General features: G+C 42.5%; 1 protein-coding gene and 1 long non-coding RNA gene across 2 annotated transcripts; one reads left to right on the top strand and one right to left on the bottom strand.

The window, feature by feature from the left end:
• Positions 1-27174: 27174 nt before the first annotated feature.
• Positions 27175-37414, top strand: SCP2D1 (SCP2 sterol binding domain containing 1). The gene is made up of 3 exons (XM_077872015.1): positions 27175-27190; positions 33406-33504; positions 36689-37414. Exons 2-3 carry the CDS (start codon positions 33452-33454, stop codon positions 37203-37205), a joined length of 570 nt encoding a protein of 189 aa, XP_077728141.1. The 5' UTR covers positions 27175-27190; positions 33406-33451; the 3' UTR covers positions 37206-37414.
• On the bottom strand, positions 34435-45926 carry LOC144297869 (uncharacterized). The gene is made up of 3 exons (XR_013364765.1): positions 45794-45926; positions 44419-44577; positions 34435-35956 (listed from the first exon to the last, which is right to left on the bottom strand). It is a non-coding gene; the product is annotated as an uncharacterized LOC144297869 (long non-coding RNA).
• Positions 45927-72089: the final 26163 nt, after the last annotated feature.

The raw sequence follows: 72089 nt of genomic DNA, 5'->3' as shown, positions 1-72089 counted from the left end.
CGACAAAGCAGGAAAGAATATCCAATGAAAAAAGTCTCTTCAACAAATAGTGTTGGGAAAGTTGGACAGCCACATACAGGAGAATGAAACTGGACCATTCTGTTACACCATACACAAAAGTAAATTTAAAATGGACCTAAATGTGGGACAGGAATTCATCAAAATCCTAGAGGAGAACACAGGCAGCAACCTTTTTGACCGTGGTCACAGCAACTTCTTGCTAGACATGTCTCTAGAGGCAAGGGAAACAAAAGCAATAATGAACTATAAGAAGCTTTTGCACAGCAACAATCAACAAAACTAAAAGGCAACATATGGAATGGAAAAAGATATTTGCAAATGACATATCAGATAAAGGGCTGGTATCCAAAAACTATGAAGAACTTATCAAACTCAACACCCAAAATAAAAAATCCAGTCAAGAAATGGGCAGAAGACATGAACAGACATTTCTCCAAAGAAGACATACGTATGGCTAACAGACACATGAAAAAATAGTCAAGATCACTCAGCATCAGGGAAATAAAATAAAAACCACAATGAGATACTACCTCACACTGGTCAGAGTGGCTAAAATTAATGACTCAGGAAACAGATGTTGTTGAGGATGTGGAGAAAAGGGAGCCCTCTTATAGCACTGATGGGAATGCAACCTCGTGTAGCCACTCTGGAAAACAGTATGGAGCATCCTCAAAAAGTTAAAAATAGAGCTACCCCATGACCCAGCAACTGAACTACTAGGTATTTAGCTGAAGAATACAAAAATAGTGATTTGAAGGGGCACATGTACCCCGATGTTTATTGTATTAACAATGCCCACAATAGCCAAACCCTGGAAAGAGCCCAGATGTGCATCAACAAATGAATGGATAAAGAAGATGTGAGATATATGGATATAGATATAGATATGTATTACTCAACCATGGAAAAGAATGAAATCTTGCCATTTACAACAATGTGAATGGAACTAAAGGGTGTTATGCTAAACGAAATAAATCAGAGAAAGACAAATACCATATGATCTCACTCATATGGAATTTAAGAACAAAACAGATGAACATGTGGGAAGGGAAGGAAAAATAAAAGAAAAAGAAAAAGAAAAAAGAGAGGGAGGCAAACTATAAGCGACTCTTGATTCTAGGGAACAGACTGAGGGTTACTGGAGGGGAGTTGGGTCGGGGGATGAGGTAACTGGGTGATGGGTATTAAGGAGGGCACTTGATGGACTGAACACAAGGTGTTATATGCAACTGATGAATCACTAAATTCTACCCCTGAAACTTATATACACTATATGTTAACTAACTTGAATTTAAATAATTTTTTTTTTTTAAAAGAACTGTGGCTTGGCCATTTCTGTGCCTTCTTTCTCTTCTGCCTAACATTTGAGATCCATTGCAACCCTGACAGGAGAAACTTAGGTGATCATATAACTGTATCCTGTTGGGGTAGGGTAGATGGAAGAGCTGAGGAAGAAGGACAAGATTCTGAATAAGGTGTCACCAATTGCTGGTTCCTAAAGGAGATGGGGCTGCCGTCAAGCTGAGCAAACCATGAAGCAAGGAGAAGGAAAAGACAATGTCCAAAGGAGGCTGAAGGAATTTAGAACAGATTGAAAGAGAAAACCAGGTCAATGAACAGGTCATAAAGGGAAACTATGGTTTTGGTTATAGGAAGGAGGAGGAATGCATTTAATGGAGGCCATGGCTCACAGTTAAATGAGGAAGAGATTTAGAGACCCTCAATACAATCCCATGAACAATAGTGCTAGGGTATTGCTCTTGGTGTTTCGGGAGCAAAATAGAAATTTCACAGCTGACCATGTGACCAGCATGGACATTAGACATTTTCCAGGTATTCTAAGGGAGGAAACTGGTTATAAATATATATCAACAAGGTCATACTTTTGCCATACAGCATCTCTGCATCCCCAAGAGATAGAATTGGCCTTCCGGATACTGGCAGAAGCCCTTCTAATGATGTGGTTTGTAATTGTTTTCATGTCTGCTAATATTCTGAGTATAAATTAAGATCCAGTGATTTCTAGATGTTACATGACTAGATGGTCATAGCAAATTGGCTGTTAAGTTTACTTAGGGCTTTTACATTCATTGTCTCATTCTCTCTTATAAGCTTGTGAAGTAGGCAGGGAAAGTGATATCATGCCCATTTGGGGGATGAAGAAACTAGAAGGCTAAGTGACTTCTCCAAAGCAAGCAGCAGCAGGGCCAGAACTAGACTCCAAGTCTCACGCGTCCTGATATTGCCAGGGCCTCTGGCCTCTATCCTGCCACCTCCAATGCTGGGCCTGGTGTTTAGTTGTGCTGTCAGCTGGCCTCTTCCAGGGGCAGATGCAAGCAGTAATGTTTGACTGCTTCTTGTGGGTGGAGTCCATTTCAACTTCAGTCTTCTTTCCTTATGTGCATATACAGTCACTTTGAGCCCCACACATGACATTGCTTTTGCAGGTGGCAGAGTGTTTCAAAGGCTGCAAGGTCTGTGCTCCTTTTCTTTCCCAATTGATCTGGTGTCTACTGCTTTGTAATAAACCATTCCAAACCCTAGTGGCTTGAAACAATATCATTTGTTATTTTTCATATTTCTATGGGTTATCAGTATGGGCAGTTCTTCTGTTAGTCTCACTTGGACTCACGTATGTGGCAGAGATCATTTGATGACTAGATCAAGCCTGAAGAGCCCAAGATGCCCTCCCTCTCCGGATGTTGGCAGGATGCCTTGGTTTTCCTCTAAATGGCTTGTAATCCTTCAGTAGGCTAGTCCATGCTTCCTCACAGCATGGTGGTCTTAGGGTTCCAAGAAGGTGCAGGTGGAAGCTGCAAGTCCCTGTAAAGGCCTAGATTCATGAAACTACACAATTTCACATCCACCATATTCTCTTGGTCAAAATAAGTCATAAAGCCAGCTTTGATTCAAGAGGGATAGAGAAAGAGATTCCAAGGATGGAGTCTTGATGGGAGGGGTAGCAATGTCCTACTGCAAAGGGGAATGGATTAATTGAGGGCCATTATTATAGTGATCTACCACACTCCATGATCTGCTGAATGAGGATGAACCAAAACATGCCCCAATAGGAAAAAAAGCAAACCTCTCTCTACTATAGCATTTGCATATCAGCAACTTGTGTCCTTTGGTGACAAACAGAAACAGACTCTAGTTAACTTCAACAGAACAGTCCTATAGTAGGAGGGCATCAGGAAGCTTACCAACTCAGTGGAAGAGTCTTACAATGAGACCTCAAAAAGTGATAGGAGGAGAGCAGCTCTGGGTGGGGAGTGGGAGTCTCTGAAGCAGGGATTGATGGACTGCCTCTGTCAGGAACCACCACTAGAATAACTTAGTTCCAGCTGATTTTTTTTTCCTGGTCTTTGTGTTATTTGGCTTAAGATTCAGATTCCTTGAGGAGCTGACTCGTGACACGTTCGCATTGCTTGGGTGGGTAGTGGTGGCAGGGCAAGCTGATGGGTTGGACCACATGGAGTAGGGGACATGGGTGTCCCAGAGGAAGAGAGGAATGCATGAAAGGTGGGAGAGAATTTAGGCAGGCAGAAGTGCCAGTGGTCTGCTGATTCCTGACCACTCCCGTGGGTGCTTATTTGGATCTGTTGGGCCCAACAGTGACTTCTGTATGAATGACATCATTCTACCACAGGGCCTCTGCTTCCCCCTCCCCATCCTGCCCCCAAGAAGGAAAGCAATAGGTAATAAACTTTTTTCCTCCTTCATGCAAAATGTAATGTCAGGTTAACTTTTGCCCTACTGGGCCTAACTTCTTAAATGCAAGTGTTCCCCAAGTTTCTATCATTCACTCTCCTTTGTTCTCAGCATCCTCTCTGAACTATTTTAGTCCCCATCTCCCTGAAGGTGACTCCTTGATCTAAGTCTTCACTATTGCTCATTTTCAGTTTTCTGTGGGAATCCTTCATCCAAATTCACTGGCCTCAGCCTGCTTTTCCTCCCAAAATATGCTATGGCAGATACCATATTGTGGCTCACTCAGCATCCATTCCAATCCCCTTATGCATATCTCCCCTGCACTGCAGAGTGGAAAGATAAAAGTGATGTTTCTTAAACTCTTGTGCATCTGGTGAGCTATGCTTGATTGACTTTCACCAAGCAGGCCCTTCCTCATGAGACATGTGAGGTAAGTGGGTGATGTGAGTGATGAGGCTCTATAGAAGCCACATGGATGGTCATGTGGGTGCCACATCTTGTGTCAGAGGCATCTGGTTCTTCTAGAGAAGCACAGGAGCTTCTTCTGTCCAGTCCTCTAGAGTCACAGGTCATGGACAGTGGCAGCAGTGGGGTTTCTGCTGGAACATTTCCTCTGGGGAAGTTTGTACATATCTCCTGGCTACATTACTCCAGCCATGTAGAACCCAAGCATGGTTCTTAGATTTGGAAATTTTGTGTAATACCTAATGGAATAAACCTTTTTCTGTTTCTTAGAGTGAATTCTCTTGTCTGCAACTAAGAACTCTGCTTGATATAAACATTCCCTATCTCTGCCAGTGCTGTAGTATAGATACTGAACAATAGGCTCTGTGGGGGGAAAAAGCCTGGAACAAGGGCACTCTTGGTTTTGGCTCAGGTCATGATCTCAGAGTTGTGAGATCAAGCCCCAGTGCATGGGACTCTGCTCAGTGTAGAGTCTGCTTGAAATTCTCTGCTCTCCCCCTGCTTGCCTTCTCTTTTTCTCTCTCATAAATAAATAAATAAATAAACAAATAAATAAATAAAAGCTAAAACAAACAAACAAACAAACAAAAAAACAGGGCACCTGGATGGCACAGGCAGTTAAGCATCTGCCTTTGGCCCAGGTCATGATCTCAGGATTCTGGAATAATCAAGCCCCATGTTAGGCTCCCTGCTCAGCGGGGAGCCTTCTTCTCCTTCTCCTTTTGCTCCTCCCTGATCCCCCATTTGTGGTCTCTCTCAAATAAATAAATAAATAAATAAATAAATAAATAAATAAAATCTTAATAAGAGAAATCCCTGAACCATTTTTTATTTTCACCAGCAGTGTGTGAGTCTCAACTGCTCTTTCTTCCTGCCAGCACTTGATATTGGTAAAAGAAACAGTATAATTTTAAAAAATGTTCCAATATCATAATGTAACATTAGGTAGGAGGTAAGATAACACACACATACACATCTTACATTGCAGTGAAAAAAAGCATTTTTTTTTTTTTTATTAACACTGGCTAGGTCTTTAGAGTAACTGGGTGGATAGGCATTAAGAAGGGCACATGATGTGATGAGCACTGGGTGTTATACTATATGTTGGCAAATTGAATCTAAGTAAAAATAAAAACCACTGTCTAGGTCTTTAGAGTACAGCTTTCTTATTTTATTGACTTACATTGTCACAGATCAAGAATCTAGGCAGGGATCCCTGGGTGACTCAGCAGTTTGGCGCCTGCCTTTGGCCCAGGGTGTGATCCTGGAGTCCCGGGATTCCTGCATGGAGCCTGCTTCTCCCTCTGCCTGTCTCTGCCTCTCTCTCTCTCTCTCTCTCTCTTTGCCTCTCATGAATAAATAAATAAAATATTTAAAAAAAGAATCTAGGCAAGTCTTTAAGGTATTGTTTTATTTTTTAAAAGATTTTATTTATTTATTCATGAGGGACACACAGAGAAAGGCAGAGACATAGGCAGAGGGAGGAGCAGGCTCCCTGTAGGGAGTCTGATGTGGGACTCCATCCCAGGACCCCAGGATCATGACCTGAGCCAAAGGCAGATGCTCAACCACTGAGCCACCCAGGTGCCCCATATTGTTTGATTTTTTTTTTTTTTTTTTTTTTTTATGATAGTCACACACACAGAGAGAGAGGCAGAGACACAGGCAGAGGGAGAAGCAGGCTCCATGCACCGGGAGCCCGACGTGGGACTCGATCCCAGGTCTCCAGGATCGCACCCTGGGCCAAAGGCAGGCGCTAAACCGCTGCGCCACCCAGGGATCCCATATTGTTTGATTTAAACTAGAACCACCTCTCCAAATTTATAAACATAGCTTCCTTTAATGTTCCTGTCTTCTCCCTGGTGGGTGGATGGATTGGGCACAGAGCTGTTTCCACATTAGCCCAGGACAAGTTTCTTCACACCCTGAATTGTCCTTGGAATGGGAGAGGAGATTATGCATAAAATGGCTCAGGTACCAAAGTTCAGTCTCTGGACCAGTCTGTAATTTAGTTGTTATCTTCATGTTGAATTAGGAGGCACATTCAAAGACAAGAGGCATACTGTTAGCAGCGAATTAACAGCCTTGATGGAATTCTTATCAGTTCAGGGTTGTGCTAATTTGAAACCATTGCTGGCTTCCTCTGTTTATAAGCTGTGCTCTGTACCCGCCCTCCCAGGTGTCTTCCCTGATTCCTAAAGTGTGTCGCAGAGCTGGGTGAGGATTTCCACCTGCACACCAGCCATGATCTAAGTCTTGCTGAGGTTGGAATCTGACCTCAGGACCCCAATTTTAGTTTTGTATCTGCAGGGAATTTTCTCATTTCACCTTCCAAGGCAATGTTCAGGACACATGATCCCTGACATCCACAGAAACCTTTGGTTATCAGTGTTGGGGTCTTTTATAGAGAGACTAGGGCCCAATGTTGCATTGTGTTCATGGGTGTGTGTGTTGCAGGGAAGATAGAGAATAAGATGGGTGGGGAGGGAGGTGGCAGAGGGAGGGGTGGTGAGTTTGCAGAGTACCAAATAAATTATTTCTGCATAGTCTATCATTTCAAAATTTCCTGTGGCATGAACTGAACTGCTCAGGTCAAAGCATCTCATACTCTTTGCCCCTTTGAAAGTAGATACAGGAATTGAATTCATTAACTTGTGCTCCACGGTTGAGCCTTCCAGAAATAGGAACTTTGCTGTCAGGTCTTAGTGCAGGGAATCCTTTCCTTCAATAAGGAAGAAACTAAAGCAGCACACAGTGGGGACTAAACTGTGTTGTTCTCATAAAATACCAGACCCAACCTGTTGTCTGGTTCAACTAAGTGCCAAAGTATAGGTGTAACTATAGGTATAACTCTGTAACTCACTCCTGAATTCCATGACTGCTGTATTATTGTCTGTTTTTTCATTTATGTATGTGATTCTGAGGTGACAGATATGTAATGAGCCTCCCCCAAAACTTAGTGGCATCGAATAACACATATTTTTAATAGACTTTAGTTTTTAGAGAAGTTTTAGTTTCACAGAAAAATTACATGGAAAGTACGAAGATTTCCCATATACTCCCACCCACCCTCTCATGCACAGCCTACTGTGCAAACATTCCCCCAAAGTGGTACATCTCTTGCATCTGATAAACCTACACTGACACATCATTACCATCCAAAGTCCATAGTTTACCTGAAGGGTCACTCTCCGTGTTGTACATTCTGAGAGTCTGGAAAAATGACATGTGTCTACCATGATAGTATCATACAGACTAGTTTTGCTGCCCTAAAATTCCACGTTCCACCTGTTTATCCCTCTTACCCACCTCCTCACCCCTGACAACCAGTCTTCACTGTGTCCATAGTTTTACCTTTTCCAGAATGTCTTATAGTTGGGATCATACAGTATTTCACCTTTTCAAGTTGGCTTCTTTCACTTAGTAATATGTACTTAAATTTCCTCAGTATCTTTTCATGGCTTGATAGCTCACATCTTTTTATCCCTGAGTAGTATTTTACTGCCTAATGTACCACAGGTTTTTGTCCACTGCCTTTGGCCCAGGTCATGATCTCAGGATTCTGGAATCGAGCCCCATGTTGGGCTCCCTGAAGGACATCTTAGTTGCTTCCAAATTATGACACTGAAGGACATCTTAGTTGCTTCCAAGTTATGACAAGTATGAATAAAGCTGCATTATAATATCCATATGTAGGTTTTTATATGGACATAAATTTTCAAATCATTTGGGTAAATACCAAGGAGCAAATTGCTGGATTATATGGTAAGAATATGTTTAGTTTTGAAATGGCCATTTCTACTATTAATGAATGAGAGTTTATGTTGCTCCACATTGTTGCCAGCATTTGGTGTTGTCAGTGTTTGGGATTTTGGTCATTTTATTAGGCATGTGGTGGTGACACATTTCTAAGCTCTTGATATTCTGTGGGTTGCTAGGTGGCTCTTTGCACATGGGCAGCTCAGCTGGGGCTGGATAGCCTAGGGTGTTCTCATTTTTACTTCTGGGGCCTTGGTCAGGATGGTGGGAGACCTCACTCCATATGATCCCTTATTCTCCAGCAGGCTAGCCCAGCCTTCCTCACATGGTGGTGGAAGGGTTCTAATAGCAAGAGACAGCATGTCCAATTGTGCAGCACTTTTGAAGTCTCTACTTTCTTATGTTTGGTACATCCTCTTGTCTAAAGCAGTTCACATGGCCAGGCCCAGATTGTAGGGATAGAGAGATGAACCCCACTTCTTGCTGGGGGGAGTTGGGAGGAGCTGGGAGGAAGAAATTACCACAACCACATTTTCACATCCACAGTAGTCAGTGACTGTGATGTCTATCTAACTCAGCAAAGGAATCGTCTCTGACATTCATTTAAATCACTCTAAATAAATCCCCACCCCAGAAAAACAGTTTGTTCAGTTATGCAGGGAAGCATTATGGAAAGGAGATGAGATAATCTCATTCTTCTTTTCTAATTACCCAGTTGGTATTGTTCCAAAGGGGCAGTTATTGTTTCCTCAGACCCCAGAATTAGGAATTCACAGCCTCTGGTCCTAGTGTCCCATATAATAAAAGCAACACACTTATTCTTAACTGCTGGGAAAGAGGTTGTTGAGGTTTAAGGGCTAATAATTAATCATGCCTCTTCCTCTTCCATCTTTGGAATCAGTGGAGAAATAGATGCAATCATGGGAATTGGAGGTCAGAATAGCATCCCTTCACTGGCAGTGCTGGACCAGAGAATGTAGTTTGGGCTATGGCCAGACAGAGCTTCCTGCTTCTTCCCTTCAGGACAGACCTGGGTTGCCCATTGAGGGGAGTGTGGCTCTGCAGAGTGGTCGACTGGCCTGGACAGACAAAAGGAGAATTGTTGCCTCCTACTTTCAAGTCATGGCAGTCAAGACCGAGGGATCAGAGCAGGGCTCAGGAGCAGGGGGATGAAGGGCCATCCAGGCTGTGGGTGGCTTCCGCTCCTTCTCCCTCCTCAACAGCAGTCAGTGAAGAGGAAGTGGACAGAAGGTTAGGTGGAAGTTGTCTCCAATACTTTCCATTAGGACTTTTTTTTTTGCAATTTTCCTTTATGTATGTATTTCTTAAACTTCTTTTTTGAAGCATAATGTACATATAGAGAAGAGCACAAATCATAAGTGTATGGCTCAATACATTTTCACAAATTGAAAACTTGTAATCAGCATCTGGATCAAGGATTAGAAAATTACCAGCTCTGGGAGGCGGGGCAAGATGGTGGAAGAGTAGGGTCCCCAAATCACCTGTCCCCACCAAATTACCTATATAACTTTCAAATCATTCTGAAAACCTACAAATTCGGCTTGAGACTTAAAGGGAGACCAGCTGGAATGCTATAGTGAGAAGACTTCACGCTTCTATCAAGAGTTACAAAATTTGGATTACAATTCAATGTCAGAAAGCCAATTCAGAAGCACAATTATAAAGCTACTGGTGGCTCTAGAAAAAAAGCATAAAGGACTCAAGAGACTTCATGACTGCAGAATTTAGATCTAATCAGGCCGAAATTAAAAATCAATTAAATGAGATGCAAACCAAACTGGAGGTCCTAACGACGAGGATTAATGAGGTAGAAGAATGAATGAGTGACATAGAAGACAAGATGATGGCAAAGAGGGAAACTGAAGAAAAAATAGAAAATCAATTAAAAGATCAAGAGGATAGATTAAGGGAAATAAGTGACAGCCTCAGGAAGAAAAATCTACGTTTAATTGGGGTTCCCGAGGGCGCCGAAAGGGACAGAGCTTCAGAATATGTATTTGAACAAATCATAGCTGAAAACTTTCCTAATCTGGGAAGGGAAACAGGCATTCAGGAAATAGAGAGCACCCCCTAAAATCAATAAAAACCGCTCAACACCTCAACATTTAATAGTGAAGCTTGCAAATTCCAAAGATAAAGAGAAGATCTTTAAAGCAGCAAGAGACAAGAAATCTCTAACTTTTATGAGGAGAAATATTAGATTAACAGCAGACTTCTCCACAGAGACCTGGCAGGCCAGAAAGGGCTGGCAGGATATATTCAGGGTCCTAAATGAGAAGAACATGCAGCCAAGAATACTTTATCCAGCAAGGCTCTCATTCAGAATAGAAGGAGAGATAAAGAGCTTCCAAGATAGGCAGAAACTGAAAGAATATGTGACTACCAAACCACTTCTCCAAAAAATATTAAGGGGGACTCTGTAAAAGAAAGAGGAATTCCAATGGAACAATCCACAAAAACAGGGACTGAATAGGTATCATGATGACACTAAACTCATATCTTTCAATAGTAACTCTGAACGTGAATGGGCTTAATGACCACATCAAAAGGCACAGGGTGTCAGACTGGATAACAAAGCAGGACCCATCCATTTGCTGTCTATAAGAGACTCATTTTAGGCATAAGGACACATACAGCCTGAAAATAAAAGGTTGGAGAACCATGTACCATTCAAATGGTCCTCAAAAGAAAGCAGAGGTAGCCATCCTTATATTAGATAAACTAAAATTTACCCCGAAGACTGTAGTGAGAGATGAAGAGGGACACTATATCATACTTAAAGGATATATCCAACAAGAGGACTTAACAATCATCAATATATATGCCCCGAATGTGGGAGCTGCCAAGTATATCAATTAATAACCAAAGTTAAGACATACTTATTAGATAATAATACACTTATACTCGGTGACTTGAATGTAGTGCTTTCTACAATCGACAGGTCTTCTAAGCACAACATCTCCAAAGAAACGAGGGCTTTAAAAGATATACTGGACCAGATGGATTTCACAGATATTTCCAGAACTTTACATCCAAATGCAACTGAATACACTTTCTTCTCAAGTGCACATGGAATCTTCTCCAGAATAGACTACATACTGGGTCACAAATCAGGTCTTAACCAATACTAAAAGATTGGGATTGTCCCCTGTGTATTTTCAGACCATAATGCTTTGAAAATAGAACTAAATCATAAGAAGAAGTTTGGAAGGATTTCAAACACATGGAGGTTAAGGACCATTCGGCTAAAAGATGAAAGGGTCAACCAGGAAATTAGAAAAGAATTAAAAAGATTCATGGAAACTAATGAGAATGAAGATACAGCCATTCAAAATCGTTGGGATAAAGCAAAAGCAGTCCTGAGTGGGAAATACATCGCAAAACAAGCATCCATCCAAAAACTGGAAAGAACTCAAATACAAAAGGTAACCTTGCACCTAAAGGAGTTGGAGAAAAAACAGCAAATAGATCCTACACCCAGCAGAAGAGAGTTCATAAAGATTCGAGCAGAATTTAATGAAATAGAGACCAGAAAAACTGTGGAACAGATCAACAAAACCAGGAGTTGGTTCTTTGAAAGAATTAATGAAAAAAAAAAGAATTAATGAGATAGATAAACCATTAGCCAGCCTTATTAAAAAGAAGAGAGAAAAAGACTCAAATTAATAAAATCATGAATGAGAAAGGAGAGATCACTACCAACACCAAAAATACAAATGATTTTAAAAAGATAGTATGAGCAGCTATACATCAATAAATTAGTCAAACTACCAAAATGGAACAGGAAGAAATAGGAAACCTGAACAGGCCAATAACCAGGGAGGAAATTGAAGCAGTCATCAAAAACCTCCCAAGACACAAAAGTCCAGGGCCAGAAGGCTTCCCTGGGGAATTCTATCAAACGTTTAAAGAAGAAACTGTACCTATTCTACTAAAGCTGTTCGGAAAGAAAGAAAGCGATGGAGTACTTCAAAACTCGTTCTATGAGGCCAGCATCACCTTAATTACAAAACCAGACAAAGACCCCACCAAAAAGGAGAATTACAGACCAATATCCCTGATGAACATGGATGCAAAAATTCTCAACAAGATACTAGCCAATAGGATCCAACGATACATTAAGAAGATTATTCACCATGACCAAGTGGGATTTATCCCCGGGATGCAAGGCTGTTTCAACACTCGTAAAACAATCAATGTGATAGATCATACCAGCAAGGGAAAAAACAAGAACCATATGAACTTCTCAATAGATGCAGAGAAAGCATTTGACAAAATACAGCATCCATTCCTGATCAAAACTCTTCAGAGTGTAGGGATAGAGGGAACTTTCCTCAACATCTTAAAAGCCATCTACGAAAAGCCCACAGCAAATATCATTCTCAATGGGGAAGCACTGGGAGCCTTTCCCCTAAGATCAGGAACAAGACAGGGATGTCCACTCTCACCACTGCTATTCAACATAGTACTGGAAGTCCTAGCCTCAGCAATCAGACAACAAAAAGACATTAAAGGCATTCAAATTGGCAAAGAAAAAGTCAAACTCTCCCTCTTCGCAGATGACATGATACTCTACGTAGAAAACCCAAGAGACTCCACCCCAAGATTGCTAGAACTCATGCAGCAATTTGGTAGCGTGGCAGGATACAAAATCAATGCCCAGAAATCAGTGGCATTTCTATACACTAACAATGAGACTGAAGAAAGAGAAATTAAGGAGTCAATCCATTTACAGTTGTACCCATAAGCATAAGATGCCTAGGAATAAACCTAACCAAAGAGGTAAAGGATCTATACCCTAAAAACTACAGAACGCTTCTGAAAGAAATTGAGGAAGACACAAAGAGATGGAAAAACAGTCCATGCTCATGGATTGGAAGAATTAATATTGTGAAAATGTCAATATTACCCAGGGCAATATACACGTTTAATGCAATCCCTATCAAAATACCATGGACTTTCTTCAGAGAGTTAGAACAAATTATTTTAAGATTTGTGTGGAATCAGAAAAGACCCCGAATAGCCAGGGGAATATTAAAAAAGAAAACCATAGCTGGGAGCATCACAATGCCAGATTTCAGGTTGTACTACAAAGCTGTGGTCCTCAAGACAGTGTGGTCCTGGCACAAAAACAGACACATAGATCAATGGAACAGAATAGAGAACCCAGAAGTGGACCCTCAACTCTATGGCCAACTAATATTCGACAAAAGAGGAAAGATTATCCACTGGAAAAAAGACAGTCTCTTCAACAAATAGTGCTGGGAAAATTGGACATCCACATGCAGAAGAATGAAACTAGACCACTCTGTTGCACCATACACAAAGATACACTCAAAATGGATGAAAGATCTAAATGAGAGACAAGATTCCTTCGAAATCCTACACTCAAAATGGATGAAAGATCTAAATGAGAGACAAGATTCCTTCGAAATCTTAGAGGAGAACACAGGCAACACCCTTTTTGAACTCGGCCACAGTAACTTCTTGCAAGATACATCCACGAAGGCAAAAGAAACAAAAGCAAAAATGAACTATTGGGACTTCATCAAGATAAGAAGCTTTTGCACAGCAAAGGATACAGTCAACAAAACTAAAAGACAACCTGCAGAATGGGAGAAGATATTTGCAAATGACGTATTAGTTAAAGGGCTAGTTTCCAAGATCTATAAAGAACTTATTAAACTCCACAGCAAAGAAACAAACAATCCAATCATGAAATGGGCAAAAGATATGAAGAGAAATCTCACAGAGGAAGACCTAGACATGGCCAACACGCACATGAGAAAATGCTCCGCATCACCGGCCATCAGGGAAATACAAATCAAAACCATAATGAGATCCCACCTCACACCAGTGAGAATGGGGAAAATTAACAAGGCAGGAAACCACAAATGTTGGAGAGGATGTGGAGAAAAGGGAACCCTCTTGCACTGTTGGTGGGAATGTGAACTGGTGCAGCCACTCTGGAAAACTGTGTGGAGGTTCCTCAAAGAGTTAAAAATAGATCTGCCCTATGACCCAGAAATTGCACTGCTGGGGATTTATCCCAAAGATACAGATGCAATGAAATGCCGGGACACCTGCACCCCGATGTTTCTAGCAGCAATGGCCACAATAGCCAAACTGTGGAAGGAGCCTTGGTGTCCATCCAAAGATGAATGGATAAAGAAGATGTGGTCTATGTATACAACGGAATATTCCTCAGCCATTAGAAATGACAAATACCCACCATTTGCTTCAATGTGGATGGAACTGGAGGGTATTATGCTGAGTGAAGTAAGTCAGTCGGAGAAGGACAAACATTATATGGTCTCATGCATTTATGGAATATAAAATATAGTGACAGGAAATAAAGAGGAAAGGAGAAAAAATGAGTGGGAAATACCAGAAAGGGAGACAGAACATGAGAGACTCCTAACTCTGGGAAACGAAGTAGGGGTGGGGGAAGGGGAGGTGGGCGGGGGTGGCGGAGACTCGGTGACGGGCACTGAGGGGGGCACTGATGGGATGAGCACTGGGTGTTATTCTATATATTGGCAAATTGAACACCAATAAAATATAAATTAAATAAAAAAAAAGACAGATTAACAACAACAACAACAACAAAAAGAAAAAAAAAAAAAAGAAAAAAGAAAAAAGAAAATTACCAGCTCCCTAGAAGCTCTACGGAATCTTTTGTGGTCTGGCTTCCTTTGCTCACAATTATGATTGTAAGGTTCACCATGTTGTGTATAGATTTATGTTGTTAATTTTCATTGGTTTGTAGTATCCTATTCTGTGAATATCGTATAATTTATTTCCATTCTATGCCCATGATGGACATATGTGTAGTTGCCAGATTTGGCTGATTTGAAACATTCTAATATGTGCCTTTTGTGAAAATACACAGTTATTTCTGGTTGATGTATGCTTAGAAATGTCCCCTGGGGCCCAGTGATTCCAAGAAAAATGCCTAGTGATTTTAGATACTAAAACTGTTTTTCAAAGAGGAACTGTTTGGCACCCTTGCTGGCAGCATCATGAGAGTTCCAGTCGCCCACCTCCTTGCCTCTTAATACTTCAGAAGAGGCCCAAGTTCCTGTTGTACGGATGAGGGTGAAATACCAGGAAAGGGAGGAAATGAGTTCCCCCATAGAAGAAGAATGAGAAGTGAAGACTTTTACAAATAATTTTTAAAAAAGAACTTCTAAAAACGTGTCAATTCATCTGATTTTTTAAAATGCATTTCAAACCAAGTTGCAGACAATTAACAAACGAGGTCTTTTTAGGTGCAAAAAACTACCCTATCAAGCAGGAGAGTGATTTATGATCTAACTTTAGAAACTCTAGATGCTCTCAAAGTCTCACGCAGCTCTGTGGAGGAAGGGTTTGCAGACAAAATGTTCCCTCCACAGAAATTGTGATAAAACACCAATTAGTGACTGCAGCAACGAAGTGGGAGTGTTTAACCTTTCAGGCGTGCCAACAATGTGCTCCTTAATTTGAAAATAGGGTACAAAGTGTTAGCAAGTGTAGAATAGTAATCGTTCATCACTCAACTTGACATATCTCTTTTGCAGCAGAGGCAGGAGAAGGAATCCTCTCTCCTCCACTTATTCTGGCTTTCGTCTAACTTCTCTAAGAAAGGACCAGATGCTCTAATGAGGGGTACCAGACACTGATAATATCCAGAGATCAGGAGAAAACAGCCTGACAGCTTTCCCCTTGAGAAGCCTACCTTCCGTCTGAGCTCCTCAGCGCACTTTATATGCATTACCCAGCAGCAAGTCTTATTATCCCTTTTTGCAAACGGTAGAAGAGTGGTGCAGGGAGGCTAAAAAGCTCACTCGAGGCTACAAGGGAAGCCAAATGTTCAGCTCAAAATAGAAACTGAGATCTCTGGGAAATTCAGACAGCCTGAGAGGGTCCTTTAATCTCTGGACCCTTCCATGTCTTTTTAGACAATAAGCCTTTCCTTGAAAGAGTTTTTATTCCCCTAACAACAGAGCTGCCAACTCTCCCTCCAGGATGTTGTAAAAAGGTGACATTTAACAGTGGAAATTGAAACTCTAATTGACTTCTCTTAAAACAGAAAAACAAGTGCCCTGTATTCCTTCTCTTGGCCAGATGTTTGTAATTGTCCCCTTGGGATTCTACCTTGAGGGAAGCTGAAGAGGCAAAATAGAACAGTTCACAGGAATTAGTATAGTTACACAGTCAACAATTGTTTTTACTGCATGGTGGAAGACATGGAGATCCCAACCAAGCAGAGAAAGGCTTCAGGAAGAGGGTTCTAGCCCACATCACTAGACCCTGGCAAAAAAAGAAGTCCCAGAATCTCTTGCAGTGATAAGTAAAGAGCTAGCTACAGGTGAACGCTTCATTTCCAGATCTGGGTGAATGATTATTTAGATTAACTGTGTTACTTGCCTTAGCCTAATGGAATTTTAACAGAGATCATGTGAGCAAAGTCTTAAAATGTACTCGTGCAGGAGGTCTTCCCTTCTTGCATTTCAGTCATCATCATGAGAAGAACATGCCTCAGGGAGTCTGCTGGTCAAGGAGGATGAGACACATGGATGAGAACTTGGAGCTTAGCCCAACTGAGCTCAGCCTAGACCAGCCAATCTAGCCTCTCTGCAAACATGTAAGCAAGAGACAATTGCTTACTGTTGTGAGTCACTGAGTTTTTTGGTGGTGCTATAACATAGCACACTGTATTATAGCTCACTGATACAGGCCCATTGAAAGGAGGATACACAGAGAGAGATTTTTAGAGACAAAATTTGCAAAAGCACTCAGCTTGGGGCAGTCATATAGCAAACACCTCATTACTGTGAGAGGAGCTGATTCAGTGGGGTGATTGTATTTCAGATATCTGGAAAAGAATAGAATGAACTATACTATGCATTCTGAATGTCTGGCCTGCTGGCTGATATTGTCCACGTAATTGTAATTTTTATTAATCCTTCTCTACTGCCTTCATTCTCATCTCTTCTCCAGTCAGTATGACTGAATCTTTATGATTCAGTCCTGGGCAGAACCATGAATACCCATATAACTGCTGCCTAGATGCTACAATTAACATTTTGTTGTATTTGTTTTGTTGCATGCCTGTCTATCCATCTTTCTTTCCATCCATCAGTCCATCTTATTTTTTGGTTCATTTTGAAGTAAGTTGCAGACATCAGTACACATCACCCTGATGGTGAATTTTGACCAAGGCATGTACTCATCACCCCTGAAAGTTTCTTCATGTCCCTTCCCAGTTAATCCCATCCTCACACCCGAGGCTAAAGACTATTTTGATTTTTTTCTAGTATAGATTAGTTTTGTCCGGGTTAGTGTATAAATGGAATTATACACTATGTAATCTGTGTCCAGCTTCTATTTGGCATAATATTTTTATATTCACACATGTTGTTGTATCTATCAGTAAGGATCCTCATTTTAAAACGAATAATTAGACAAAATATTTGCAGACTTTCTTACCTTAAGACTTTGGGCTTCTGTGATGTGTATAGTTATAGTAAACCACTGTTAAGTAATGCACTTGAACCAAACATCCTTCTGAAACAGGCATCTCTCCTGCTGTCTGTCAGAGATCTGGTCCTTTGGTATTCATTCCCTCCCTGCACTCCATATCCATATCTTTAGGGTTGGTAAATCTTTCAAAACTGCTGAGGGAATTTTTTGAGATTTGTCCCACGGGTACAGTGCGTTTGATTTACTGAGCTGAGTAAAATGTAGGGGCTGACTGAGCTCTTAGGATTAAGTAGCATCTGACTTTTTCCCCAAGGGATCGTCAGCAGTTTATCCTTCCCAGGACTCCCAACAATATGTCCAAACCGTGGGTTAGTGGGAATGACTGAAAGACTTGGCAAGTTGTATTTCTTTGCTGCAGTCTGGTTGGGCAACCAGAGTCTATAGCAGTGACTGGGGGGAAAAATGAAAGAAAATGAGAAAAAAGTGACAATTTTCCTCCATAGTAGCTAAAATCCAGCGTTCATCCTATTCAACTACGTTATCCCTTATACTTAACCTGAGGAGTTAACTAATTTAACTAAGGATTGAAGCCACACTCAGGGTGGCTTGCTTCCGGCTTAGTTCCGTGTCAATTTGGCCAACCTGGAACTACATTTCCCAGAATTCCACTCCCAGATTTCCGGGGTTAGCGCGGACCACTGTCCTCGCGAGCCTGAAGGCGGAAGTGACGCTACACTGTAGCCTTTCGACCCTTGAAAGGCCGGTTTGCGGGCCACGTGCCGTGGCAGGTCTTGGGGTTGGCGCCGACCTCTGGCTCCCCGGCGGGCTGGCGGGCGGGCGGGCGGCGGGCGGCGGGCGGCCGTAACCCTCGAGCGGCCCTTCCGCGAGATGAGCCGGCGGCGGCGGGCCTGCAGCAACGTCCGCTCCCTTCAGGTCCTCGACCGCTGCCCGCTGGCTGGGCTCCGGGCACGGCGGCGACAGCTGTGCCACCAGCTCCCGCCCACAGGTGTATTACGTATCCCGGATTCCATGTTATTCCTAGTGGAGTTCCCAGCACACGGGCGGTGCAGCACGCACCGCTGGTTCTCTCTCCTGGCCCGCGCGCCCGGGCTCGGTTCCAGCAGTCACGCTGGTCCCCGCCGCTAGGCATTCTGGGAGAGCGGGCTGAACCCGGCGTCTCCCGGACGGTGCCTTGATGAACCCGAGGCGGTGCTGCTACGGGTGATGGGCCCAGTCCTAGCCCCTGAGGTGGAGGAGAAGTCACTGGGGGCTTCCGAAGAATCAGCCCTTAGAGTAAAGGGAGAAGCATGGGAGGAGGCGGCTTTTTGTTCTACTAGATGTTGCCCAAATTAATACTCCCACAAGGGACGCTGGCCTTAGGAGAACGTGTCGCAGAACAATGGCAGGACGGACCTCGGTCTGTGAAGCCCGTTGAGCTGCCCAAGGGAGCAGCCCCGGAAGGGCCGGCTTCTTCCTGGTTCTCCGCGGCGGCGTCCTAGGTCTGTGAAGCACTGAAGGTGCAGTGGCCGGGGCCTGAGCGTGCCCAGCGGGTGGTCACTCTCGCCCTGCCTCAGGACGTGAATGGGGGATAAGAACTCCTCTCACTGTTTAAGCCCCGTGAGTTGTGAGTGCTCTGGGTGTGTGTGGCCGGAAGGATTCCCAACGGCACTGGGCAGTACGAGAATGAGCCTTTTGTTTCTGGCGGCAGTTGTAAAAGGAGCTCTAAACAAGGTCTTGGGTAACGTCAACATCATCGGAAACGTGCTTCACTTACCTCAGAGACTCTAAGTTTTGTTTGTTCAAGGTCACTTTCACTAATCTGTGGGCAGGCATAACCTAATCCGTTTAACTAATTTTAAAAAGAGTTACCACTTGGGCATGCACGTGATATATTAAGAGATAAATAGGACGATTTTATTTTGGGTCCCTGCACGTCTTTACCCTTTCTTTAGCTTCCTCTTAAAACAGGAATGCCCTTAAAGCCAATGAAGTGATGTCTTTGGGGTATAGAGGGAGGGTGTGATCTCTGTTCTTTATGTTTAAAAAATTTAAATACTTTTAAGACTTCCTGGAACTTTAAGAATATATTTACAGATGAATTTGGTGGCATTCACTTGATTTTTATTTTTCCAGAAAGGCTTCCAGGACTTGACACTCTCCTTCTGTGGGTGTGATAGATTAATCGCATTATTGATTTTTACCCTTTCGTGTTTCTACACCTGTCTTAGCGTGGGCTACTATAACAAAAATACCATCCCAGATGGCTTATACATAACAGGAATTTATTTTTCACTGTACTGGAGGCCAGAGGTCCCAAGGTCAGGATGCCAGTAGGGTGCCAGCTCTGGTAAGAGCCCTCTTCTGGGTTGCAGACGGCCAGCTTCTCATCTTAGCCTCATATGGTGGAGAGCAGAGAGGGGAAGCAAGCTGTCTTATGATTGTAGTTATAAGGACACCAATCCCATTGATGAGGGCTCCACCCTTGACCTCATCTAATCCTCATTAGCATCCACAGGCACCATTTCTTAATACTATCACATCATGGGGGTGAAGTTTCACCATATGAATTTTGAGGGTACACAAACATTGAATCCATGACAATACCCTCTACCATGTAGCATGTGCCCTCCCACTGTGACTCTGGGTTTGCCTGTGTGTTGTTCTTTGGCCAATAGGTGCAAGCAGAGGCTGGAACAATAGTCACATAGTTGAGATTATTCCTGCTCTGCTTCCTCTTTGACAATGTGTGTACGTTAGCCGGCTGGAGAATGAGTGTCACATGGCATAAGCACATCAGTTGATAGACAAACTTCCAGGTGTGAATGAGCCCAGAGAAGACAGAAGAATCACTCAGTTGAACCCATCCCAAACTCATGAGCTAAATAAATGCTTACTGCTTTAAGCCAGGGAGTTTGGGGGTGGTTTGTTACACAGCATTATTGCAGCAATAGATAACTAGGACATCTTTTATCCATCAGGAACAATTCGGATGGGCTGTACGAAAGAGCTAAATATGTTGGTTTTACAGACAGTCATACCTTATAGAATTTAAATTGGAAGTTGCCCAGTAATTTCCCATTTGGGCATATTTTTGTCCTAGTCAAAGATAAATATAACAGTACCATTTGAAGTATGTATGTTGTCTTTAGGCCTTGAGCTTTGTCCAAGAATGGAGTGTCTTCACATGGGCCAGACCTTACCAATGGGAGCTGGGCTCTATTCCACATGTATGGTAGCCTCGAATGAGTTATTGGGGATTTTTGAATGAGTCTGGTGTAATTCAGCAATTAAATTCAAGAGCAGCAGCTACTAGATACCCATGTAACTTCCATATGGTGGTTAGGACAATAGTGAGGTTGTTTCCCAGGATGCTGATGTGAAATCATACGTGATCATTTAAATTTAAATTCCTTGTAGGGGCAGCTGGGTGTCTCAGTTGCTTAAGCATTTGACTGTTGATTTTGGCTCAGGTCATGATCTCAGAGTGGTGAGATCAAGCCTCGAGTGGGGCTCTGCACAATCAGATGGAGTCTGCTTGAGATTCTCTCTCTCTCCTTCTGCCCTTCCTCTTATAAAGGAATAAATAAAATCTTTTAAAAAAATTTAAATTCTTTGTAGCTAAATAAAGTCAATTCAGTTCTTCAGTCATACTGGCCATAATCATCAGCTCCACAGCCACAGATGGCTGGCTGTTGGCTACCGCTTTGGACAGCACACACAACATTTTCATTATCTCCAAAAATTTGATTGGGTAGTGCTGGGCTCCGTGCTTGTGTCCACATTTCTTATTTACAGCTTCTTTTCTGTCTAAACCTTTAGTTTCTGCTGACTACTTGATTCTGACAGCCCCTCAATCTATACCATTTGGGAAAAATGAATTATTGTTTTCTGGATTATTTAATAAAACTCAAGCTAACCTGTTTTGACATTTACAACATTCACTGTTCTCTTCATTCACAGGTCACAAAGCTAACTGACAGAAGGAGTATTCGTGCTGCCAGAGATGGGAGGCTTGGGGAGGAGTGAGGGCAGTTGAGAAAATTCCCCCAGTTTGAGTTGTGAAATCCCCAACAAAACTTGAGGGGGAAGGAGAATAAAATGAAGCATGAAGACAGACTATTGGGCAAAAATCGTGCCCCACTGGTCAGGCTCTTCTGAACCTGCCCTATCCACATCCACGTAGCTGAGCTAGTGTTTGCTATGAGACAGAGCTCACAGCTTGTCTCTATCCTCTTTTCCTCAAGGAGGGATTTCTCCCCCAAAGCAACTTCTCAGATCACTTCTGGCCTCTCTTTACCCCTTTACTCGCATACATTAGATGACTTTTTAAAATTGTTGTGATTTTATTCTTTATCTTGAAACTATCTCAATTACAGAGAAAATTTGCAAGTCCCCTAATTTCCTGAATAATTTTTTTAAAGATTTTTATTTTAATTCTGGTATAGTTATCATATAGTGTTATATTAGTTTCAGGTTTGTAATATAGTGATTTAACAATTCTATACATCACCTGGTGCTCATCGTGATAAGTGTACTCTTAACCTTCACTTATTTCATCTCTATCTCCCTCCACATCCTCCGCGGTAATCATTTGTTTTCTAAAGTTAAGAGTCTGTTTCGTAGTTTGTCTCTCTCTCTGTCATTTTTTCTTTTGCTCATTTGTTTTGTTTTTTAAATTCCATGTATGGATGAAACCATATGGTATTGTCTTTCTCTGACTGACTTCACTTAACATTATATTCTCTAGCTCCATCCATGTTGCAAATGGCAAGATTTCATTTTTTAAGGGCAAATAATATTCCACTGTATATGTATAGCATGACGTCTTTATCCACCATGGACACTTGAGCTGCTTCCATAATTTAGTAATTGTAAAGAATGTTGCTATAAACATAGGGGTGTATGTATCCCTTTGAATTAGCATTTTTGTATTTTTTGAGCATATTCCCAGTAGAGTGATTACTAGATCATAGGGTAGTTTTATTTTTAACTTTTTGAGGAACCTCCATATTGTTTCCTACAGCAGCTATACTAGTTTGCACTCTCACCAGCAGTGCACAAGGGTTCCTTTTTCTCTACATCCTTGCCAACACTTGTTTCTTGTGTTTTTGACTTTAGCCATTTTGACTGGTGTGATGTGGAATCTCATTGTGGTTTTGATTTGCATTTCTTTGATGATGAGTGACATCTTTTCATGTGTCTGTTGGTCATCTGGATATTGTCTTTGGAAAAATGTCTGTTCATGTCTTCTGCCTATTTTTAAATTGGATTTTTCATTTTGGGGTGTTGAGTTGTATCAGCGCTTTATATATTTTAGACACTAACCCTTTATCAGATATGTCATTTGAAGATATATTCTCCCATTGAGTAGGCTGCCTTTTAGTCTTAATTGTTTCCTTCACTGTGCAGAAGGTTTTTATTTTGATGCAGTCCCAATAGTTTATTTTTGCTTTTGTTTCCCTTGCCTTAGGAGACATATCTAGAAAAATGTTACTACAGCCAATGTTAGAAAAACTACTGCCTGTGCTCTCTTCAAGGATTTTTGTGGTTTCAGGTCTCACATTTAGCTCTTTAATCCATTTTGAGTTTATCTTTGTGTTTGGTGTAAGAAAGTGGTCCAGTTTCATTCTTTTGCATGTTGCCGTCCAGTTTTCCCAACACCATTTATTGAAAACACTGTCTTTTTCCCATTCAATATTATTTCCTGTTTTGTTGAAGATTAGTTGACCATAGAATTGTGGGTTTACTTACGGATTTTCTATTCTTTTTCATTGATTTATATGTCTATTTTTGTGCCAGTACCGCACTGTTTTGGTTACTACATCTTTGTAGTATAACTTGTGATGCCTCTAGCTTTGCTTTTCTTGTTTAAGATTGCTTTGGCTATTTGAGGTCTTTTGTGGTTCCATATAAATTTTAGGATTATTTGTTTCAGTTCTCTGAAAAGTGCTATTGGTATTTTGATAGGGATTGCATTAAATGTGTAGTTGCTTTGGGGTGTCTGGATGGCTCAGCCAGTTAAGCATCTGTCTTCAGCTCAGGTCCTGATCTCAGCGTTCTGGTATTGAACCCCATGTCGAGTTCTCTGCTCAGCAGGGAGTCTGCTTCTTCCTCTTGCACTTCCTCTGTGTTTTATCTCCCTCTCTCAAATAAATAAATAAAAATCTTTTTAAAAATATGTAGTTACTTTGGGTAGAATAGATATTTTAATAATACTTATTCTTCAATTCATGGGCATGAAATATCTTTCCATTTCTTTATGTTGTCTTCAATTTCTTTCATTGGTGTTTTATAGTATTAAAAGTATGGGTCTTTTATCTCTTTGATTAATTTTATCCCTAGGTAATTTATTGTTTTTGGTGCCGTTGTAAGTGGGATTGTTTTCTTAATTTCTCTTTCTGCTGCTTTAGTATTAATGTATAGAAGTGCAACAGATTTCTGTACATTGATTTTGTATACTGCAATTACTGAATTTGCTTATCTGTTGCAGCAGTTTTTTTGCTGGAATCTCTAATGTTTTCTCTGTATTGTATCACCTCATCTACAAATAATGAAAATTTTACTTTTTACTTACCAATTTGGATGCTTTTTAATTTTTTTGTTGCTTTTGTCTGACTGCTGTGGCTAGGACTTCCAGTACTATGTTGAACAGAAGTGGTGAGAGTGGATATTATCTTGTTCCTGACCTTAAACAAAGGGGGAAAGCTTTCAGTTTTTTCCCATTGCATAGATGTTCCCAGTGAGTTTTTCAAGTAAGGCCTTTATTATGTTGAAGTATGTTCCTTCTTAACCTACTTTGTTGAGGGTTTTTTTCATGATGTTTGTGATGACTTTTTGGGTGGTCAATCTGGGAAGTATAAGCTAAACTCCTTCATGTCCATAACTTTCCCTTAACGGGCCCCTCACTACCAGCCTCATAGGCAGAGGCCCCCCAGGATGGGGGCTGATAGGTAGTTGGATAACTCTGCCTTGTATTGTGGGATGTAGTTGGCAAGTTCACTGGGGCCTCATATTAAGTACTTTCATTCAACTATGCTTCCTTTAGTTATCACTTAAGTTTTATTTTTTTAATCTCTACACCCAACATGAGACTCAAACTCACAACCCCAAGATTATGAGTCCAGTGGTCTTCCAACTGAGCCAGCTAGGTGCCCCTCCCCCTTAGTTATTACTTAAAGGGAGAATTTTGGTTTCCATCTGCCATTCCTTGTCTTGGTTCTCAATTTTGTTATAATTCAGAGGGGGAAGAAAAATGATTTATTGAATTTCCCACTGACCCCATAGTCTTAGTAAAATGTTTTCTGGTTCTTTCCATGCTTGATTTGGGCTAAATCTGTGCACCTGTCCCCCATTTAGCATGTGTCTGACCCCCAAAACCTGACATATATCTAGCTAGTTGTTTGTGCAGATTTTACTGCACAGGGGGTGGGGCTCGATAGAGGCTGATGTGGTTTAAACTGAGGTGTGAAGGAAAGACAGAATTTTGATAGAAATAGAGGGCAGATTGCACAAACCTAGAGGCAGGAAGTTCAAGGAATGTTCAGGAGGGAAGTGTAAAACCATTTGGTCTCCAGGGCTCCTATAGGTACATGATGAAAGAAAAGTCTGGAGAGATAGACAGGGATCATCAACTGGTGATATTTCTCTTCATCTCAAAGTCATCAGTATCTTTGCTCATTTTCCTTTGCTTGCTCTTTGTTGGACAGGAGCAAGGATCCTCTATGCCTCTTTGAGGCCCACCTTCCCTTTCCCACTACTTACTGCAGGATCTTGTTTCCTTTTGTATCTCATCTTCTGAGAAGAGCTAACCTTGAAAAGCATTTATCTGTACCAGACACTTTCTACGGATTATCTCACTTCATCCTTACAGCAAAAGCCTTGGCACTTGTATGCTGTTGTCCTCACTTTGTGGTGGAGAGACAGAAATACCACATGGATGGGCAGCTTGTCCAGGGTCCTACTGCTGGGATCAAAACCCAGGCTGGAGGGAAGTTCCTAGCTGCACTATAGCTTCCTCCCATTTCCCTTGCATTTTCCTGCTCATTTTCTACTTCCCTTCTGCATATTAGTGTGTTCATGCCTCCCTTCTCCTAAGAAACACTTCTTTCCATTGTCCTGTCTCCTTACTTTCCTTCCTGATTCTCTCCCGCCCTTTCCAGTGGAACCTTTTGAAGGGTCTGCTTAGGGCCAATGCTTTGCTGCCATCGCTGACACTTTGCTTCTGAAAGATGCAGCACACATTAATGGCATTTGTCTGGATTCCCACTTTGGCAGTTATTCTGAAGCTCAGACTCTTTTGACCATTCCTCTTCCTTTCATTCCATCTTAGAGTCTGTCTTGGGATTGCAATTGAGATGTTGGCCAAGGGCCAGTCATCTGAAGGTTTGAGTAGGTCTGGAGGATCTGCTTACAAGACGTCTCACTCATGTGGCCATAGGCAGGAGGCCTGAGTCCCTCAGCACATAAACCTGTCTGTAGAGCTGCTGGGGTGTCCTCACAACATGGCAGTGGTCTCACCTAGAGTGAGCAATTCCAGAGAGAGCAGATAGGAAGTTGTAATGTGTTTTGACTGTGTGAACATATTGTAAAACCACTACATGTCTCTTTCTTGGGCAGTTTCAATAGTTTGCATTGTATATTTATGTGTATGTTTTTCTCTCCTAAGCTAAACTGCTTTCTAGACATACTTATTTTTCTTTGTGTGTTCTTTTTTATGTGTTAAAAAATAAATGACATAAAATTTACCATTTTAACCACTTTTAAATGTGCAGTTAAGGGCCATTAAGGATGTTCGCATTGTTCTGCAACCATCACCACCGTCCAGTCTTCAGCACTTTTTTTATCTTCTTGGGTACCTGGGTGGCTCCATCGGTTAAGTGTCTAGCTGTTGGTTCCAGCTCTGGTTGTGATCTCATGGGTCGTGGGATTGAGCCTTGCATTGGGCTCTGCACTCAGTGGGGAGTCTGCTTAAAGATTTTCTCCCTCTGCCCCTTCCACCTGCTTGCACACTTCCTTTCTCTCTAAAATAAATAAATGAATCTTAAAAAAAAAGAGAGAACTTTTTATCTTCCTACACTGAAACTATGTGCCCATTAAACAGGAATTCTCTATTTCTTTCCTCCTTTCAGCCCCTGGCAACCACTATTCTTTTTTTCTGGTTCTGTGGATTTGACTATTTTAGGTACTTAATATAAGTGGAATAATACACTATTTGTCCTTTTGTGTCTAGCTGATTTCACTTAGCATAGTGTCTTCTATATTGTAGCATGTAGGGGGATCCCTGGGTGACGCAGCGGTTTAGCGCCTGCCTTTGGCCCAGGGCGTGATCCTGGAGACCCGGAATTGAGTCCCACGTTGGGCTCCCGATGCATGGAGCCTGCTTCTCCCTCTGCCTGTGTCTCTGCCTCTCTCTCTCTCTCTGTGACTATCATAAATAAATAAAAAATTTAAAAAAATAAATATATTGTAGCATGTATAGGAATTTCATTCCTTTCTAAGACTGAATAATATTCCATTGTGGGTTTACCACATTTTTAAAAACATATAAGTGTTTTTATTATTTTTAAAAAATTAATTCCAGGAAGGAGGGGCAAGATGGCAGAAGAGTAGGGTCTCCAAATCACCTGTCTCCACCAAATTACCTAGAAAACCTTCCAATCATCCTGAAAATCTATGAATTCGGCCTGAGATTTAAAGAGAGAACACCTGGAATGCAACAGGGAGAAGAGTTCGCGCTTCTATCAAGGTAGGAAGACGGGGGAAAAAGAAATAAAGACACAAAGGCCTCCAAGGGGGAGGGGCCCCGCGAGGAGCCGGGCTGAGGCCGGGGCGAGTGTCCCCAGGACAGGAGAGCCCCGTCCCGGAGGAGCAGGAGCTGCACCAACCTTCCCAGGTGGAAAGGGGCTCCCAGGGAGTTGGAGCAGGACCCAAGAGGGCGGGGATGCCCTCGGGCTCCCTGGGACACTAACAGACACCTGCGCCCCGGGAGAGTGCGCCGAGCTCCCTAAGGGCTGCAGCGCGCACGGAGGACCCGGAGCAGCTCGGAGGGGCTCGGAGGCGGCTCCGCGGAGGGGGCTGCGGGGCGGGAGCGCGAATCCACCAGCGCAGGTCCCGGAGCACAGGGCGCCTGGACACAGCCCAGGATCCGGCCTCCCCCGGGACAGGCAGAGGCCAGGAGGGCCCAGGACAGCAAGGACGCTCCTGCCTGGAGCTGAGCAGATCAGCGGCCCCGCCCCGGAGCCTCCAGGCCCCTGCAGGCTGAGAGCTCCTTAATTACTGTGGGAGCTGAATCAAGGTTTCCAGAGCTGGCCGGCGACACTGTGGTGGTTCCTCCTGGGGCTTCACGGGGTGCACAACCCCCACTGAGCCCTGCACCAGGCAGGGGGCAGAGCAGCTCCTCCAAGTGCTAACACCTGAAAATCACAACAGGCCCCTCCCCCAGAAGACCAGCTAGAGGGACAAGTTCCAGGGGAAGTCAAGGGACTTAAAGTATACAAAATCAGAAGATACTCCCCCGTGTTTTTTTTTTTTTTTTCTTTTTGATGTCTGATTGCTTCCCCCACTCTTTTTTTCTCCTTTCTTTTTCTTTCTCTTTTTCTTCTCTTTTTTCCTTTTTTTCTTTTTCTCTTTTCTTTCCTTCTTTCTCTCCTCTCTTTTTCTCCTTTTCCCAATACAACTTGCTTTTGGCCACTCTGCACTGAGCAAAATGACTAGAAGGAAAACCTCACCTCAAAAGAAAGAATCAGAAACAGTCCTCTCTCCCACAGAGTTACAAAATCTGGATTACAATTCAATGTCAGATAGCCAATTCAGAAGCACTATTATACAGCTACTGGTGGCTCTAGAAAAAAGCATAAAGGACTCAAGAGACTTCATGACTGCAGAATTTAGAGCTAATCAGGCAGAAATTAAAAATCAATTGAATGAGATGCAATCCAAACTAGAAGTCCTAACGACGAGGGTTAACGAGGTGGAAGAACGAGGGAGTGACATAGAAGACAAGTTGATAGCAAAGAGGGAAACTGAGGAAAAAAGACAAACAATTAAAAGACCATGAAGATAGATTAAGGGAAATAAACGACAGCCTGAGGAAGAAAAACCTACGTTTAATTGGTGTTCCCCAGGGTGCCGAAAGGGCCAGAGGGCCAGAATATGTATTTGAACAAATTCTAGCTGAAAACTTTCCTAATCTGGGAAGGGAAACAGGCATTCAGATCCAGGAAATAGAGAGATCCCCCCCTAAAATCAATAAAAACCGTTCAACACCTCGACATTTAATAGTGAAGCTTGCAAATTCCAAAGATAAGGAGAAGATCCTTAAAGCAGCAAGAGACAAGGAATCCCTGACTTTTATGGGGAGGAGTATTAGGGTAACAGCAGACCTCTCCACAGAGACCTGGCAGGCCAGAAAGGGCTGGCAGGATATATTCAGGGTCCTAAATGAGAAGAACATGCAACCAAGAATACTTTATCCAGCAAGGCTCTCATTCAAAATGGAAGGAGAGATAAAGAGCTTCCAAGACAGGCAGGAACTGAAAGAATATGTGACCTCCAAACCAGCTCTGCAAGAAATTTTAAGGGGGACTCTTAAAATTCCCCTTTAAGAAAAAGTTCAGTGGAACATTCCACAAAAACAAGGACTGAATAGCTATCATGATGACACTAAACTCATATCTCTCAATAGTAAATCTGAATGTGAACGGGCTTAATGACCCCATCAAAAGGTGCAGGGTTTCAGACTGGATGAAAAAGCAGGACCCATCTATTTGCTGTCTACAAGAGACTCATTTTAGACAGAAGGACACCTACAGCCTGAAAAGAAAAGGTTGGAGAACCATTTACCATTCGAATGGTCCTCAAAAGAAAGCAGGGGTAGCCATCCTTATATCAGATAAACTAAAATTTACCCCAAAGACTGTAGTGAGAGATGAAGAGGGACACTATATCATACTTAAAGGATCTATTCAACAAGAGGACTTAACAATCCTCAATATATATGCCCCGAATGTGGGAGCTGCCAAATATATAAATCAATTATTAACCAAAGTGAAGAAATACTTAGATAATAATACACTTCTACTTGGTGACTTCAATCTAGCTCTTTCTATACTCGATAGGTCTTCTAAGCACAACATCTCCAAAGAAACGAGAGCTTTAAATGATACACTGGACCAGATGGATTTCACAGATATCTACAGAACTTTACATCCAAACTCAACTGAATACACATTCTTCTCAAGTGCACATGGAACTTTCTCCAGAATAGACCACATATTGAGTCACAAATCGGGTCTGAACCGATACCAAAAGATGGGATTGTCCCCTGCATATTCTCAGACCATAATGCCTTGAAATTAGAACTAAATCACAACAAGAAGTTTGGAAGGACCTCAAACACGTGGAGGTTAAGGACCATCCTGCTAAAAGATGAAAGGGTCAACCAGGAAATTAAGGAAGAATTAAAAAGATTCATGGAAACTAATGAGAAAGAAGATACAACCATTCAAAATCTTTGGGATGCAGCAAAAGCAGACCTAAGGGGGAAATACATCGCAATACAAGCATCCATTCAAAAACTGGAAAGAACTCAAATACAAAAGCTAACCTTACACATAAAGGAGCTAGAGAAAAAACAGCAAATAGATCCTACACCCAAGAGAAGAAGGGAGTTAATAAAGATTCGAGCAGAACTCAACGAAATCGAGACCAGAAGAACTGTGGAACAGATCAACAGAACCAGGAGTTGGTTCTTTGAAAGAATTAATAAGATAGATAAACCATTAGCCAGCCTTATTAAAAAGAAGAGAGAGAAGACTCAAATTAATAAAATCATGAATGAGAAAGGAGAGATCACTACCAACACCAAGGAAATACAAACGATTTTAAAAACATATTATGAACAGCTATACGCCAATAAATTAGGCAATCTAGAAGGAATAGACGCATTCCTGGAAAGCCACAAACTACCAAAACTGGAACAGGAAGAAATAGAAAACCTTAACAGGCCAATAACCAGGGAGGAAATTGAAGCAGTCATCAAAAACCTCCCAAGACACAAGAGTCCAGGGCCAGATGGCTTCCCTGGGGAATTTTATCAAACGTTTAAAGAAGAAACCATACCTATTCTCCTAAAGCTGTTTGGAAAAATAGAAAGAGATGGATTACTTCCAAATTCGTTCTATGAGGCCAGCATCACCTTAATTCCAAAACCAGACAAAGACCCCACCAAAAAGGAGAATTACAGACCAATATCCCTGATGAACATGGATGCAAAAATTCTCAACAAGATACTGGCCAATAGGATCCAACAGTACATTAAGAAAATTATTCACCATGACCAAGTAGGATTTATCCCTGGAACACAAGGCTGGTTCAACACCCGTAAAACAGTCAATGTGATTCATCATATCAGCAGGAGAAAAACCAAGAACCATATGATCCTCTCATTAGATGCAGAGAAAGCATTTGACAAAATACAGCATCCATTCCTGATCAAAACTCTTCAGAGTGTAGGGATAGAGGGAACATTCCTTGACATCTTAAAAGCCATCTATGAAAAGCCCACAGCAAATATCATTCTCAATGGGGAAGCACTAGGAGCCTTTCCCCTAAAATCAGGAACAAGACAGGGATGTCCACTCTCACCACTGCTATTCAACATAGTATTGGAAGTCCTAGCCTCAGCAATCAGACAACAAAAAGACATTAAAGGCATTCAAATTGGCAAAGAAGAAGTCAAACTCTCCCTCTTCGCCGATGACATGATACTCTACATAGAAAACCCAAAAGTCTCCACCCCAAGATTGCTAGAACTCATACAGCAATTCGGTAGCGTGGCAGGATACAAAATCAATGCCCAGAAATCAGTGGCATTTCTATACACTAACAATGAGACTGAAGAAAGAGAAATTAAGGATTCAATCCCATTTACAATTGCACCCAAAAGCATAAGATACCTAGGAATAAACCTAACCAAAGATGTAAAGGATCTATACCCTCAAAACTATAGAACACTTCTGAAAGAAATTGAGGAAGACACAAAGAGATGGAAAAATATTCCATGCTCATGGATGGGCAGAATTAATATTGTGAAAATGTCAATGTTACCCAGGGCAATATACACGTTTAATGCAATCCCTATCAAAATACCATGGACTTTTTTCAGAGAGTTAGAACAAATTATTTTAAGATTTGTGTGGAATCAGAAAAGACCCCGAATAGCCAGGGGAATTTTAAAAAAGAAAACCATATCTGGGGGCATCACAATGCCAGATTTCAGGTTGTACTACAAAGCTGTGGTCATCAAGACAGTGTGGTACTGGCACAAAAACAGACACATAGATCAATGGAACAGAATAGAGAACCCAGAAGTGGACCCTCAACTTTATGGTCAACTAATATTCGATAAAGGAGGAAAGACTGTCCATTGGAAGAAAGACAGTCTCTTCAATAAATGGTGCTGGGAAAATTGGACATCCACATGCAGAAGAATGAAACTAGACCACTCTCTTGCACCATACACAAAGATAAACTCAAAATGGATGAAAGATCTAAATGTGAGACAAGATTCCATCAAAATTCTAGAGAAGAACACAGGCAACACCCTTTTTGAACTCGGCCACAGTAACTTCTTGCAAGACACATCCACGAAGGCAAAAGAAACAAAAGCAAAAATGAACTATTGGGACTTCATCAAGATAAGAAGCTTTTGCACAGCAAAGGATACAGTCAACAAAACTCAAAGACAACGTACAGAATGGGAGAAGATATTTGCAAATGACATATCAGATAAAGGGCTAGTTTCCAAGATCTATAAAGAACTTATTAAACTCAACACCAAAGAAACAAATAATCCAATCATGAAATGGGCAAAAGACATGAAGAGAAATCTCACAGAGGAAGACATGGACATGGCCAACATGCATATGAGAAAATGCTCTGCATCACTTGCCATCAGGGAAATACAAATCAAAACCACAATGAGATACCACCTCACACCGGTGAGAATGGGGCAAATTAACAAGGCAGGAAACAACAAATGTTGGAGGGGATGCGGAGAAAAGGGAACCCTCTTACACTGTTGGTGGGAATGTGAACTGGTGCAGCCACTCTGGAAAACTGTGTGGAGATTCCTCAAAGAGTTAAAAATAGACCTGCCCTACGACCCAGCAATTGCACTGTTGGGGATTTACCCCAAAGATACAGATGCAGTGAAACGCCGGGACACCTGCACCCCGATGTTTATAGCAGCAATGGCCACGATAGCCAAACTGTGGAAGGAGCCTCGGTGTCCAACGAAAGATGAATGGATAAAGAAGATGTTGTTTATGTATACAATGGAATATTACTCAGCTATTAGAAATGACAAATACCCACCATTTGCTTCAACGTGGATGGAACTGGAGGGTATTATGCTGAGTGAAGTAAGTCAGTCGGAGAAGGACAAACATTATATGTTCTCATTCATTTGGGGAATATAAATAATAGTGAAAGGGAATATAAGGGAAGGGAGAAGAAATGTGTGGGAAATATCAGAAAGGGAGACAGAACGTAAAGACTGCTAACTCTGGGAAACGAACTAGGGATTGTAGAAGGGGAGGAGGGCGGGGGGTGGGAGTGAATGGGTGATGGTCACTGGGGGTTATTCTGTATGTTAGTAAATTGAACACCAATAAAAAATTTAAAAAAATTAATTCCAGTATAGTTAACATACAGTGTTATATTAGTTTCAGGTGTACAATATAGTAATTCAACAAGTCTATATATCACCCAGTACTCACAATGACAAGTACACTCCTTAGTCCCCATCACCTATTTCCCCGATCTCTCCACCTACCTCCTCTCTGGTAACCATCAACTTTTTTTTTTCTATAGTTAAGAGTCTATTTCTTGATTTATCTCTGTCTTTTTTCCTTTGCTTCTTTTACACCACATTTTATTTATCTGTTAATATGTTGATAGACACTTGAGTTGTTTCCATCTCTTGGCTGTTGTGAAGAATGATGCTATGAACATGGATGTCCCAATATCTGTACAAGTGCCTGCTTTCACTTATTTCAGGTATGTATCCAGGAGTGTTACTGCTGGATCATATAGTAATCCTATGGCTAATTTTTTGAGGAGCTGCCATACTGTTTCCCACAATAATGTACCATTCTCCACTCCCGCCAGCAGTACACAAGGGTTTGGCTCTCTCCACATCCTCCTCAGCACCTGTTTTCCATCTGTGTGTATTGTTAACAATGCCAGCCCAGGGCTTTCCATGATCGATGCTCAGCAAATATGTTGAGGGGATGGATATGATGGCAGACTTGAGGATCCCTGATACTCACATTGTCCAAATTCTTGTAGAACTTTTGGTGAAATTTAGTGAGGAAAAGATCTCAGGAATTCTGGAACATTTCCTCAGAACACCTGACACCTAGAAAAGTGTTATCCTGATGATAATGCTGACGGTGAATTGTGGGGAGCCCTTCCTGCCTGTAGTGAGCTGCCTCTCCTTTCTACAATGATGGCTAACTGTTGCCAGATAAAGATGTGGATCCAAGGTTGTGGATTCTTCCATGCATACGGAAAGCCACAAATCTAGATCTTAAAATGTGAACGTGTACGTCAGTAGCTGTGGCAGATTGCATTATCAGTCCCAGTTTTTCTTGTCTCCCTGCCTCTTGCCCTGTCATGGCCTCTTCAGGGGTAGGGCGTGCTTCCCCAACCTTTGACTTTGCGCCTAGCTCTGAGAGTTGCTTTTGCTGCTGGTTCATGGACAAGAGTGGCATTGAGTCAGGGCCAAGTCTGGGCCTTTCTAACTTGCTGCTCTTGTACTTCTGCCATTACCACAGGAGGGACATGCCTGGCTGGCCCATAGGTTGCAGACAGAAGGTGGGAGATATGTGTCTAGTAGAGCAGCCTAGCCAGTCTCAGTCCAGGGCAGCACACCCCAGCCACCCAAAAGACATTTGAGAAATAACCATTTAATGTTATATGCTGCTAAAACTTTGAGGTGGTTTATTTTGACACATAATACACATAGCAAGAGTTAATGGATATAAGAACTAATTAAAGCTTAAAGTTATGTATCATAGTGCAGTAATAGCAACTGATAGATATAGGAACTAATAAAAGAAAAAAGATGCAGTATTTCAGGTTTGGCTTGTGCCCTCTGCTTTAGACAGAGCTCATACCAGTAGCAATGTGGAGCTGCCCATGCCTCTTTTTTTTGTTGTTGCGTCTTTTTGTTTTTAAAGCCAGACTTATTGAGGTATAATTTACACATTTAAATGCATCCCTTTTAGTACATAGTTCTGGATTTTGACAAATGTATACAATTGTGTAACTACCACCATTCTCCCATCATTCTCCCCTACCCCCACAAAAAAAAATTATTCCCTTTGTAGACAAACTCACTTTCTACCCCCAATCCACTGGTCATTTTTTTTTTTTTTGCAGTTTTGCCATTTTTAGAATGTCATATGAGTAGAATCATACAGTATGTCATCCTTTGAATCTGGCTTACCATAATGCATCTGAAGTTCATTTGTGTTGTGGAGTGATTCAGGAGATTATTCCTTTGGGTTGCCAAATAGTGTTCCATTCTATAATTATGCCAATTAGGTTATCTAATCTTCAGTTGATGAACAGAAGATAAGGACCTAAGAAAAGATTTGGATTTTCTTCTGTGTTTTTGCTTTAATGGACAATGCTTCTGGGAATACTTATTATATATTATTCTATTTCTCTTGCATAAATACCCAAGAGGAGAACCTATGAGTTGTGTGCTGAGTGTATGTTTGACTTTTACCACCCTACTAAGCAGTCTTCCACAGCAGTGGCAGCATTTTGCACTCCCACCAATCCTGCCACAGGAGCTCCAGTTGCTCCACAGCCTTGCCAACACTTGCCATTGTCAGTCATTCCAGTATTAGTGAGTTTGATGGGTAGGAAGTGTTGTCTCATTGTGTTTAAATTTGCATGTCCTTGGAGACTCATGATGTTGAGCACCTTTCCATGTGTATGTTGGCCATTCATACTGGACTTCCTTTAATGGTAGAAATACTTATAAAAGATCGAATTGCATAAAAAGGACACATGTGGACTTAGAACTGTGTTCCCATTCGACATGCTGAGGCAGGAGTGGCAGCCTAGTTGGGGAGCTGTCTGAATAATTCAGAAGGAACAACCCTGCCCTGAGGAAAAGCAGATATGGGTAGCTGGTGATGATGGGGCTCAGTTTGCTTTTGGTGACTCACAGCAATTTTATCAAGGATTTCTCACCTCTTCATTTAAAATTCTTCATGCAGATGTCTATACCAGGTGGCTTCAGGGTAAAGTCTTGGTATTGGGAACCACTGGGTTTTGTTTAACTGCTCCATGTTGATCATACCAGCTCATCCATCAGGTACCAAAGGAAATATACCATACCAGATCTTTTTTTTTTTTAAACCTGACTACACTGCTTACTAGTTGTGTGACTTTGGGTAAGTCACTTCATTTCTTCTTGCCTCGGTTTCCCCATCTGTAAAATGGGAATAAAAAGAGTACCTACTTCAGCAGGTTATAATAAAGGTTAAAAGTGTTAACACATGTACAATGCCTTCAACAGTACCTCAGCTCAGAATAAGGGCCATGTTATTATATACAATTATCATGTGAGGCTAGCAGCATCTTCTGTTGATCTTAGGGATATTCCTTTCCTCCTACTCTCTCACTGTGTCTCTGAAGCTTTCTGATGCAAGTCCTTGTGCTGATTCTTTTTCCAGTAAGCATTTTTTCCCAAAAGCATTTCCTGTTCCACCAGCAGCCAGGTAATGCCAAATCTAGCATCAGGATTTGTGCCTTTAAGGATTATCCACTTTTATTTTTTTTGTTTTTTTTTTTAATTTTTTTATTTTTTTTTGATTATCCACTTTTAAAGGAATCAGAATAGCTGCTCTGAGTTAGGATTATTACCGGGATAGATCTGCATTGGAAAGACAGAGTTCATATCACCAAAGAACCTTCTGGAGCCATTTCCTCTTATTCCCAACATGGGGTCCAGAACTTTCTGGGCTTATGAGACCAACAGCCCTGATTGGTTTGGGGTGGTGGTGGTGCGGATCTGCCTCACAATTACCTGAGACCTCATCCCATGTCAGATTTTAGTATTTGTTTGACCAATAAGACTGCAGCACACACACCAGCCTCATTCCCTACTTGGGCCTTACCTTTGATGTCACAATCTGACTTGTGGATATTAATCTGGCTACAGCTGCTCACAGACCAGACGGGAAGGTCAAGAGGACCAGCACAGTAAGATGTGGAAGAGAATCGACCATCAACACAAGATCAAAGCAGGGGATGGACCTCAGGCAGGCCAGTTCAAGGAACTGGGTGCAGCTCGGGAACCTGCTGTGCCACACCCTCTAGAGCTGTCAGAATTCCAGAGCTTCCCTGTGTTTGAGGACATTAGCCATCACATCAAAGAGGTGGGGGCCCAACTGGTAAAGAAAGTCAATGCCATCTTTCAGCTAGACATCACCAAAGATGGGAAGATCATTCTGCAGTGGACCATTGATCTGAAGAATGGTTCTGGAGACATGTATCCAGGATCTGCCAGGCTCCCAGCAGACACTGTCTTCACAATCCCAGAACCTGTCTTTATGGAGTTGGTTTTGGGCAAGATGAACCCTCAGAAGGCTTTCCTTGCCGGCAAGTTCAAAGTGAGTGGCAAAGTTCTGCTTGGTCAGAAGCTGGAGAGGGTTTTCAAAGACTGGGCTAAATTTTAAGCATGTAAAATACCAAGGAAATGATCAGAACTTCTCTCCAATTATAATGTTGAGTGGAAATCATGCTTAAGCTGAAGATTAAAACAAAAAATACCCAATATTTTTACTCAAATTCTTCCTGTTCAAGTTTGATTAATTTTCCTGCTGATGTGTTAATTTTCAGTAAGGGTTCTAGAGCAGTAAAGAGTGTTGGAGTGTATCACCTAAAATCTTTGTCTTTTTCTTTTTTTTAGATTCATGTATACTATAACATGCTTGTTTGAAAGCCACACATAGAGAAATGGGTGGTTTTGACATTCAGATTTAAATGCTTTCATGATTGAGTTCCTAAGAATTTTTTTTTTTTTTGTGCTTTGGGAAAGAAGTGCCAACCATTATTGTGTTGGTTTGCATTCCATTTGGTAACTTGGTTCTTTGAAGAGATTTTACATTTGCAGAGCTCTAAGAGGGTGGGCTCCACAGCTATGTGGGTGGAACAAGGCATAGAGGGGATGAGTTCTTTGTGTATCATGACTTTGGATGGATTTAATTCCAAGAGAATCCAAAGGCTTAGAAGATGTTCTAGGCTACTGGATCTTAAACTAGAGCATACATCACACCACCTGTAAGGATAGTGAAAGCTCAGGTTGCTGGGCTCCACCTCAGGGTTTCAATGCTATAGGTCTGGACTGGGGAGAACGTGCATTTCTAACAAGTTCCCAGGTGATGCTGATGGGATCACCCCTGCTGAGCACCTGCCCTAGTTCATGTTGCAGCTTTCAGTATTGGTCAAAAGTATTCTGTTCTAGACAAATGAAATGTCACCATTATTTAAATGATATGTTGCTATTATTTAAAGGATCTCCTGGAATCTCATCCTCGCATGGGCCCTTTCTGAAGTGTCAAGAGCTTGTGCTCTGAGTGTGTTACAAAACGATAGGTCATCCTGGGAGATATTCCCTTCTGGGAGCCCTGTCCATACATTAGGAGGACTTAAATGAAGCCAGCTGCAGCCTGATGTGACCTCTGTGGGTGAGTGTGATGCTTGTTCTCGTGTGACCTGTGCATACCTTTACCTTGTATACCTTTATACTCTGAAACCCACATGGAAGGGATTCCTTAAAACAGCCATACTCAAAACACATGCCTACCAAATGATCCAGCTATTCCATTCTCAGGTATTTTCTCAGGAAGAAAGCAGGCATAGGTACAAGTACAAAAATTTGTACGTGAGTGTTCACAGTAGCTGTATTTGTGATAGTTCCAGACTGTAAATAAACCAAATGTCCATCAATAGGTGAATGGATGAACCAATGGTGCTGTGTCATACTCTGGAGTACTACTTGGCAATAAAAGGGAAGGAATTATTGTACATACAACAGCATAGGCAAATGTCAGATTATGCTGAGTGGAAGAAACCAGGGAAAACCAAGTATGGACTGTGTGGTTCTATTTATGTAAACTAGAAAACCCACACACGGGACTGAAAGATCAGTGGTTGCCAAGAGACAGGGATGGGGAGTGGGGAGGGTTGGGAGGAGGGATTATAATTGACTATGAGGAAGCTTAGGGCTGATGGATAGATTTCATTATCTTGATTGTAGTGATGATTTCATAGGTGTATGTATAGGTAAAACATCAAGTTGTATACTTTACATACCCATGGGCAGCTCATTATGTGTCAATATAAACTCAGCATCACTGGAAAACCTGCCACATAGTGCAGACTTTATAAAGAAGATTTAAAGCTCTATGTCTTTCTCAGCATGAATCCTCTGACCTCATCGTGTGCCTACAAGTCCAAGCTGTTAACTGATTTCGATGGCTCTGTAGAGGCCTTCCTAAGTTCCCCCTGTCAGAAAAAGGTAGAGTCGAGGCTTGTTGCTAACAAAATCTCCTCTCTCAGAGGAAAACAAAGAGGCCCTTTGTTTAGTCCATGTTCAATTCTCTGGGAAGGGACTGAGGGTCCCTTACTGGGGGTTTATGAGTGGGGACACAGAGCACTCCCTGGTATCTTTCCTCATCTGGTCATTAGATGTATGATATGTGTGGTGCTTCTGCTAATGTCCCTGCCCAGGGGAGCAGTGGGCATCTCAGAATCTTCAGATTGATGCTGAGTACTCTTTTTTTTAATTTATTATTTTTTTATTGGGGTTCAATTTGCCAAAATATAGCATAACACCCAGTGCTCATCCCTCCAAGTGCCCCCCTCAGTGCCCATCACCCAGTCACCCCAAACCCCCGCCCACTTCCCCTTCCACTACCCCTTGTTCATTTCCCAGAGTTAAGTGTCTCTTATGTTTTGTCACCCTCACTGATATTTTCACTAATTTTCTCTCCTTTCCCTTTATTCCCTTTCACTAATTTTTATATTCTCCAAATGAATGAGACCATATAATGTTTGTCCTTCTCCAATTGACTTATTTCACTCAGCACAATACCCTCCAGGTCTTTCCACATCGAAGCAAATAGTGGGCATTTGTCGTTTCTAATGGCTGAGTAATATTCCATTGTATACAGAGACCTTCCTTATCCATTCATCTTTCGATGGACACTGAGGCTCCTTCCACAGTTTGGCTATTGTGGACATTGCTGCTAGAAACATCGGGGTGCAGGTGTCCCGGTATTTCACTGCATCTTTGTCTTTGGGGTAAATCCCCAGCAGTGTAATTGCTGGGTCGTAGGGCAGGTCTATTTTTAACTCTTTGAGGAAACTCCACACAGTTTTCCAGAGTGGCTGCACCAGTTCACATTCCCACCAACAGTGCAAGAGGGTTCCCCTTTCTCCACATCCTCTCCAACATTTGTTGTTTCCTGTCTTGTTAATTTTCACCATTCTCCCTGGTGTGAGGTGGGATCTCATTGTAGTTTTGATGTGTATTTCCCTGATGGCAAGTGATGCGGAGCATTTTCTCATGTGCATGTTGGCCATGTCTATGTCTTCCTCTGTGAGATTTCTTTTCATGTCTTTTACCCATTTCATGATTGGATTGTTTGTTTCTTTGCTGTTGCTGTTGAGTTTAATAAGTTCTTTATAGATCTTGGAAACTAGCCCTTTATCTGATACGTCATTTGCAAATATCTTCTCCCATTCTGTAGGTTGTTTCTGTAGGTTGTCTTTTAGTTTTGTTGTCTGTTTCTTTTGCTGTGCAGAAGCTTCTTAACTTGGTGAAGTCCCAATAATTCATTTTTGCTTTTGTTTCTCTTGCCTTCATGGATGTATCTTGCAAGAAGTTGCTGTGGCCAAGTTCAAAAAGGATGTTGCCTGTGTTCTCCTCTAGGATTTTGATGGAATCTTGTCTCACATTTAGACCTTTCATCCATTTTGAGTGTATCTTTGTGTATGGTGCAAGAAAGTGGTCTAGTTTCATTCTTCTGCATGTGGATGTCCAATTTTCCCAGCACCATTTGTTGAAGAGACTGTCTTTCTTCCAATGGATAGTCTTTCCTCCTTTGTCAAATATTAGTTGACCATAAAGTTGAGGGTCCACTTCTGGGTTCTCTATTCTGTTCCATTGATCTATGTGTCTGTTTTTGTGCCAGTACCACACTGTCTTGATGACCACAGCTTTGTAGTACAACCTGAAATCTGGCATTGTGCTGCCCCCAGCTATGGTTTTCTTTTTTAATATTCCCCTGGCTATTGGAGGTCTTTTTTGATTCCACACAAATCTTAAGATGATTTGTTCCAACTCTCTGAAGAAAGTCCATGGTATTTTGACAGGGATTGCATTAAATGTGTAAATTGCCCTGGGTAACATTGACATTTTCACAATATTAATTCTTCTAATCCATGAGCATGGACTATTTTTCCATCTCTTTGTGTCTTCCTCAATTTCTTTCAGAAGCGTTCTGTAGTTTTTAGGGTATAGGTCCTTTACCTCTTTGGTTAGGTTTATTCCTAGGTATTCTAAGCTTTTGGGTGCAATTGTAAATGGGATTGACTCCTTAATTTCTCTTTCTTCAGTCTCATTGTTAGTGTATAGAAATGCCACTGATTTCTGGGCATTAATGTTGAGTACTCTTGTGAACACTTACCTTGCCTGGTCCAGGCACCTCCATTACAGCCATATTTACAAGTGTCAGGCATTGTTGGGCAGGTGTTTGGGATGTTGTGTTTACGGAAATGGCTTGCCCAAGTGCCTTTCCTGAATTGGTCCTAGCCTCTGGGGATTGGCCTTGAGATGGCGGTTGCTCAGAGACGGGTTGGAGGTGAAAAGGGGTGTGAGGCAGGGAGGGGTTGCAGAGGGACACATCTAGGCTGCCATCTGACCAAAGGGAGGCCATCTAGATAGGCTGGCCAGTGACATGACCCTTTATGGCTTGTGACAAAAACGTGACCAGAGCCAGTTAGATCCTTTTCTCCGGAATTTGGACCTGGGGGGCAGAGAGACTGAGCTACAAGTGAGCAGTGGGAACAGAATCTGTCTGAAAGGCTGGGATGTGGTGTGTGTGTGGGGTGGCTGAGGGAGGTGCTGTGGGGGGTGGGCAGCCACCCTGGTAGGAGGTGGAGTGGGAAGAGCCAAAGCTTGAATAAGGAGAGAGATCTGGTTCACATCTGAGAGAAGATTCCAGACGTTGGGAAACAACAGCAAACTCTTTTCAAAAGGAACAAAATTGCTTGGTGCTAGGATGCCATGTGGAGCAGCTGAAAGGACTCAGATTTTGGAATCAGAAACAGAGTTTTGAGCCCTGGGTTATAAGCACAGGGAATTAGCACACCACTCTGTACTTCAGCTGCCTTACCCAGGAATGAGGCCAGTAGCTCTTATGATATCAGGTTGTTGGGATGCTTCTAGTAGGTCATGCCCAGTCTAATCCCTGGCCCAGGGGCTTTCCATGCATATGAGTGAGTTCCTTATCTCTTCTGGATGAGAAGGAACAGGGGACTCTCCTTGGCTCCCTACTGCCTCCCAAGAAAGTCCACACTTGGGGCTTTTGTGTTCTGCTCTGGGGACCTTCTTTCTGCCTTTTCATTGACACTCAATTGGGGCCCCAGCGGGTCCATCTGGTTCAAAACACACATCTGCATGTTGCTTAGTCTGCACAAGTTTGGTCAGTTTGAGTGAAGATATTTTATATAAAATTGGATTTCTGGATTTTCTTGAAAAATTGGATTATTTGGTCATAGTAAGCCTGTACTCCAGACAATAGCTCGGAAAGCAGGGAATGGGGTGGACTCTCTGGCAACCTGGGGCCTCATCCTCCACACTGCCTCCTTGACTCCCAAGCTAAATTTGGGGGCCCTCTATCCTTGAGCCTGCACTATTGTCTCTTTCAGTAGGCCCTGCTTTGCTGGGGCCCCAGCAGATCTTTGCCTTCATGACTGCACCCCCCACAATACACGGTCTTACTCTTCCCCCAACAGAAATACCCTGTGTTCATTTTCTATCACTGTGTGACAGATTACCACAATTTAATGGCTTAAAACAAAACCCATTTATGATCTCACAATTTCTGCAGGTCAGAAGTCTGGGTGGGCTCAGCTGGGTTCTCTGCTCTGGTCTTGTCTCACAAGGGCTAAAATCAAGGTGTTGGCCAGGCTGGACTCTCACCTGGGTACTTGGGGAAAGAATTGGCTCCAAGCTTATATCGTTGTGGCCTTATACAGTTCTGTGTGGTTGTAGGACTGAGGCCCAGCTCCAGGCACCCAAGAAAGCTCTCAAACTGGCAGTCAGCTGGAGTAGACAGTGATAGTGAGACCCGAACCTGGACCATAGCAGGTGCTGAGTTTGGCCACTCCAGGAAGGCTCTAATTTGTTGGGGGTAAGAGCTTGGACTGTGGGACCAGACTGCCTGGGGTTGGGTTTTGTCCCAGCCTCTTCCTAACTGTGGGAACTTGGGCATGTTGCTTTTATTTTCTTCTCTTCTCCTTTCTTTTCTTTTCAGTTTGCCAGCATATAGTATAACACCCAGTGCTCATCACATCACGTGCTGTCCTTAATGCCCATTGTCCAGTTATCCCATCCCCACCCACCTCCCTTCTGCAACCTTTCATTTGTTTCTCAGATTCAAGAGTCTCTCATGGTTTGTCTTCCTCTAATTTTTCCCTCGGTATATATTTATTTTTTAAAATACACTTTTTATAGAGGAAAGCCTACACCTAGGAAACCCTAGGTGTGCACCTGGCTTGGGAAATAGGACATGACCAGCACCCAGGAACCCCCCTCTCATGCCGCTTCCTCCCTCCTCACAGGTGCTCACCATTCTGGCTTCTAACATCATAGGTTTCAGTGTTGCCTATTTTTGTGTTTATATAAATGACTTCTTCCACAGCATTTTGTGTCTGAGACTCATGTCCTGTCATGTGTAGTTACAGTTCATTCACCTTTGAGTGGTATTTTGTGGTATTTGAATGGTTTCCAGTTGAAGGTATTTCGAACAGTGCTGCTGTGAGCCTTCTTGTAGGTCTGCGTGACCGGAAGCTCCTTTCTGTCACTTAGTATCTGGGTTTGCCCTGACAGACAGCCATGGCATAGCATCTTGCACGCAATAGGTGCTTTGAGAATGTTTGCGGTGAGAATCAGAAGGCAGGACGAGTCCAGAGGTAAGGTAACAGCCCATGTTGGGGTTGGGTGTGTGATTCCCCCAGCCCATGTTGGGGTTGGGTGTGTGATTCCCCCAGCGTCTGACCTGCTCCATGGTCACAGACTTTGGACCCTGCTATGCTGGGTTTTGGAGGGAGACCCTCACAGCTGGAAGGAATTCTTCTGGGGCCTGTACTGTCCCACCTCACCAAGAACCCACAAACAGCTACTGAAGATTGTTTTTCTTATTTTTCTTTGGCAGAAAAAAATTCTTCCAGACCTGTGACTTGGCTAATCACAAGAAACATCTGTGACCTCCTAAAAATATCTGCTTTGTACCATTTTGTGGAGCACAATATCTATATAGCCCAGCAGTATAATTAAGTTGATGTTTAGTCAATTCTTGAAAACAGTTGGGGGCTCCTAAAGCCCAGCACTAGATTTGCAGGCAGCCAGTGAAACAGGCTGGGAAGGAGGCCCCTGGGGATGCGCACATGACTTTGGTGGGAGAGGAACCTGGAGTGGCCCTGGACATGGGGGCAGGGTGAGGAGTCGTGGGAAATATTGTGATGGAGGGCTGTCGGGCCCACTGGGGCGCGTTGAAAAATGCTTATTTCCATGTCTCTGTCTGGCAGCCTCTGGAACATTTCCTGCTGAGGAAGATTTCCCTTAAAGAACTAATCGGAAAGTGTCCCATCCCAACATACCTTTTTTCATCCTTTTGTAGCCAGAGTAGATTAAATGGGGGTACTCATAGATTTTTCTGGAGATGTTCATGCTTTTTTTTTCTCCAGGAAACCACATATTTTAATCAGGATTTTAGCCAATAAGGGGGAGGAGTTGTGTGTACTCTCTTTCTTCTCTCACTGATAAAGAAAAGAACATGGCTGAAGAAATTTTTTAAACAAAGGAATCCCCCAGCTTTTCAAGTTTCTTTGAGTCCCTGGTGCCCTCCAAGGCAAGATTGGAAACTGTATGGGCAAGTGATCTCAAAGTTCTCTGAAACCTTGAGGACCCCATTCAAACATGGGTGTTTTCAGGAATGCCTTCAAAGCAGAAGCTGATTTGAGGCATGGCATTCAAAGGGCCTCTAGGGGAGTTTGATGAGAAGTCTGGAGCTAGGAAGACAGTCCAGAGACTGCACCTCTCCCTTTGACCACCTCCTGTCTTTGGAATCCTGATACTTGCATGAGGAAAAGGGACAACTCATTGATATTGCCAGCCCCTAAGCATGTATTCATTCATTCAGTGATAATTACTGAGCATCTACTGTGTAATGTGTTTACTCAGCCTTGTACTGAGTGTAAAGGATACAGTGGTAAGCATTGGATGGACACCTCCTGTCCTCAAGAACTTCCAATATGGCCCCTGGCTACACATTGTGGTGAGGGCTCATAAGGAAAAGCCAAGGGGGTTCTCATAGACTGATTGGGGGCCAGGGCAGGCTTCCTGAAGAATGAGATCAGAGGAGTGAGTGGGAGGTAACTTGAGGTGGGGCAGAGATGAGGTTATTCCAGGCAGAGGAAATGTGCAAATGCTCTGTGGCTAGCAGAATAGGATACGTTCCAGGAACAGAAGACCAGGCCCAGTGGGCCAGAACATGATGGTCAGTGATGGTTATTGTGAGAAGCCTGGTCAGGCACAAGAGCTATCCAGAGCACTGCCTTCTAGTCTGGGGACAGGACTTTGCTTGTCCTCCTCATATAATCTGAGTCTGAGAAATGCCTGGAAAGATCTGGACACCATGTTGGCTGGCTCTATTGATTGGAAGAGTAGTTTCAGGTGGGGATGATTCTCCAGGTTGGGTCCAAAGACTGATAAAGCTGGGATTTCCAGAGGATTTAGTTTCTTCCCCTGTCTTAAGATCTGTGACCCCAGACTCCTCTAGGCTCTGTAGTCAACCCTCATGATGGAGGTGGTTCTGTGATATCACTGAAAGGACAGTGATCAAAGACCTAAATATAAGACTCTGCTCCAGGAAACTGAGGGTTTCCTATCAGTGTCTGTAGTCTAATGAATCAGTAAATAGATTCAAGAGGAGAAACAGCTGAAGGAAGAAGGAAATCTACCCACTCTACCCACTTGTATTCCCAGTGGCACCATCTTTTCTCCTAAGTCCAAAGGAATCCCGAGGCCATGAATCTGTGGCCATCCAGTGGTGTGCAGTGGGCAGGCCAGGGGATGTGGGCAGTGGAGGCTCAGAGAATGCTGAGGATTCCTGGTTCTATGGCTAACCAGGTGTATGATGTCATCCTTTCTTCTCCAGTGGGCTTCTTTCTCTTCAAACCCACCATGGGAGTGATGACCCAGAAGATCCCAATTTGCCTTGGATATTTATCATTCTTAAAAAAAATGAGTTGATATTTGAAAATTAACTGGAAAAGGGGTGGTCAGCTCAGTGATAAGAGTGAGGTGTCATCTTGTGAACATTTATCTAGGTGCCAGACACTGCATTAAGTACTTAACGTGTAACATCTTAGTTCCTTGTCACCCCCACTGGGAGACGTCCTGAAATTATTCCCATTTCTACTGGGAGGGTGAAGATCTGACAAGGTCTAGGCCTCAGAGACATGATGGTGCTTCCCCCCACCATTTCCAGCACATGTGATTAAAAATAATGTGCTACTGTTGGTGGGAATGTGAACTGGTGCAGCCACTCTGGAAAACTGTGTGGAGGTTCCTCAAAGAGTTAAAAATAGACCTGCCCTACGACCCAGCAATTGCACTGCTGAGGATTTACCCCAAAGATTCAGATGCAGTGAAACACCGGGACACCTGCACCCCGATGTTTATAGCAGCAACGTCCACAGTAGCCAAACTGTGGAAGGAGCCTTGGTGTCCATCGAAAGATGAATGGATAAAGAAGATGTGGTCTATGTATACAATGGAATATTACTCAGCCATTAGAAATGACAAATACCCACCATTTGCTTCAACGTGGATGGAACTGGAGGGAATTATGCTGAGTGAAGTAAGTCAATCGGAGAAGGACAAACATTATATGGTCTCATTCATTTGGGGAATATAAAAAATAGTGAAAGGGAATAAAAGGGAAAGGAGAGAAAATGAGTGGGAAATATCAGAAAGGGAGACAGAGCATGAGAGACTCCTAACTCTGGGAAACGAACTAGGGTGGTGGAAAGGGAGGTGGGTGGGGGGTGGGGGTGACTGGGTGACGGGCAGTGAAGGGGGCACTTGATGGGATGAGCACTGGGTGTTATGCTATATGTTGGCAAATTGAACTCCAATAAAAAAAATAAAGTAAAAAGAAATAATGTGCTAAACCATGAATCAAGTGCGAGATAAACTGACCAAGTTCTGGGTTTTTCTCCATGATGACTAGTTTGATGTCTTTTGAAATGTTATTATATATAATCTTAGTTATATTTTTTTAATTTTTAAAATTTATTTATGATAGTCACAGAGAGAGACAGAGAGAGAGAGAGAGAGAGGCAGAGACATAGGCAGAGGGAGAAGCAGGCTCCATGCACCGGGAGCTCAACGTGGGATTCGATCCCTGGTCTCCAGGATCACGCCCTGGGCCAAAGGCAGGCGCTAAACTGCTGCGCCACCCAGGGATCCGGATCCCAATCTTAGTTATATTTATTTATTTTTATTTTTATTTTTTTTCTTAGTTATATTTTTAAAGATATTTATTTATTTTAGAAAGAGAACATGCAAGTATGAGGGGGGTGGGCAGAGGGAGAATCCTTAAGCAGACCCCCAGCTGACGTGAAGCCCAATTAGGGGCACGGTCCCACTATCCTGAGATCATGACCTGAACCAAAATCAAGAGTCAGCCACTTAACTGACTAAACCACCCAAGAGTCCCTAATTTTAATTAATTTTTTAAAAAATTTTTATTTATTATTTATGATAGTCACAGAGAGAGAGAGAGAGAGGCAGAGACACAGGCAGAGGGAGAAGCAGGCTCCATGCACCGGGAGCCCGATGTGGGATTCGATCCCGGGTCTCCAGGATCGCACCCTGGGCCAAAGGCAGGCGCCAAATCGCTGCGCCACCCAGGGATCCCTTTAATTAATTTTTAAAAAAGTATTTATTTATTTATTTATTTATTTATTTATTTATTTATTTATTTTTTTGAGGAGGGGAGAGGCAGAGAGAGAAGGAGAGATTCTTGAGCAGACTTTGTGCCAAGTGCTTCAAGGCTCGATATCATGGCCCTGAGATCATGACCTGAGCCAAAAGCAAGAGTTGGATGCTTAACTGGACTCAGCCATCCAGGTGCCCTTAATTTTATTTATTTTTATTTTTTTATTTTTTTTATTTTTTTTTAAATTTTTTAAAAATTTTATTTATTTATTTATGATAGTCACACAGAGAGAAAGAGAGAGAGGCAGAGACACAGGCAGAGGGAGAAGCAGGCTCCACGCACCAGGAGCCCGATGTGGGATTCGATCCCGGGTCTCCAGGATCGCGCCCTGGGCCAAAGGCAGGCGCCAAACCGCTGCGCCACCCAGGGATCCCGGTGCCCTTAATTTTAGTTAATTTTTATGAGAATTTGAGTGATGTGATTCTGAAATCATTTAATATTAAATAATAAATTCTTAGTTTATGATACAAATATAAAATAGAGTATCAATAAATTAAAATTGGTTGGGAATTGCAAAATTTGAAAGCTGCCAAGATAGAAAGGTTTGTAAGTTGTGTTTAAGATACTGCCCATGGCAGGGGTCAGGTTGAGCTGGTGAAGGGAAAACCCACCATCCTTTGTGAGGGTCTTGCCTTATGTGAGCTGGGATTTACATGGGGTCTTCAGGAAAGCATCTTTCCAATAAATACAACTTTCATGTAGCAAATTATTTTTAGGGAAAAAAAGAACCCAAGTGCCTGCCTCTGAACTGCATGTGGCCATGCTAGGGACTCACTTTGCCTGCTGGATCATCTAGGGGAAGAGAAACTGAGTAGGGGTATAAGGCTATATAAGATCAGGGTGGGGCCAGGATTTGAAAACAGGGTTATTTGATTCCAAGCGCCTTGTCGAGATTGGTTTAGGGTTCTTGACTTCCTCCCATATAATTGTTTAAAAAATAGCAGTGCCAGGTAGACCAATTGGTTAAGCCTCGGACTCTTGGTTTTGGCTCAGGTCAGGATTTCAGTTATGAGATTGAACCCCATGTCAAGTGTGGAGTCTGCTTGACATTCTTTCCCTGTCCTCCCTCTCCCTCTCTCTTTACTCCTCTCCATGCGCCCGCACCCACTCTCTCAAAATAAATAAATAAATAAATAAATAAATAAATAAATAAGATCTTTAAAAACAAATTGTTTAAAAAAACGAAAATCAAAGAGCTAGACAGGACTTTGAAATTTACCTGGGCTTACCTTTTGGAATGGAATAAATTGAGATCCAGAGAACTGAAAGGAAGCAAGGTCATGGGGTAATTCCAAGGGGTTTACCATTCTTCCAGGGAATCTTCTGAAAGTGGACCTAAGTTCTATTTAAAGCTGGTTCCCAGCCTCTCTGTGTGCCATTAGGAGGAAACTTGCCCTCTCTGGGATTCAGTCTTGCCTTTCTCAGGGAATCAGATGAGTTGGATTAGGTGGACCCCCATTTTCCAGGCAGCCTCAGAGTTCTTTAACTCCAATCCAGGTGCTTCTTCATTGAGCTACTTCCTGTGTCTCTTGGGAAGAAAACTAGGGTGGTGGAAAAAGGCAGACCCCGTAAGTGATGAGGTGGTGTACACAGTAATGCAGAGGTGATCACTTTTTAAAGGGAAGTTTAATAAAGATCCAATAAATATTTCTTTCGCCTCTTATTTTAAAAAATAGCCAGTGTCCGAGCTCAAGAAAATGGACTAGTGACTGATGAATTTGTTCCTCATTACAAAGAATCATCCAAAGATGCTGTCTCATTCTTTTTTTAATAATAAATTTATTTATTTTATTTATTTTATAAATTTATTTTTTATTGGTGTTCAATTTGCCAACATACAGAATAACACCCAGTGCTCATCCCGTCAAGTGCCCCCCTCAGTCCCCGTCACCTATTCACCCCCACCCCCCGCCCTCCTCCCCTTCCACCACTCCTAGTTCGTTTCCCAGAGTTAGGAGTCTTTATGTCTCATTTTTATATCCAACATACAGAACACAAAATGGACTTGCACGGACCGATGCATCCCACACCCTCTGGGGGCTCAGGCATCACAGTTAGTGGGTATCAGTGAACTGGTTCAAGGCATCCAGTTCTGAGCAGGACTCAGGCAGTGGCTTTGATGGGAGCCTCTGGACAAATCCATCCTGTGGGTTCATGGGCACAGGACCTTGGAAAACATTCTAGAATGTCATTGGCCAGCTTGGCTGACATATTAATTTGTCTTCTATTTATGTTTTCTTCATCCTGAGCAGTGTTGTCGTATACCATTAGTCATAGAGCTTTCTCACATCTCCTAAATATTCTTTCTGAAATGAGTCCAATGTTTTTGCATGGCAGTGCACCCTTTACTTATAGCCATGAAAGCACAGTGTTACAAGGCATCTCAACATTCTGTGGCTTGAGAGATGCTGAATTATTCTGCCCAATCTGCAGGTTGGCTGTTGGTCCTCTAATCTAGGGTGGGAATGGCTTTGGTCCCTATCCCTTCTTCCTCCTCTGACCAGGGGGAGGGGGGCTGCTCCTGCCAGGTGTGTTTCTCCCATGGTGATGGCAAAGAAAGCAAGCCAGCTTTTATAAGCCTGTTCTGATCTCACATGCACATCACTGTGCTAACAGTCCGCTGGTCAGAGCAAGTTGCATGGTCCTACCCAGAACCAGAAGGTAGGGAAGTATAATACCCTATTGGAAGTGGGGGAAAGAGAGTGAAATATTAGGACAAAGATTGTTGTCAATATTCACTATTATAATGTACAGATTGTGCTTTTTTTTTTTTAAACCATGCCTACAAATTCTTCAACATTCCTCCCATCTAAGAGGTGGGATCTAGGTCCCCTGTCTTTGAACCTGTTTGCGGGGGTGGGGGGGGGGGGCTGGTGACAGCCTTGATGGATAGAAAATAGCAAAAGTGATGCTGCATACTTTTGCCAGTGTCTTGAGAACACATACTCAGCCCGTGTGAGAGGTGCTCCCACCCAATGTTGCTACATAGAGCCACCACATGGGGAGACCAGGGAGACCTGCCTGAGGACTCCGGACCCCCAGCAAAGAGTCTGTGGAGATGAACGCAATCACGTTGCATCTCTCTGCAAACGCATGGGAGACCTGGAGTGAAGACTGTTTGGCAGATCCAGTTAACCTCCAGACTCTGAGCAAAACAAATGACTGTTCCTGTTTTAGCTGCTGTTTTGTGGTGGGTGATTATGCAGCATGAGACAACCGGAAAATCATGGTTATAATTCACAACAAGGAATGGAACTCGGGAGGAATCACAGTTCTTCCACTTGCCACCTAGTCTATGCTTGGATAAGGTCTGCGAACCCTCTGTGACTCAGTTTCTCCATCTGTAAAATGGTCGTGTTTCCAGCCTCACGTGCTTGCCGTCAGATTACATCAAACACCTAGCACAGGCCTGCATCATAGCAGGTGTCAGTTAATGTTGACCAAATAACTACTTGCTGTTAAATTTGGCTCACTGGAAGGAGGGGGAAGTAAAAACTGCCAAAGAAGATTGGGAGCCACAAAATGGACAAACGGAATGACTGTAAAAGAGCTATGATTATGGCTACCAGAGGTTGTGAGTGCATTATGTGTGTGCGCATGTGTGCATGCATATGCTTCAAGTCTTTAACAAGGAAGCTAGTAACAGTAGATTTTAAAAGTTCTCATCACAAGAGAAAACTTCATAACCATGTGAGGTAACGGGTGTTAACTTACTGTGGTAACCATTTCAAATATATACATACATCAAATTATCATGTTGAACACCTGAAGCTAATAAAATGTTATGTCAATTACAGCTCACTACAACTGGGGTCTGGGGGAAGGAAGCTGACACCTTGACACCTTTCAAAGCCTTGATTGACACATGTGAAATGTGTTTCCCAGGGCTGTCAAGGGAGCTCTTTTTTGTTTGCTGAGCCTTGTTTCATTAAGTTGTGGTGACATACAATATGTAATTTGAGCATTGATGCTTTAGTTTCGATGCAGTCTGATGAAGGTGGAAGCCAGTGAGTTGGGATTGTCTCCTTTCTCTAGATCCTATAGTCAGCCTGTTTGGGTTTCTCTCTAGTCTCAGCAACCAAAGGAATCTTCCCTTTAAAAAACCTTTTTATTTAAAACTAAGATGACCAACCATAAGACTCCTAACTCTGGGAAACAAAGGGTTACAGAAGGAGAGGAGGATGGGGGAAAGGTGTAACTGGGTGATGGACACTAAGGAGGGCTCTTGATGGGGTGAGCACTGGGTGTTATACTATCTATATATGTTGGCAAATTGAATTTAAATAAAATATTTTAAAAATAAAAATAAATAAAACTAAGTTTTAAGACTTAAAAAATACCTTTAAACATACATGTAGAAGGTGCATACATTGTAAATGTAGAGCTCAATGAATTTTCACAAACTGAACATATCCATGTAACTGCACCCAGGTCAAGAAACAGACTATTCACAGCATCCTGGATGTCCTGCTTATGCCCCCTGATTTCCTCACCAAGAGAAACCCAAATCTCAACTTAAAACAGCATTGTTTAGTCTCCCCAGTTTTTGCTTTTTATATAAGCAAAATCATGCACTCTTATGCTTTTGTATCTGGATTTTTTTTTAACTCAATGTGCTATCTGTGCAGTTCATGAGTTTCTTGCACATTCTTTGGCTTGCCTTTCCTGCGTGCTGCACCATATTTCATTTTATGACTATACTGCAATCTGTTTATCCAGTCCACTGTTGCTTCCTATCTACTTATCTCCCTAAACAGATTATTTAACAGATATTTGCAGATTATTTAACATTTTCTGAAACACCTACAACATTTACTTGGAACCTGAGGGTAAGAAGGAAGGTTTTTTTGTAAATTCAAATCCATTCACCACCTCCCTTGCCCACGCTGCCCATGTGTCTTCATTGGCTCACTTGCTTGGCCAGATTTTAAGGAGTGGTATGTAAGATTCATTTCCTCACCTCTCCCAGCTTTCCCTTCTGACTGCTGACTGGCAGTACCTGAATCCCATTCATAGAGGCTCTTTTCTTCCCCCCTGCAAAAATGCAAGGATGCTATAGGGAAGGCATGTTCTCTTGAGCCTTCTGTGTCATCTGTCTGCCAGGGAGGAGAAAGGAACTGTGCTTTTCCTGAGAACTGACCCAGGTGAGGGACCCAATGGCGCTTGATATCTGAGGGAAGAGGTTTTTCATTTAAGAAGGAAGAGAGAGGGAAAGTACCATAAAGTGAGGATAGGGATGTGGACTACGAACTCAGTCTGGCTCCTGATTCTGCCTGTGTCTGGCCCATTTTGGGGCACTGCAACTGGAATGAGAGATTAGATCTGGGATCTGGTAAAGCCCAGTACAAAATACTGTCTGGGGACGCCTGGGTGGCTCAGTGGTTTAGCACCTGCCTTTGGCCCAGGGTGTGATCCTGGAGACCCAGGATCGAGTCCCACGTCGGGCTCCCTGCATGGAGCCTGCTTCTCCCATTGCCTGTGTCTCTGCCATTCTCTCTCTCTGTCTCTCAAGAATAAATAAATAAAATCTTAAAAACAAAAACAAACAGACAAACAAAATCCAAAATGCTGTCTGTAGCCCCACCTGGTCTTAAACTGTACTTTTACTACTGTCTCACCAAGGAGGAAAAGCATTGCAATTAAAACTGTGGCATCCTACTTTCTTATCATTTGGAATTTATCTTTAACTTATTGAAAGAGCTCTTTCAGTCTAATTACATGAAGATTTTATCATCTATTCCTCTTGGGTGAACATAAAAAAAATGCAAGCTCAACAAATTGGTTGACATATTCTAGATTTCTCAACATTTAGAGTCTGATGATTCTGGCTCACTTTTGACTACAAGTTGATTCCTGTGGTTCCCTCTACCTGCCCAACAGTACTGTCCTCAGTATCATCAAGAGCTATGCTGGTGTAGCAGTTCTAGGTGTAATCCAGACAAGGATTAAGAGCCCTTGGCTTTGCACTCATAAACTGGCTTTGCCATTATGGAAGGCTAACCTGCTTTCAATTCTTGCTTTGCAGGGGCTGCTAAACCCAAATTTTACCTTCTCCCCATCCCCACCCCAATCAGGTGCTCTGCTGTCAGCTGCCACTGCTCTGTCAGTTTCGATGCTGGTACTTTTGATAGTCAAGCATGTGCAGACCACAGTTACTACATGACTACTTGCTAGAGGAGCTGGTTTCCAGGAACCTTTGATGATAAGATGAATCCCATCCTCAGGGCTGTTAGAATGGGAAAACAAGTCTGTCTCAGAATCAGTGCTTCTCGTGGCTGCCTCCAGGCTGGCTCCCTGGCCCCCCAATCCGAGACCTTCCAGAAGTCTGCTGCCTTGTCATGATCACAGCCTGTGTCTGCACCCTTGACTTTTCTACATCTTCTGAAAATATCATCCATAGACAGATTATGTCACTCCAGTCACCACACTCTTCCAAAGTGAGCCTAGTAACACAACTCAGTGATTGTTCTGGAGCAAAATAGAAAGGCAATGTCAGCCTTCAGACCCAGGGGAGCTGTGGGTGTGTTCATTATCTAGCTGTGAAATGAGTCAGCATCATTTCACAATCAGAAGAGCCCCTGGAGGGTCAAGGGCAGCACTGCTTCCCGCTCCCCTCCTAACGTTCAACACACTGACCCTCCTTGTAGGGTGAGCCCAGTGTGCACTGATGAGGGATGGAGCCTGGGAGAGGAGCTAGAGCACAGGCTGAATTTTCTGCTTAATTTTCCAGTTTGCCCGGAGATATGCTTTAGGACTGGCAGATGGAGGTTCTGTTCTTCAGTGCTGCTCCATTAAAGCATTGCCCCTGAGACTCCTGTAAAAACAGTTTGTGTTGTTTGTATTTTTGGACAGAGGTTCATTCAGGAACAGACTCAGGCAACTCCCCAGGGGAACTTGACTCTTTATTTTGAATGGCTTGGGAGCCTGGAAATTCGATATTCATCTCCCTGACTTCAGAGCTTGCCAGAGAAAGGGTTTAGAGGGTGGAAAGGTGATAGCTTATTTTTCTTTGTAGAGTTTTGTAGTTGATGGCTCGGCAGCATCAGAGCCACAGATGGAGAGGGGCCTGTCTATGCTACGTGTACATTTTAGGCAACTTTAGTTTCTGAGCAAGCTTTCTGGAGACGTGTGGGAGAGGTTCACTTTCACTGAGGAGAGGCACTGAGCTTCTGGTCCCAATGAAAGGGAAACCATCCTGTGGAGATGAAGAGAAGGCTTTTCCTGGAGCCCTGGAGAGACATAAGTGCAGAGAGGAAAAGAAGGAGATGATATGAGGCTGGGGGATGGCGGGAGACTCCACAGTAGGAGTTTGAATAACTGATCTCAGTTCTCCCCTCTAGTATTACATACCCATACCCTTGCCATGGCCTCATGGATTGGGGGGCTGAGTATTTGCCCTACCCCTTGACTTTAGGTTTGCTCACTTAACTTGATTTGGTTGATGAGATGTTAGCAGATATGACATGAATGGCTTAAAATGCTCGTGGGCAGGGGTTTTGCTCTGTTGCTCTCCTCCTGTTCACCATGGTAAAAACATGCCCAGATATTTGCAAGATCAAAGGAACATGCAGAACAGACCTGGACCCAATCTACAATATGTGCCACACCCACCCAAAGTCTACACTCAATCAGCCAAATCCCAGGCAATCCACTGATATGTCATCAGGGAATAAATTCTTATTGTATACTGCTGTGTTTTGGGATTGTCTGTTAGACAGCATGTTGTGACAATAGCTGACTAATATGAAAATTCATTTTTATGAATTTAAAACTCAAAACTTTAGTAAAGTCAATAAACTCATGAAGGGCTTGAGACAAATTATTTTTTAATGGAAACCAGGGAGGGGTTGGGCTTAAATATGAATTACAAGACAGTATTAAAGGAGAAAGAAGCATTTGGAAAAAAGCTCTAGATGAAGAGAGGCCTTAGGGAGAGCTTTGGAACCTCACATGGGCATGGAAATTGGGGCTGAACAAAGTTTTGCCAGCTCCCCAAGAGGCATAGACCACTCAGCTGTCATCCAGTTTAATAAGAAAGAACACAAGGTAGGCACCAAAAATATGGGTGTATTAGTTAGGGTTCTCCTTTTTTTTATTTTTAAAGACTTTACTTATTTATTCATGAGAGACAGAGAGGCAGAGACATAGGCAGAGGGAGAAGCAGGCTCCTTGCAGGAAGCCTGAGGTGGGATTCCATCCCCAAAATCACGCCCTGAAAACAACAACAACAACAACAACAACAACAAAAAAAAAAAAAAAACAAAATCACTCCCTGAGCTGATCACGCTAAACCGTTGAGCCATCCAGGCTGCCCAGTTAGGGTTCTCCTCAGAAACAAAATGAATAAAATGTGTATATGGAGACAGAGAGAGAGAGAGAGAGAGACGGGGGTGTGTGGGGGTGGGGGAGAAAGGAAGAGAGAAAGAGAGAAAGAGAGAGAGAGAGAGAGAGAGAGAATATTAAGGAATTAGCTCACATGATTATGGAGGCTGATGAATCCAAAATCTGCAGGGTGGGCCAACAGGCTAGGACTCAGGGAAGAGCTAAGGTAGTTCATGTCCGAAGGCTTTCTGCTGGTGACATTCCCTCTTGCTTGGGGGACATCTGTATTTTTTCTATCTAGGCTTTCAACTGATTGGATGAGGCCCACCCACATAGAGACCAATCGGCTTTACTCAAAGCGCACCAATTTAAATGTTAATTGGATTAAATGTTAATCTTATCCAACAACACTCTCACAGAAACATCCAGAATAATGTTTGACCGTATATCTGGGCACTGTGGCCCAGCCAAGTTGATACATAATTGTAACCATCACAGTGGGCTTTAATCTTTTTTTGGCACTGAGGAAAAAATCCCATTGGCTCCATGCTGACAAGTTGTAAGTTAGTGATAAGAGGGCCAGCATCCAACCACAGTGCTTTTATTCACCTTAGGATCATATATTCCAGTAGAAGTGACGGGTTATTGTTGAGGAAGCTTTGGATTGGACCCACTGAATTCACCAAGCTTTGTCAAAATATCATTCCTTACATTCTTAAAAATATCTCTTACTGAATTATAGTATACATCCACAAAGTGCACGAATTATGTAGCTTGATGGATTTTCACAAAATGAACCAGGGCTGGATAAAAAAATAAAACATGAACACCCTGGCACCTCCTCTCATGTTCCTGTCTAGTTACTACTCTCTTCCTAAGGGTAACAACTGTCTTTCCTTTTAAAACCTCAGATTCGTTTTGCCTGTTTTGTACTTTATGGCAGATGTATTTTTCAAAGATGTCTATACTAATAATGTATCCCATCATGCCTCTTCTGAAAAGGTGATGCTGACCTTTGTCCATTGAGAGGTAGGTGGAGTCTCCATTCCCTCCTTTTGAATATGTGTGGACCTGTAACTATGGTAGAACCATGTGGCTTCTGGAATAAAGTTGTAAAAGGCAATATGACTACATTTCTGATTCTTTTGGGATACTTACCCTTGGAACCCAGCGACTCACAAGGCTATGTGTATATGTTCCAACCATAGCCCCAGTTGAGGTTCCATCATCAACCACCACACATATGAGCAAGGAGCCTTCAGATGGTACAGGTTTCAGCTTTCCAGTGCCCCCTTTGCCTCAGAGTGAAGCAGAGATGAGCTGCCTTATGGAGCCCAGCCCAAATTCATTAGCAAACAAATGTTTAAAGCCACTAACTATGGTATCATTTGTTACACAGCAAGGCATAATTACAACGTGATTTATGCATATGGCATCATACAGTATGAATACTTTACTTACATTCAACATTATGTCTGTGAGACTCTTCCATGTTGTTGCATGTAGTTGTAGGTTGTTTATTCCTATTGCTTTATAGTATGTGATATTATATGAATACGGTGCAATGTATATATTCACTGTGCTGTTGCCAGACACGAGTTGTTTCTAGTTTGGGGGCTACTAACAGAAGCCAAATATTATAGTACATGTCTTTTGGTAAACATAAGTATGTATTTATTTCTGTTTGGGTATGTACTTGGAGTTGGGATCATTGTGTCCTAGAGTATGTGTATCTTCTACTTTAGTGGTTACTGCTAAAAGGTTTACTAATACTTTTTCTGAACAAAATATTAAAAACAATTTTCTGCACTTGTTTATAGACCAACCTGAAGTTTCATCCACATCCACTATAGGGAGGGAGGTCAGATCAGAGGTGTCCTTGTTATCACTAGAAAAGGCTCTGGCTCAAGACTGTTTGGTTTATTCAATCTGAAACCCCAGGGCCTGGTAGACTTGCAAGGAACATAAACTTTAATAGCATCGATTTGCAGAATGGGAACCTCCCTGTGTAGCATGACCTTGGGGTAGCCCTTTCTGATATTCCTTCTTTGCCTTCCCTTTAACATATCTGTGAAGACACAGAAAGTCAAAATGTTGTCTCATCTTTGGAAACTGTCATTGCCGCAGTCCAAGGAAGTTAGTTGTGGGTGTTTCATGATTAAGAAGATTTCTGAACCACATACCACAGGCTCTGCTCTCTAAAGCAGATTAGTCCAGAGAGATCCTATTGAAGTAGAAAAGTCTACATTGATCTTCTATGTGCCCCTTAGTGTGCATTTTAAATGCAAATTATACTGGGGGTCTCTGGCTGGCTCAGTCAGTAGTGCATGAGACTCCTGATCTTGGGGTTGTAGGTTCAAGTCTCATATTGGGTGTAGACATTATATAAAAAAAATCTAACTAGTAAAAAAATAAAAATATATGAAAATTATAACCAGCTGGCATTGAACCCTCAATGCACAATTGAAGTGATGGCAATGGGAACCCTGACCAAGATCACACAGGCACAGGCAATGACTATTAACACTATTGCCATCTGGCCGGTAACAATTGTGAAGATGCCACAGAATGGTGGCTTTGATTTCAGGGGTGATGAAATGTGAAAAGAAGTGCATGTTAGAAGTGGTACAACATAGCCCTTTCAATATCACTCCCAGCCACAGCTCCTCACTAGGAGGGCAACTTACCTGTCGTACATGTTGGTTTTTACCTTGATCAGCTTATGATGATTAAAAGATTAAGTTGAACCTTATTTCTGATTCTATTAATGGCTTAGAAAAAGTACCAGACCTTCTTAATGTCTCTGTGTCTGAATTCATCAAGTTGGCAGATAGGGATTTTCCTGAAAAGTAACAGGAAGAAGCATTCCTTGTTCCTTACCACCACCAAAGAGCCTTTGGGATGTTACCAGCAGGGACTGTACCCTTGGGTTTTAGATTTAGGTTATTTGGGTCTGGATATCACCCCCAGGTCTAATAATGCCCAGAGAATTTCCCAAGCGATGTGAGCTATGGACAGGAGAGACAGTAGGACCAGGAAGTGAGAGGGAGATAAAGATTGAGAAGAGAGAAGGTGTGAGAAAGCAGTAGGCCAGGATGGAAGGAAAGAGGAGAGAAAGCTATCTATAATAAAGATTGGTGGAGGCCTCAGTGGCCACATAGCATAAAATAATGAACTTAAAAGATTCCTGTGAGCTTATAAAATGGGATGATGATTATGATCATCATCAACATCCTCCTCCTCCTTGTGTTATTATGAGGATTCATTGAGGTAACAACTATAAGGTTCTTACCTCAGCATCCCAGATGTGGGGTAGAGGGCTAGGGAGACAAATGCTTAATTAATGTAGTGAATGTTAAAATTCTACACAGACAGTGATCTAGGTAATAAAGAACAAATATTCCTCTGATAAATGAACAATAAGTGTTTTCCTCTGGGAAATATTCTGGTTAATTTTTCCATACTACCACATATAAATGATCATTTTTCAAAATAGACTATCATCAGGTAAATGTAATTGAAGCAAATACAATGACATATAAACCACCTTGGAATTTTGCAACACCCCAGGGCACTGTTAGGACTTCCATTTGCGTGGGTAGTACAGTCTGTTGCTCAGAAGCTTGTGCTCTGCCTGAGTTTGAATCCCAGCTCTGCTACTTACCATCTGTGTGCCCTTGGATAAGTCCTTAACCCCTCTGAGCCTCTGTTTCTTATCTGTAAAAGGAAAATAATGGTTGTGTCCATTTTACAGAGTTGGTGTAAAAGCTAAATGTGATTAGATAGGTAAAAACTTAAGCAGGCCTTGGGCACATAGTTAGCACTCAGTACTTACCAGCTTTACATTTGTAGTGGAGGGGTAGGTTAGGGTCAGCTTCCTAAGGCATCCTGGTTAAATGAGTGCTAAAAACCATTTATTCCAGTTCAGACTAAAGGGGATGGAATGCAGATTCTAAATTAGCCCTCAAAGTCAGCCCTCATTGCTGATGCCACGTGTCAGGATGAGGCAGGGGACACATGGCTCATCTCGGAGAAGTTGTAATGAGCACTGAACACAGTCGGCAGGCAGCAGGAAGCAAGTTGTCATGCCAGGATTTGGTCGACAGAAGCAGCAGCTTCCTGAATAGCCACATCAGGCAAAAGATGAACATGTTCTGGTTTCCCAAGGGCCATGTCACTCTAGCAGAGTGTTACATAATTACTTTTATTTCCTTAGCTTTCCTATCAAGAGACCATTTGTATTTCCTTTGAAGGGCAGCTGCTCCCTCCTGCCTGCAGCCCTGCTCTCACTAGTGCAGCCAAGTGACTTACAGATGGTAAGGAAGTGGGTGTCTGCAGATAGGCTTGACCAAGGAGCCACTATCCCAGGCTCCATTGTCCATGTGAGACCTCAAGGTTGAGGTGAAGGGAAAAGGTGGGCCTGGCCTACTACACACAGCAGACATGCAGCTAGCTGCTCAAGGGAATTGTATAGAGGCCTTTCTTGTCTGTCCAGCATTAGTGTGACTTCTTTTCTGGGTTTGCAGAATGTTCCACCTGCTTCCTCTGTCCTGATGGCTCTGTTGCTTTTTCAATGGAAGCAGCTGCTCCTGTGCTTATGGTATGTCTGCATTTCAAAGCTAGTGCTGAGCTAGTGCACAAAAGGCAGATTCCAGAAGCAAAGACTTTCCATGTCTTGACTGTTCAGCTGTCTTCTGAGCCATCCAGGAAGTAGTGGGAACCTGCCTCGGTGTTGCTCTAAATGGGAAATTAGCAAACACAATATGATAAAATTGGCTTAAATTGGGAGGATTAGTGTTAAGGATATGAGATGGAAGGGAGCAAAAACTGTAATCAGGAACAATGGCAGGCAATGAATGGAGGGAAATGAGAACCCCCTGGTGGTGCCCAGAGCCCAGTCCTGCTGGTCTTCCCCCACAGATTCCTCTTCTCCAGGCTTTGAAGCTGATTTTGTTTATCAAACACTTGCTGCTGGCTTCCTTGCACCAGACTCTCAGCCACAGGACTGGGTAACTTGCGGGGGCAATCAGTCCCACTGGGCTCTGGGTGGCCCAGACCCATGATCCTCCATGAAAGGATGGTGCAAACCCAGTCTGACTGCCCACTGGTCCCCACTTCTTCCCCCAGATGACCTGACTGCTCTTGAAATCCACCATCTGTGCCCATAGGTATCCTTAAGATGGATGCAAGGTTGGTGTGCCTGTGTTGTCTGTGAGATTGGTGAACTGGCAAACTAGCAGACTCAACTGAGAGGGAGGGAGAGGGGAGAATGAGTCTGCAGAAAACAGTGGGATTGGAGCAAACAATGAAGAGTTCTCTTTTTGGCAAGTTTCTGTACTTGGGGAGTCCTGAACTCAATGATTGCCCCTGGTCAGAAAGATCCCCAAGAAGCCAGGCCTCACCTCAAAACTAGTATCATCACATGAGAAACTGCCTTAAAAGGAATCTAGTTACAACTCTGAAAAGTCATTGAGCTCAGTACTCCCTGCCTTGAGTCAAACACCTCATTGTGGGCAGTTAAAAAAATACCCTTCTGATTGAATCAGAATAAGTAGGACAATGTTGTTTAGTCAATTGACCAGGAAGTGGAAGTGGGTAGAGAGGTTAGCTTTGCTGCCCTCTGATACACTATTCAGGGTTTACTACTTGCTTCAACAGGTATAATTGGAAGGAAAACACTATATAAAGAGGTAATAGCTCCGTGAAGAATAGAGTTCTTATTGGTTTTCTATGGGTTCTGTGAAAAATCTTCACAACCAGAGTGGCTGAAAATAACACAAAGTGATTCTCTTAGATTTTTGGAGGTCAGAAGTCTGAAGTCAGCCTTACTAGGCTAACATCAAAGTGTCAGCGGTGCTGGTTCCTTCTGGAGGCTCTGAGGGGAAAATCTGTTTTCTTGCCTTTTCAGCTTCCAGTGGCTGCCTATCTTCCTTGGCTTACAGCTCTTCTGTCTTCAGAGAAAATCACTCCAGTTTCTGCTTTCATCATCATATCACCTTCTTGGACTCCGGCTCTCCTGCTTCCCTCTTACAGGGACCATTGTGATTACATCTGGATCCATGCAGGCAGTCTAATCTCCCCATTTCACACATTTGCTAAATCCCCTTTGTCATGGAAGGTAACACACACAGGTGCCATGGATTGAGATGTGGACGCATTAGGGGGTAATTATTCAGCCAACTATAGGATCACTTGATCAGCCTTTTGGAAAATGAATTCTACATTCAGTTAAGGCTAATGGTTCCAAATAGACCATTTCTCTCAGGACAGTGGTGATGTCTTTAAATTTGAAATACATTTCCTGATTTATGAGGGAGAAATGGAAAGCAGCAAGGTCCTGAAACAATGTCTCTTGGCAGCTCCTTATAGGTTGCACATTTTAAAAGCCAGTGGACATATTGGTAGAGGTAGAGGTCATGCACCCAAGCAGATGGCACCATGGGGTAACATATGTGCAGAAAGAAAAACAAGTTCTCCAAAGTCAGATAAGTCACAGGTCACAAAGAAAGCAGTAGAAGACAGGCCCCATGTCATTGTGGGTAGCCCAAGGTGAGCAGCCAGATGGAAGCCCTCAGAGCTCCTGGAGGAGACTTTCTGCTTTTCCTTGAACACAGCTGGTGGGGTTTTCAGAGGTCTGGACTGATTTGTTTTCTCTCCTAGCTTTAGAGCACTAGTTTTTCTTCTTGTGTTCTGTCACTTGCTCTACTGTCTGCAAATATGTAGGAGGTTTTGTATAATCCATGTCAGAGGGAATTTCACAGCTGTCTGTGCTTAGTCAACAGCCAGCAGACTGGAGAGGAGTGACACAACTGGCTCCTTCCACACTACCAATGCTTTCATGTGCATGACAACAGAGTTAGCAGATGGCCAAGGAGGGACAGTGCAGATCTGCTTCCTTAATGGGGAGGACCTGGAGGACCTGCTGATTCAGGGTGGGACAGGGAAAGCCCAGAGCCTGCCCAGATAGATTAAAAATAGAAAATGCAACCACTATGGAAAACAGTATGGAGGTTCCTCAAAGATTGAAAATAGAGCTATCACAGAAACAGACCCATAAATACAGAGAACAAACTGGTGGTTGCCAGAAGCAAGGGAGGTGAGGGGGAATGAGCACAATGGGTGAGGGGGAGTGGGAGGTACAGGCTTCCAGTTATGGAATGAATAAGTCATGAGGATAAAAGGTTCAGCACAGGGAATACAGTTAATGATATTGTAGTAGTGTTGCATGGTGACAGATGGTAACTACATTTGTGGTAAGCAGAGCATAACACTGTAGGCTTGCTGAATCACTATGTAGTATCCCTGAAACTAGTGTAACATTGTGTGTCAATGTCACACATGAATAAAAAAAAGAGCTACCATATGATACAATTCTACCCCTGGATATATCCAAAGGAAATGAAATCACTATCTTGAAGAGACAGACACTCCCATATTCACTGCAGCGTTATTCACAGTAGCCAACATATGGAAACAACCTAGGTGTCCATTAATGGATGAATGGATAAAATGGTATATATATATATACACAATGGAGTATTATCTAGCCATAAAAAGGAAATTTTTGACAGCATGGATGGATCTTGAGGGCATTAGACTAAGTGAAATCAGTCAGACAGAGAAAGATAAATACTGTAGGATCTCACTTTTATGTGGAATCTTTAAAAAAAAACCCTTATAGATATGGAGAACAGATTAGTGGTTGTCAGAGGTAGGAGGTGGCAGGTGGGCAAAATGGGTGAAAGTAGTTAAAGGCACAAACTTCCAGTCATAAAATAAGTAAGTCCTGGGGATGTCATGTGCAGCAGGATGACTATTGTTAACAGTACTGTACTGTGTATTTGAAAGTTGCCAAGAGAGCAGATTTTAAAAGTTCTCATTACAAGAAAATAAATTAGTAACTATGGGGTGATGGATGTTAACAAGACTTAGTGTGGTGATCATTTTGCAATATATACATGTATTAAATCATTACATTGTGACTTGAAACTGATACTATGTTGAATGTTAATTATATCTCAGTTAAAAAATATATGCTTTGGGTAGGAAGTGAAGCTCCCAAGACTCCATTTGGGGCATAAAAAAGAAAATCCTGGGGGAACTGACCAAGTGGATGGTCTCCTCTCTTGTTCTGTGCCCCCACCAAAATCACACACACACACACACACATACACACAACCCTTTTGACCATGCAAGTGGATTCATGGCCATGATTCAACATACGGCATCAGGAAACTATTACTTTCCAAGTGGCCAGTATGAGAGAGTGAAGGTCTAGGAGATACTATTTCTGGTCTGAATTGCCCTTATTAAGACCCCAAGCTTTAAGGACCATCTTTGAAATGAAAGCTTTATCTAAATCAGTGGGTTTTGATATTTTTGGGTGTCAGGACCTCCTCAGGAATCCCATTCTCATAGCTGCAGTGTTCAATGGAAAGGGTGTATAAAACCATGATGTTCTGCTTATATCCCACGAAAAGCAGACACTCCAAGACAAGGACTTGAATGCTGGGGGTTTAACTGGGAGGTGAGTCAAAGGAAGTCCAAATAAGGGAATGGGGAAAATTAGACTAAAAAAGAGAGAGAAGCCACGGAAGTGTGTGCTAATGAGCAGGAGTGCCTCTGTAGCAGAAAGGGCTCTATGCCCCTGGAGACCCCTGAAGAACTGTTTCTCACGGTGTGATCCCTGGACCAGCAGCATGGGCATCATCTGGGAGCTTGTTAGAAATGCAGATTCTCCAGTACCCACCCAAGACCTACCAAACTGTCCCAGTGGTGGGGCTCAGCAATTCATGTTATGAAGCCTTCCAGGTAATTCTGATGTATATTGAAGTTTGAGAGCCATTAATATAGGACATGCCACAGAATTGTCCTATGGAGAGGTTGAAGGGTGGGGAAGCTGGCATGATCATCCACCAATCCTCTCTGCTCTTACTGGTTGAGGTTGCTTGGTGACCTGGATCCCTTACCACTCTGAGTCGCCCTGTGCATGACCTGAGCAAAGTCCCCTGATGCTTTCTCTAGCTCTCAGGTACAGAAAGATACAGATGCTTCAGGTGTATGCTGCTAGTGTACACAGGAGCTCTGCACCACAACTGCAGTCAAACTCTAGAGGTTAGCCAAGGGGCTCTGGATCTACCCCACATACTAAGAATTCAGTGGCATTATACATGTTTGCAAATAGAGGTGCAGGTAGTGTGCACATACATATATAAATTAGATTCATGGTAAGGGCCTAGTTAGATGTCGAGAGGATACTTATGCTCCTTGCTTATTGAAATTATTATAGAGTGTACCCATCCATTGATTACCAGTCTCATGCTGTATCATAACATCATTTTGCCTCATCATCCATGCAATAATTTGTGTAGAGAGACATACATTTTATTTTTCTGTGAAAAATGGCTCAAGAAGGAGTCATCAGCTAATGTTTGTCATATAAGTGGAGACAAGGTTATTTTTTTAAAAAAAGATTTTATTTATTTATTCATGAGAGACACAAAGAGAGAGAGAGAGAGAGAGAGAGAGAGAGAGAGGCAGAGACACAGGCAGAGGGAGAAGCAGGCTCCATGCAGGGAGCCCGATGTGGGACTCAATCTCGGGACTCTGGGATCATGACCTGAGCCAAAGGCAGGTGCTAAACTGCTGAGCCACCCAGGGATCCCCAAGGTGAAAGTTATTAGCTAGACAAGAGAAATACTATCAAGAAATGGTAAGTAATGGTGTCATCTGTGTGTTATTTGGGGTGTTGGGTACAGAAAGGTGTTGCACTGTGGCTTTCCCACAGCGTCAAAATATGCTGCACTGTATCCTTGATGGTTCTCATTTATTCTTCCTATCTAGCATAGGGAGGGAGGTTGGTAAGAATTAGGCAGGGTGCTGGCTCAGAGAACTGGCATACAAGGCACAGTAATTGTCTCAATAGAATTGAGTCACTAAAAAAGAAGCTGAGGCAAAATCCAGCTGTCTGGTCTGAGCCATGTGACAAAGACTAGGTGAAGGTTGGTGGACATGGAGATCTGGACGGCTCACCCAGTAGGACACCTTCCAGGCTTACAATTCCACAACAAATTGCTAGCCCGCTTGGTAGATGGTAGGGCAGGAGTTTCCCAAAGGCTAGATGGTAGCAGAAGTGACCCATGCAGTGTTTCTTGTTGCCTCACATCAATCTTCATGCCAACCTTTGTCTTCCACTGTGGTGGCATTTTGCCTTCTCTGGGAAGCAGGTACTGGGCCTGAGGTAGGAGTGCAGAAGGTTTACTGCAGAGTAACAACTTAGAAAGGAAAAGGAAGGAAGCAAGATTGAATAGGGAGCCGTTAGAGCCCAGTGCAGACCTGGAAAAGTCTATACCAGCCAAGACTGCCCATCAGAGGAGTCCCATATTGGATGGAAATGTCTAGGCCCTTCCTTGTATCACGGCCTTGCTCAGTCATTGGCTGGGCATTGACCCAAGAACAATGTGAATTTGACTTGATAGTCAAGATGGACCCCTGAGTAGTTAAAGCTTGAGGCTGTTAGTAGGACCAGGGACATACTTTGCAGGGCCTGTAAAGTGTAAAATGATAATGTGTAAAATGATAATGAAGGCCCCTTGTTCAAAAACTACTAAGAATGTCAAAATGGTGGTAGTATGGCATTAAGCCAAGGGTTGAACCCTTCCTTCTAACTATGGGATCCTGTGCAACTATGGGGTCACACACCGATGAAATTAGCTCTGGCTGTAGCTGACCATGCTGCTTGCACCTGCATAACATGTCCTACTTTCAAGGGGATCTGAGCAGTGTACCCTCACTTTGTTGCAGATCAAGACTTTTCTGTGAAGTCAGGAGAGGTAACTCAGCCTGTCCCTGGGTGCTACCCACTACACTACAAAGGCAGCCCTCAATCTGTAAAGGGACAGTTCTGCAGTATGTTCTAGGTGGTTCCTCAGAGGGATCCCAGCAAGGCTGGTCTGCAGTTACCCCACAGCAATAATCAACTCAATAAAATGCATTTTATGGGCTTCCTCTTCTTCCATGTTCTATTCTGTCCACTCAATCACCCTGGTGTCCTAAGGTCACCTCCCTGATAAACCCCTTGCACCCAAGTCCTTGTCTCTGGCTCTAAAATATATGCCCTTGTTCAGGACTAACTCAGGAATTAGTGCTCCTGGCTGAACGTAGCTAGAGAAGAAAGAAGCTGATGTAATTCACAGAATAAGTGATATTTTTTCAAATATGTGAAGGAAGAAACTAAGAGAAGTAAGTTTTTTTTTTTTTTTTTTTTTGAGAAGTAAGTTTTGATTAATAGACTACACTCATTGCTGGGAGCAACAAGGCCTCTCATTTGCTTTGGCTACCATGAGGAAAGCACCTGCCTTCTGAAAGACCCACATTGTCATGGCCAGTCGTCCTTGAGACCATGGGACAACCTTGAATTGAGGCTTTATTGCCAAGTATTGACTATCCCCTCTATGTGATGGGAGAATAACATTTTCTTTAGAGAATGGAAATTGAAATGGGAAATTGAGTAATTTGCGGAATGAAGGAGGGTATTTCCAAAGAGCTCTTAAAATTAGGACTATTGTGGATTAATTTTCCCCTAATCTTATTGAGATATAATTGACATATAATATACTAGTTCTAGGTATATTACATAATGATTTGATATATGTGTATATTGCAGAATGACACAGTATGTCTAGGTAACATCCCTCAGCTCACATGGTTACAAATTTGTTTCTTGTAATGAGAATTTTTTTTTTTTTTTAAGAAGTGAAGAGGATTAGAGAAAGACAGAGAGAATCCCAAGCAGGCTTCATGCCCAGTGCATAGCTTGACACAGGGCTCAATTCCACAACCCTGAGATCATGACCTAAGCCAAAAATCAAGAGTCAGATGTTTAACTGAGTGACCTGCCCAGGTGCTCCATGATGAGAACTTTAAAGAACTACTATCTTAAAAAAAAAAAAAAAAAAAAAAAAAAGAACTACTATCTTAATAACTTTACAATATACAATACATATTGCTACCTATAGTTACATGCTCTATATGACATCCCAAGAACTTATTTACTTTATAACTAGAAGTTGGTATCTTTTGACCACCTTCACCTATCTTGCCCACCCCCTTATCTCTAGCAACCACTAATCTGTTGTTTGTTTCCATGAATTTGTTTTTTAGGATTCCACAGGTAAATGTGATCATACAGTATTTGTTTTTCTCTGACAGATTTCACTTAGCATAATGCCCTCAAGGTTCATCCATATTGTCACAAACAGCAGGAGTTCCTTCTTTTTTATGGCCAAATAATATTCCTTTGTGTGTATGTATGTGTGTATATATCACATTTTCCTAATCTACTCATCAATGGACAGTTAGGTTATTTCCATGCCTTGGCTATTGTAGAAATGCTGCAAATGAACATGGGGACACGGATATCTCTTCAAGATAATGATTTTGTTTCCTTTGGATATAGTCCTAGAAGTAGAATTGCTGGGTCACATGGTAGTTCAATTTTTCATTTTTTAAGGAATCTACATACTGTTTTCCACAGTGACTGTACCAATTTGCATTCCTACCATTGGTGTATGAGGGTTCCCTTTCCTTTACATCCTCACCAACATTTGTTACCTCTTGTCTTTTTGATGACAGCCATTCTAACAGGTGTGAGATAACATCTTTGATTCTAATTTGCATGTCCCTGATGGTTGATCTGGGTTTGTTATTTTCAATGTGTGTGTATACGTTGATCATTCATTCAGAGTGAATACTATTATTCACAACAAGAATATAGGTCAAGGAGAGTGGGGCTGGGATCATGCTAAAGAAATGAGGCAATTATTGTTATAAATGAATTTTTGAGACTGTGGTGGGTTCTCTGATGAGCTGTCCAGATCCATCTTGTGAAAAGCTAATTCTCACAGCTTCTGGGCGTGCTGCTGGCCAATAGCCTTTAGCTGTCAGCCCTTGTGGGGACTGGCTGATTCAAGGTCAGTCTTCCTGCCAGGGCCAGACTTCATCCAGTGATTGTTCAATGTAGGGTATGAATGCCTGGCCCTCTGGTTCCTGAGGAGTCAGCTCTGAAGGCCACTTGAGCACTAGAGTTCCCCATGGGATTGGCTGAATGTGAAGACTGTATTACAGCTCAGCTTTTCCCTCTGCCCCATCCTGCTTCCATCTCTTTTCTACAAACATTGACCTCAGGAGCCCTCCCCAGAAAGCCTCCTGCAAGCTAATATTCATTCCAGAGTCTGCTTTCCAGGAAACCCAACCCTTAACAGTGACATTATCCATGACATCATGTGTTAATAGCAACTTTCAGCTAGAGAAGTGCTTTGTTTCATTTGCAAATTGGGTTTGTCCTAGGGTCAAACTTTGCTGTTCAACAGCCTTTCTTCAGTGGAAATTCCAAGAAACCTTGATGTTTAGAACACTGCTCTTCTTAAGTTTTCAGAGAGAGGGCTGACGTACACTTCCCAGTGACACATCTGTTCTGCAGCTAGGGAGAGAGTTTGTTTTCTTTTAAATTGAGGTAGAAATTATATACAGTAAAATGCAGATTTTAAATGCATAGTTTAATGAGTTTTGACAAATGTTTATGCCTGTGTAACCAATACCCCCATCATGATAGGAAACATCCCCCTTGCCCCCTCCCCCCACAAAGTTTACTTGTGCCCCTTTCCAGTCAATAACTTTACCACCCCTTTCAGAGGCAACCCCTATACTGATTCTATCACCACAGCTTTGTATGTCCCCTTATGCAATTTTATGTGAATGAAATCATATGGAGTGTACTCTTTTGTATCTGGTTTCTTTCACTTAACATAATGATTTTGAGATTCATCTATTGTCTCAGTCAGTTTGGGCTGCTTTGCAAAAATTCCTTTGACTGGGTGCCTAAGTAACAGACAGTTATTTCTCACAGTTCTGGAGGCTAGAAGCCTAAGATCAAGGTGCCAGGGTGGTGAGTTCTGGTGAGAGCCCTCTTCCTGGCTGTCTTCCTGCTGGGTCTTCATATGGCAGAGAGAGAGAGGAAACAATGCTCTTTCTCATGTCTCTTCCAGCAAGGGCACTAATCCCATTATGAGGGCTTTATCCTCAGGAACTAATTACCTCTCACAAGTTCCATTTCCAAGTACCATTACATTGGTCATTAGAATTTCAACATAGGAACTTTTAGGGGACATCAACATTCAGTCACTAGCATTCAAGTCATTGCATATATTATTAGTGCCATCCTTTTACTGCTGTGGAGTATTCATTGTTGGGATGTCCTGTAGCTTATCCATTTTCCTGCTGATGAACATTTGGGATATTTCTAGCCTTTGTATATTTAAGCACTCCTGTACAAGTGTTTGCGCAGGCATGTTTTCATTTCCTTTGGGTAACAAGGAGAGGAATTGGTGAGTTATAGGCAAATGAATGGTTGACTTACAAGAAACTATTTGAAAGTGGTTGCATTTATTTACCCTTCCCAGAGTCAGAGTTTGGCTATTTGATCATCTCTTGTTTTATAGGCTCCATTTAATGCTGGAACAAATGGTGATCTTGTTGTTTGGTTGCACTTTTCTGTCAGGCCCCTCTAATGTTAGAAGAGAAAGTCGTACTTTGGAAATGGAGAGTGGCCTGAAGTAGCTCACCAAGCACTGGTGAGTCTCATGGTTTATCCTAAAGGTTCATGGAATCTTGAATTCTACTCCGTGGTGTATCTGTATTTTTTTTAAAGATTTTTATTTATTTATTCATGAGAGATACAGAGAGGACAGATACATAGACAGGGGGAGAAGCAGGCTCCCTGGGGGGAGCCTGATGTGGGACGCCATCCCAGGACCCCTGGATCATGACCTGAGCCAAAGGCAGACACTCAACCACTGAGCCACCCAGGTGCCCCTTCATTTTAAGCAAAAGTATTGGAGCTACATTCCCTGTCCCCCACCAGATCCTCTGAGGTATACTCTGGAAATTTAACCCGTTCTTGATAAGCACCCATCTAGCCACCTCCTTTGTTTTACAGATTGCAACTTACTTGCAGGAAGGTCAGGTAGTTTCTAAGGTCACACAGCCATCTAATGAAAGAGCCAATTACTAGAACCTAATTTTCTTAACCAGCAGCCAAGAAAAATGAACTTCTACAGAGCTGGGTCACTCCTTATACCCTTGTCACTCCTTCTTCCTCAAGTAGAGGCAGTGAGAGATTTGGCTGAATGTTCTTTTCTTTGCCAAGGAAAGTTTTGTAGTGTTTTAGATCCATTCTCCAAACTGATGAGGTCATTGCCCCAGTTCCTCTGAAGGGAGAAAGGGCTTTAGTTCTCCAAGCAAATAAAACTCACCTTTCCCTTTAAGCAGCTTCAGGATGCAAGCACATATGGAATTCACATGGAATTCATGTTAATACACCAAAGGGGATGCCAGCAAGTGGCAATAGTGATTAGAAACACAAGCATCAAACTATGGGAAACTGCCCAGAAATAGCAGCTTCCTCCAACCCCCTGATGGGGAGATTAGCATGTAAGCAGGAGTTAACAGTGAAGTGGGAAACATCTGGCTCTGTGTTCTATCTATTGTTGGAGCAAGTGTCTCTTCTTCCCATTGTATACAAGAGTTTAGCAGGAGCTAGCCAGACTCACACCTTGGATGGATTCATATCATGGCAGCTCTGCCGATAGGACTGTGCTGTTTAAGTAAGGGCTCTAAGCTGGCCAGTAGGTGTCCCTGGCAGACCCAGTGTACAGAGGGGTGAGTGCCATGCCACGATGCTTTCATCATGAAGCATCTTGTGATGACGGAGAAGATGGGAATTCTATTTGTGAGTCTGCCATGAATCGTGTGACTTTGGGCAAGTCATTCTACCTCCCTGGAAGGGTTTCCTCATCTATAAAATAAGAGTTATTTATTTACCCATTCATTCTTCCTCTTCTGAACTCAAAAGACAGTGATTAAGCACATGCTGTGTACCTGGCA

The sequence above is a fragment of the Canis aureus genome, chromosome 26, assembly GCF_053574225.1.
Source record: "Canis aureus isolate CA01 chromosome 26, VMU_Caureus_v.1.0, whole genome shotgun sequence".
NCBI lineage: Eukaryota > Metazoa > Chordata > Mammalia > Carnivora > Canidae > Canis > Canis aureus.
The sequence above is the reverse complement of the archived record's forward strand: the minus strand, read 5'-3'. Positions and strand labels throughout refer to the sequence as shown.

Bases quoted from the DNA above. Each gene is read 5' to 3' on its own strand.
- SCP2D1 (XM_077872015.1), top strand. From the start codon at position 33,452: ATGAACATGGATGTCCCAATATCTGTACAAGTGCCTGCTTTCACTTAT. The intron at 33,505-36,688 runs GTATGTATCCAG...ATCTGGCTACAG, and splicing joins CCTGCTTTCACTTATTTCAG to CTGCTCACAGACCAGACGGG.